Source organism: Lepidochelys olivacea (assembly GCF_965140295.1).
Source record: "Lepidochelys olivacea isolate rLepOli2 genome assembly, chromosome: 28".
Classification (NCBI taxonomy): Eukaryota; Metazoa; Chordata; order Testudines; family Cheloniidae; genus Lepidochelys; species Lepidochelys olivacea.
In genome coordinates this window covers 6,913,241-6,984,106 of record NC_140438.1, presented here as the reverse complement: position 1 = coordinate 6,984,106, position 70,866 = coordinate 6,913,241, and the positions used below count along the sequence as shown (strand labels likewise).

Sequence of the window (70,866 nt, the reverse complement as noted above, 5' to 3'; positions counted from 1 at the left end):
CCCTCAATATCTTGCCTCTCAGTCCTGATCCTCAAAAGAAACCTGCAAAACACCTTCAAAAGACAAGCCTGGGAGCTTAAAGTCATAATTTTGCTAGACATTAAAAAATCACAGTCTCAAAAAAAAAAAAAAGAGAAAGAAGATGCTGGTTATAGGTCTCATGAGAACCACCTGTAATCCACGAATTCTCCCATGAGTGCAGTGGTATTAACTGTCCTCTTCAGTCTGAACAGTTTCTGGCAACATGGGTTAATGTCTTATGCTTAACCATCTGTTTCACTCCGAGTATCTTCCCCAGACCTGAAGAAGAGCTCTGTGGAAATCAAAAGCTTGTTTCTTTCACCAATGGAAATTAGTCCAATGAAAGAGATCACCTCACCCACCTAGCCTCTCAGGGTACTTTATCGCAATCCTTGAGAACAGGAGAGAAAACAGGTCAAAACCTAAAAGTCTGAAAACATAAGATAAAAACACCAAGATCAGAGGGATAATAATAATTAGAGGGAAAAGTGGGAAAGTTTGAAAGTTACCTGACTGTACAATAAACAAACGGAAAGGAACAGTTCCCCTCCACCCCGCCGTTCCCAGGGGAAGCAGGGAGCCCTTTGTGAAGGTGTTTTAAGAAGGCCGGGGGTGGGGAGGGGGGGTCTGGAGCAGGAAGGCCCCCTGGCAGTGGGGAGGGGGCAGCGGGATGGGAGGGGCAGGGGACAGGCAGCTGGTGGCTGTGGGGAGCTGCACTGGGCAGATGGGGGGGTTGGGGAGGCGGCAGCAGGGCCTGGTTACGCCACTGAGAAAAATCGCTTCTCCCTTCCCCCCGTGTCCCTCCCATGCCCTGTTGCTGGCAGAGACCGGCCGCCCCGTCCCACCCCAGAGCCAGCCGCGTCTCCAGGCTCCCCTAAGCTGCTCCCACTAACCCCCTTCCGGTTCGGGGGAATGACTCGGGGCGACGATTTCCCACCTGAACAAGGACAATTGGCTGCAGATAAAATGGGTGGGGAAATAGCTCACAACTGAGACTTTAAACTGTGACCTTTGGGAATTAGAAAATGGGGCAAAATCGGAGGACGACTGAGACAGGGACAATCATTGGAGAGAAAAGGGGGGGGCGGGATCGACATGGATTTTATCCCCATATTTTACAATTGGAGGGGAAAGGGGAAGAATTCAGGGGAAATGAATCAGTCTTTGAGACTGAAGTGACAAACCCAGAGAGAAACCCCCCTGCCCCCCCATCTCCGGCCTGTCCAGAGCCAGGTCCAACCTCCCCACCCCCGTTCACACGGTCTGTCCCCTCCCTCCATCTCTGGCTCATTTCTCATCCCTCCCTTCCCGGCCCCTGCACCCCCAGACACATGAAGGGGAACCCCACTGGGGCCCGGTCTCTTGCCCCATCTGACCCCCTCTCCCCTGGGGCAGCCCCTGGCTGGAGCCGGGGGCGGGTGGAGGGGGGCAGCAGGGTCACTGGTGTGAACGCAGCTCGGGGCCCGCCCCAGGTGCGGGAACAACCCAGGGGCCGGTTCCCAGGGGCGGGGGGACCGGGGCCCCCTTGTGCAGAGGCGTCTCCCCCCCCGGCCCTTGGTTAATTACCTGCAGGCTCCAGCCCGGGGCTGCCCAGGGGGCTGGTCCCAGCTGGGGAACGTCCCCCCCGGCCGGGCAGGGGGGGCGTTAATGACCCCCCAGCACAAACCCCATGGGGGGAGCAGCGCCTTGCATTGCCCAGCCCGGAGCTGCCGCAGGATTTTCCTGCCTCTGCCCCCAGCTGCTCCAGCCCCTTCCCGGGTCTCCTGCAAACACCCGCCCGGGCGGCCGCATTTGCAAACAGCCAGTGGGGTGGGGGTGGGGGGGGTTATTTCCCCTCTCAGAGGACGGGGCATCTTAGCACCCGCTTCCCAGGGCTGGGTCCTGAAAGGCCGCAGGGCACCCCAATGCCCGGACACTGGCTGCCCCTCCCTGTCCGCCGGATCACCCCAAACCCCCGGGTCACACACCGGGGTGGCCCCTTTTGTGGGGTGAGGTGTCTGCATGAAGTCTCCCAGCCGGTCACACACCTGCCCCCCCCCCCCAGCCCGCTGCTGGGGTTCCCTGACCCCCTCCCCGGGCACTAAGATACTTTGACTCCTTCTGTTCACTTTGTCAAATGTTGTTTGCAGGACTCTCGGCACCTCATCCATGAGCCTTGGCCAGCGCCCTGCCGCGGGGTGTCGCTGGGCTGTCTACACTTGTATTGGACTAGCAAAGACGCGTAAGAAAATAGCGGCTCGACGTTTTGGCCGTGACCTCTGTGTTTCTAATATAGCACGTCCTGCGTTCTCATTGTGATTTTTGAATTCGGAATTTTTCATTCTACATTTTAATTCTTATTTTTATGGCACACGTTGAGTCTGTTGGATCATGTCACTTCCCCTCTGACTCATTTCCTGGCCTGGTGTCAAAATTTCATTTGCATTTGATGCACCAATGCGGGTTGCCTCTCCCGGCTGTTACTTTGCCTTTCAATCCAGCCCTTCGTGCTTTTGCACGTCACTGCTTGTGTGTGGGACTTGGTTCCCAAATATTCACTAAGGCCCGTGTACGATCTCCTATTAAATCCTTCTCAAAGGCAAAAATACACTGTGATTTCTACTGAGCAGAAGATCGGCCGTACTGCGTCAGACCAAGGGTCCAGCTAACCCAGCGTCCTGGCTTCCAAGAGTGGCCCATGCCAAGTGCCCCAGAGGGAATGAACAGACCAAGGCAATTATCAAGTGATCCACCCCATCGTCCACTCTCAGCTTCTGGCAGTCAGAGGCTTAGGGACGTCCAGAGAATGAGGATACATCCCTGGCCATCCTGGCTAATAGCTATTGATGGGGTCTACCCTCCAGTAACTTCTCATTCTTTTTTGAACCCAGTTATAGTTTTGGCCTTCACAACCTAATGAACACATATCTACAACCTAGGGTGACCAGATGTCCCGATTTTATAGGACAGTCCCAATTTTTGGATCTTTTTCTTATATAGGCTTTTATTACCCCCGTCCCGATTTTTCACACTTGCTGTCTGGTCATCCTACTACAACCCCAAGATTGCTCGATAACCACAAGCGGTCAAAATGTCATGATTTGTACACCCTCAAGTCATGAACTTATAAAAAAAAAAAAAAAAAAAAGAGAGAAATAAATGATATCCGTTTCTTTTTATGCGGCTCTTTGCCCAGATCCACAAACGTAGGAGCCTAATACCTGAGTGAGTCTTGGCCTAGCCTCGTACTTTCCCCGTTACCTCTCCTAAAGAATTCGTACCCCTCAGGCCATATCTACATGACAGACTTACGTTAACTCAGGTTACGTGCATATGCCTACTTGACTCCTTGGGGGACTGTACTCGCCAGGAGCATTTGTACTGATGCAGAATGTGGTGCATTGTGGGTAGGTATCCCACCGTGCAACTCGCCACTGTCCACTGCACTGTATTTTGGAAAATTTTAGCGACGCACGCCAGGGCCCAACCAGGTTGCACAGGAGCGACTGGGAGCATGGGATCAACTTCCCATAATGCAATGTTCACCGTCCCACCATTTTCTACATCTCCCATAATTTTCACACCTTTTTTCCTAAGTCCCACAGACCTGCGTGACCCTCCTCGCTGGCTGCCATCTCTAAGAGCAGCATGGAGCCCACACAGCTCTGCCTTAGTGTTACGAGCGTTGCAAGCCCAGGGCGCACGATCCTGCAATATTTTGAGAGCCGCGAGAATAGATGTGGGAGAGATGATGATTCTGTGCAGAACAGACTGCTGGGGGACACAGCGACAACCAATTCGAGCTTGTCACCGGTCAGTCAGAGACCTCGACTAAATACAAGTGGAATAGATCTGGTCATCAAAAGTAGTTAATATTCCAAGTTATGCGGCCAGTGAGCACCCCTCTCATCGATGGTGAGTTAGCGGGTTACAGATGGTTGTCTCTTACAACTCCAGGTAAAGGGAACTGGAGCGAGGACTCAGATCCTTTTGCTGTCCAGTTCCATCAGGGCAGTGCAAAAGCCAGGAAAGTTCCCCACAATAGCGGGACGATTGGCCCCCCTTCCATAATTGGCGTCACGAACAGGATCCTAACCGAAGGATTGCATTCTGGTAGCACTGTCTGGTTGAGAACCCTACAATGGCTGGAATTGAAGAACTACGGGCCCAGTTTGCTGAACTTCAGTTCAAATTATTGGACAATGCTGAGGCATTATGACAAGCTAGACCTGAGCAGGGAAAAGTTTTATCTTTGGCCAAGGTGGTGACAGACCAGCTGCTGCAGCTAAGAAGCCTCTTACAATTTATGCTCCAGGAGACTGGAAGATATCTGAGCTCAGCGGCTTCCCAGCAAAGCCAGGGGACATCACGAGAGAGGAATGGATTAGAAGTGGATGGAGACAAAGTGTCCCTGGGAACCAGACTCAAGGAATTCAGTGAGTGGACACAGAATCCAGCTGGGGCCATTTGGATCGCTGCTTGCATCCTCCAGGAGAGATTGAGCCAGGACTCACAATGCAGATATGGGCCTGAAAGACCAGTCAGTGTTGGGGCTCCGGGATGACTCCCTCTGCCATGAAGTGAAGAGGAGGTTGAAGGAAAAGCCCATTAAGAAGTTCCATGAACTCATGCAAGCTGCCATTATATGGTCCTCAGAAGAGGAAGTTCCCACGGAAATCCTTGGAAAGGCCTAACAAAACTGTTTATGAATGTTTTGAAGGAGAATAAAATAAAGCTCCAGGACTGCTGTGGCCAAGGCTATGACAACCGTGCGCACGTGAAGGGAAGAAACAGTGGCATCCAGGCGAGGATCTGAATACAAGAGCTTTCTTCATGCCTTGTGGCTGCCCTTCCCGTCCTGTTCTCAGCACCAGCAGATCCTCATGGACAATGTTACAAATCTGACTGTGAAGCTGCCAAGCCACGCTCGCTGGGAAAGCCGCATTGACAGCAAAAGGCCAGTGGGTGTCAAGTGACTGAGGTTTACGACGACTTGATGGAACTGGTGCAGTCGAGTAAAGCCGAGGCCAGAATCCAAAACCTGGCAAAGCAGGTCACTGACTTCAAACGGTCTGGTCTCCGTCATGGTTTGGCATGATAGACCGTTCCAAGTAAATGTTGTAAGCAAGGCATTACAGACTCAGTCGATGGACTTCACAACCCCTACTACTTTGAGGAGAAGCTGCCTTGATTTCGCTGTGGCCTACAGAGACCACGGATTTGAAGACCCCTGCTGCCAAAGAAACGGTGGAAAACTTAGGAGTTGAGCCAGTCTTCAGGGAAACTCGTATTCATTGGAAGAAGAGACCGTTTGGTTATGATGGGTAGAGATGAGGTGATGGGAAGCTCAGAAGAAAAATTCAAGAGGGTTTTTTTTTTGTTGTTCTCTTGTTGAACCGGCTCAAGTGTCCATCGAAGAAAGGTTCGGACAAATGAGGCACCCCAAAAGGGCCTGGGAGGTTTTGTCTGACCTTAATAACCTGCCGGCGGACAGGAAAACATTCTTCAATAATTGTACAGGCCTTCACTGGACGCTGACACATGGGGAACGCTCGGACGTCAACGATAAAGACCCCTATGTCGAACTGGACAACGTCCGTCACATTTTGAAGCACGGGGAGCTCTCTCCACTCCAGGTTCTCCACTTCGCTCACGGCGCGGAGCTGAAGGACACTTTTCCTAATGGGTGGAGAGCTCTGAGGCTTCTGCTCACACCGCCGGTCGCAGTCGCGAGTGGTGAGTGCCGCTTTTTAAAGCTCAGGCTCCTTAAAACATATCTTTGATCGACGATGGCTGACGAGAGACTGACATCGCTTGCTATTTTACTGCTTGGAAATGCCATTGGCCAGTCTTTGGAGCTCTCCGACACCGTGTTTCAGGTTGCAAGGGCAAAGGCGAGAAAAGCGGCCTTTTGAACGAAAGGACTAGGGCAGGGTTTCTCAGACTTCATTGCCCCGAGACCTCCTTCTGACTACAAAAATTACTACAAGACCCCAGAAAGGGAACCGAAGCCTGAGCCCCCTCACCCTGGGGAGTAGGGGTGCCGAAGCTTGAGGGCTTCATCGCCGGGCGGTGGGGCTTGGACTTTGACTTGAGCCCTGGGCCCCAGCGAGTTTAACGACAGCCCTGGCGACTCCATTAAAATGGAGTCCCGACCCACAGTTTGAGAATCACTGGACTCGGGTTAACAGTCTAACCCTGCCACCTACTCGAACATTATTTAATACTGGTCCACCCCAGTGTTGATGCCCCTTTCCATGTCTGGATGTTAGCACATTCCAGTTATTCTTATAATTTAAAAGTTTCTAGACACTTAGAAGACATAGACTTAGAAGACATTTTTTTTATTTGCTTATCTATGGCATGAATAAATACAGAGTTACAGATCCTGGCGTGCAAACGTATCACCTTATATGACAGGGATAAACCACGCATGCAAATTGTGCCTCAACGTTGTGACGTGGGCTAAGAATTATAACATTCAAAAACCAGTCGGAGAACACTTCAGCCTCTCTGGTCACTCGATTACAGACCCAAAAGTGGCAATTCTTCAACAAAAAAACCTTCAGAAACAGACTCCAAGGAGAGACTGCTGAATTGGAATTAATTTGCAAACTGGACACCATTAACTTAGGCTTGAATAAGGACTGGGAGTGGATGGGTCATTACACAAAGTAAAACTATTTTTAAGGCCTGGCTTGACAAAGCCCCAGCTGGGATGATTTAGCTGGGGACTGGTCCTGCTTTGAGCAGGGGGTTGGACTAGATGGCCTCCTGAGGTCCCTTCCAGCCCTGATCTTCTATGACTCTATGATTCCCCATGTTTATTCCCCCCTCCCCAGCCCCCCAGCTGTTCCTCAGACGTCCTTGTCAACTGCTGGGAACGGCCCACCTTGATTATCACTACAAAAGGGTTTTTTTCTCTCCCGCTGGTAATAGCTCACCTTACCTGATCACTCTCATTACAGTGTGTATGGTAACCCCCATTGTTTCATGTTCTCTGTGTATATAAATCTCAGCGCTGTACTGTCCACGGCACGCATCCGATGAAGTGAGCTGTAGCTCACGAAAGCTCATGCTCAAATAAATGGGTTCGTCTCTAAGGTGCCTTTTCTTTTTGCGGATACAGACTAGCACGGCTGCTATTCTGAACCCAATAAATAATAAGGCATTCAAAAGTTTAACACATGGAGGGAGGTAGCCAAAGATGGTTCTCACGTGGGGCATCATTTGGTCTTGGGACAGCCCTGCCCTGGGTGACAGAAGAGACAGAGAACTTCGGGTGTCCAAGCAGCCATGCAAAGAAAATTGTTTCTGTCTGCAACTGCGGAGGAGGGAAACTGGGACAGGGTGGGGGTGCAGGGGGTGCGGGCTCTGGGGGGGGCCAGGGATGTGGGGCTCTGGGCTGGGACAGGGTTGGGGTGCAGGGGGTGAGGGCTCCGGCTGGGGGTTCGGGCTCTGGGGGTGGGGCCGGGGATGTGGGGCTCAGGGCTGGGACAGGGTGGGGGTGCAGGGGGTGAGGGCTCCGGCTGGGGGCACGGGCTCTGGGGGGGGGCCGGGGATGTGGGGCTCAGGGCTGGGACAGGGTGGGGGTGCAGGGAGTGAGGGCTCTGGGGTGGGGCTGGGGATGTGGGGCTCAGGGCTGGGACAGGGTGGGGGTGCAGGGGGTGAGGGCTCCGGCTGGGGGTGCAGGGGGTGAGGGCTCCGGCTGGGGGTTTGGGCTCTGGGGTGGGGCCGGGGATGTGGGGCTCTGGGCTGGGACAGGGTTGGGGTGCAGGGGGTGAGGGCTCTGGGGGGGGGCCGGGGATGTGGGGCTCAGGGCTGGGACAGGGTGGGGGTGCAGGGGGTGAGGGCTCCGGCTGGGGGTGCAGGGGGTGAGGGCTCGGGCTGGGGGCGCGGGCTCTCGGGTGGGGCCGGGGATGTGGGGCTCAGGGCTGGGACAGGTTTGGGGTGCAGGGGGTGAGGGCTCCGGCTGGGGGCGCGGGCTCTCGGGTGGGGCCGGGGATGTGGGGCTCAGGGCTGGGACAGGTTTGGGGTGCAGGGGGTGAGGGCTCCGGCTGGGGGTTCGGGCTCTGGGGTGGGGCCGGGGATGTGGGGCTCAGGGCTGGGACAGGGTGGGGGTGCAGGGGGTGAGGGCTCTGGGGGGTGGGGCCGGGGATGTGGGGCTCAGGGCTGGGACAGGGTGGGGGTGCAGGGGGTGAGGGCTCTGGGGGGTGGGGCCGGGGATGTGGGGCTCAGGGCTGGGACAGGGTGGGGGTGCAGGGGGTGAGGGCTCTGGGGGGTGGGGCCGGGGATGTGGGGCTCAGGGCTGGGACAGGGTGGGGGTGCAGCGGGTGAGGGCTCTGGGGGGTGGGGCCGGGGATGTGGGGCTCAGGGCTGGGACAGGGTGGGGGTGCAGGGGGTGAGGGCTCTGGGGTGGGGCCGGGGATGTGGGGCTCAGGGCTGGGACAAGGCTGGGGGAGGGGCAGGTTCCTGGGGGGGCGGGGGGGGGGTCCCGCGGCACTAAATAGGCTGATGCACGGCCGTGCAGCTCGCAGGGAACTTTGGTCCCGGATGCTGCAACCCCGAAACCTTCTCTCCTGCCCTGTCAACGCCTCTCTGCATTGCACTTGGAGGGCGAAATCCTCTCCCGCCTGCAGAGGCCCCGCGCCAGGCCTAAGGCCCCCAGGTTAATGGGTTACTGGGGCCGGGGGGCTTGCGGGGGGCTCTCAAGGCAGAGAAACGTTTTCTTCCTGTAAAGTGGCCGGGGAGAAACTTTCCCCCTGTGGCCAGGGATTGCTGGGGAGAGCAACTGGCCCCGCCGGTGGGGGGAGACGGCAGCTGGTCTCTGAACCGGACCCCGCGGGTCTGAAATTCCCCTAAATACCAGAGGCTCCCATGGTGATTCCCTGCCGAGCAGGAGGCTTCCCCAGCCTGGGACGCCCCCTCTGACGGCCTCTCCTTTCTCTCCTCTCCAGGGTGCTGGGAGCTCTGGGGGCAGGTAAGTCCTGGGCTCGGTCTCCCTCCCGCCGTGGCACTGAATACAGGGCGACCCCGGCAGCGTGACACGCCGGCTTCGAGCCTGCGATTCTGTGTCCCCTCGTGGCTGCCCAGTACCCTCCGACGGCGGAGACGGTCCCCCCAGGGCCGTCAGCCGTACGGGCCCGGGGCCGGACCCGGCCTGGCCGGTGTCTTTCTGTGGCCCCATCCCGTAGTCACATTGCGCAGGGTCTCCGCTTGCATTGTTTTACAGGTAAGTTTCTAGCCCTCCTGGTTACAAAGAAACCCTCCCAAATGGGAAGCCCTCCCTTTCGGGGTCGGCCAACGGCCTGAAACAGCGGCTCAGGGAGGCATGAATGCCCCTGCCCTCTGCTCAGCCCGTCGGGCTGCCAGCCCCAGTGAGGACTCGCCCTCGTCCCTGGCTGCTGAGCTGAGCCGACAGATCAGGGAGGGGGCGGGAGGGAAGCCCTTGCGGGGTGGGAATAGGGGATTGCCGTGGCGGGGCGGGGGGGGCAAGAGCAGAGGAGAGACACAAGGACAAGGCAGCAAGAGATAAATGGAGAAAGGAGGGTGGGAAAGGAACGGAAACAAAGGGTAGCAAGAGCTGGGGGGCACGGGAAGAGGCGATCTTCCCGCAGCGTGATATTGATTATGATAGTAAATCACTAAAATGTCATTTCCTCTCCAAAGGGCAGCGTCTCCCCTTGTTCTTTGTGCCTGGGTGTCCCGCGGAGAGCGGTGGGTGCCCTGCTGTGAAGGGAGGTGGGGCGCAGAGTCCTGGCCCGCTGATCGTAACAGACAGTGGGTCGGACAGCCCAGGGTTACGGCTTTCACTGAGGGGCTCTGGGTGTTGAAGGCCCCACGTTCATTCGGGCCTTTCCGTCTCCACCCTGACCATGTGGGATGCACCCACTCTTTGGTCCGGCTCCTCCCTTTGCACGTAATCCCGATGCTGGAGCCCCTCGGTGCTGGAATATCCCAGGATGGGAGGCGGGTCGGCTCCCCACCGAACCAGAGCGCCCTGGAGAAAGCCCCTGAACCTGTCTCCGTTCCGTGCCCCAAAGTTTCCCCACATCCCATCTCTCTGGGCCCACGGACGGCCCAGGGCTGAGGGCTGGTGACTCGCTAGAACAGTGCCCATCTCGGGCTACGAAGCTCAGAGCCAGGTTTGCTGGAGTTTGGGGGTTGCTGGGCTCCGGGTTTGGGGATCCGGGCCCGTTTCTCACCCCTCCCTCTTTCCCCGGCAGGGAGGACGGGGCGTTTCGGGAGCCGGAGCCGGGGTTTGGGGAGCTGGAGAGGAGGCTCAGCGATTTCTCTCTGACAAGTGCCGTCCTGCAGCAGGTCCTGCGGGGATTCAAAGGTGAGTGGGAGTCTGGGGGTGGCGTCTCCTCTGGTTAGAGCGACCCCGGCCCTGGGGAGGAGTCGGGGACTCTCGGGATGTCACTGACCCCGGGCTCCATCTCGCAGCCCCAGCTCCGCGAGTCGCCCTTCCCCATGGGAGTCGCCCTGTGGGGCTGGCTCTGTCCGCAGCGGCTGCGTTGTGGGCCTCGGTCTGTGTCCCCGTCCCGTAGTTTAAAGCGGTTCCATTAATAACCAATGGGGATTTCTCTATGAACGCGAGGGACTGAATCCTCACCTCTCCCGTCCTCTCCTTCCCCTAGAGACGCTGCGACGGGAGCTGGGGAGCGACGCAGGTACGTGTCCGTCTCTGACGGGCCGGGGGGAGATTTCACACCAATAACCATGTTCGCGACAGGGCATCACGGCCTCCAGCCCCCATGTGCCCCTGGAAAGGGTGGAACGACGTGACGCCGGGTGAGCCCCGGGACTGGTTCGCGCCTGCTGTGCGTCCGATGGGGATTCAGAGCGAATCCGGAGCTCAGGGGGGTGGTTCCCTTTTGGGAAGAGGAACAATGCCCGGCGTGGTGTGAAAAATGGGATGAGGCAGGAACAAAACAGCCATACATCGAGGACTCTGACCGCTTTAATGAGTGAGCGGCAGTGGTCAGAGGTGGGCAGCCAAGTCTCAGGAGTGAGGCCGGGTGGAGCCCAGCTTTGCCCTATTTAAACGAACGCTGGCTGAAGCCATCCATCCCGCACACAGACCGGCTGCGAATGGTCCTTACGAATGAGGAGGGAGCTGCTGTCGCACGTGTTCGTGTTTCCTCACACTTTTCACACTGGTGACCCCCGGCTTTTTTTGCAGTCCCCTCACACTGAATGCGAAACGAGAATAAAACACCGATCAAGGCTGATCCTCCATAACTTGCATGGGTGCATTGCAAGAGGCTGACCGAGAACAGTTGTTCTTGGGGGCTAAAAGTGCAGGAAGTCAGGGGAAATGAGATTTTCTTTGCTTAAGATGCCAGTAAAGCTAATAAAGTGCAGAGTCCTGCCCTTCAGACGGAAGAATCCCATGCACCGCTACGGGCTGAGGACCGAATGGCTCGGCAGCAGTTCTGCGGAAAAGGACCTAGGGGTGACAGTGGACGAGAAGCTGGATATGAGTCAGCAGGGTGCCCTTGTTGCCAAGAAGGCCAATGGCATTTTGGGATGTATAAGTAGGGGCATAGCGAGCAGATCGAGGGACGTGATCGTCCCCCTCTACTCGACATGGGGGAGGCCTCATCTGGAGTACTGTGTCCAGTTTTGGGCCCCACAAGACAAGAAGGATGTGGATAAATTGGAGAGAGAGTCCAGCGGAGGGCAATGAAAATCATTATGGGGCTGGGGCACGTGGCTTAGGAGGAAGGACTGAGGGAACTGGGGATGTTTAGCCTGCAGAAGAGAAGAATGAGGGGGGATTTGATAGCTGCTTTCAACTACCTGAAAGGGGGTTCCAAAGAGGATGGATCTAGACTGTTCTCAGTGGTAGCTGACGACAGGACAAGGAGTAATGGTCTCAAGTTGCAGTGGGGGAGGTTTAGGTTGGATATTAGGAAAAACATTTTCACTAGGAGGGTGGTGAAACACTGGAATGTGTTACCTAGGGAGGTGGCGGAATCTCCTTCCTTAGGAATTTTTAAGGTCAGGCTTGACAAAGCCCTGGCTGGGATGATTTAGTTGGGGATGGGTCCTGCTTTGAGCAGGGGGTGGGACTAGATGACCTCCTGAGGTCCCTTCCAACCCTGATCTTCTGTGATTCTAAATCTTTCACTATCTCACGGCCCATCTGATTGCCTGTCCTAAAGTCCGTTCTGAAATCCGCCCCCCACCGACAATAACCCTTCTCCCCCTGACAGGCTGCAGAATAACATCCCCGGCTCCCTCCAGATTCTCCCAGCCTGCCCAGGGAAGGGAAATGGATGCGGCCGAGCTGGCCCAGGTAGGGATGCTGAGGAAATGCCTGGGGGGGGTGTCCCCCAGGAGCCAGAGGGACGGCGAATACCCAGGAAGTGGGAGTGACGATCCGAGGGTGGGAGGGTGCAGGCAGTAGACAGGGCGGCGAATCGGGGTGGGGGTGTGATGAACCGGCTGCATCTGGGGCCTCGATTCTAGGAATACATCATTGGGCATGGAAATTCCCCTATTTGTGGGACAGGGAACAAACCCGCCTGGGCTGGGAAAACTTCCCAGACTCCCAGTTCTGGAGCGTGAACCCACTAAGCAGAGGTTGCTATGAAGGGGGGCACCCACTAGTGAGGCTGAGGGAAGATGCCCCATCCCCTCCCCTCCAGCTGCTGGCCATGGGGAGGGTGTTGGGATTTCTACAAGGAGGGGCTCTCCCTGGACCTTGCTGGGGACTCCATCTCCTGTGTCAGCCTCTGACTAGGAGGTGTGTGATGAAAGTGAAGCCCCCCTGCCCCCTTTCTCTGCTGGGAGGGGTGAGCGAGTCTCTCTTTCTCCCCTCACCCTGATGCTTCCTGGCTGCTCTGAACGGGGTGAGGCTCTGGGCCTCCCAGAGCTTCTCATTAACAGGCCTTGCTGCATCACGAAGGGTGGGGCTGTGAGTGGGGCAGCAGGTCCTGAGTGGGGGGCTCTTGCTCTTTCAGAGAGCCCTCTACAGAGACGTCATGCAGGAGACCTAGGAGTCTGAGGCCTCGCTGGGTAAGGATTCCCGTCCCCTTGGTTCTGAGGAGGGGAAATGCAGCGTTAAGGTTCACGTCACCCCCACAATGTCACCTTAACTCTGCCCTGTTTCAGCAACACCCCGACACGCCAGGGACACACACACACCGGCCCCGTGCCCTGCCACACAACGCTGCGAGAAGAGGGCACAGGAGCAACACAGCACAAAGTCGAAGGTCTTCTCTTGGCTAAGGCAAAACTTGGGTCCAGGTCTGGCATAAAGAACAGACGCTGCCTGCCCCTGGCCAGCCCTCCAGCACCGAGCCCACCGCACCCAAACCAGCTCAGATGTACAAACTGTTACCCCAGCTTTACCCTCTCCCTGAGATTCCTTCTGAGTCGTTGCCTTCACTTGCTCCTCACGAAGGCCTGGAGACCACGGGCGTGTATCCCACCAGGGTGCCGACAATCCCCCTGGCTAGAACGCGCCCAGTCACAGACACAACCTACAACACTGAGCGCTGAAATGGGGCAGACTCGGTCCCTCGGGGTTCACCTGCACCTCTCTGCATATCACAGTCACAGCTCTGCCAAGCTGCTCCAACTAATCCCTCCGCCGTCCGAGTACAGCTACACCTGGCCCAGTGCTCACAGCCGGAGGGGATGGGGAGAAATGCTGGGATTCCCGTCTGTGAAACACCACACAAACAACGGCAGGTTCTCTTAGTCCTTCCTCATCTACAGAAGGGATTGTGGACAAATTGGAGAGAGTCCAGCCGAGGGCAACGAAAATGACGAGGGGGCTGGGGCACATGACTTACGAGGAGAGGCTGAGGGAGCTGGGGTTATTTAGCCTGCAGAAGAGAAGAATGAGGGGGGATTTGATAGCAGCCTTCAACTACCTGAAAGGGGGGTTTCAAAGAGGAGGGATCTAGACTGTTCTCAGTGGTGGCAAATGACAGAACAAGGAGTAATGGTCTCAAGTTGCAGTGGGGGAGGTCTAGGTTGGATATTCGGGAACACTGGAACGGGTTCCCTAGGGAGGTGGTGGAATCTCCATCCTTAGAGGTTTTTAAGGCCCAGCTTGACAAAGCCCTGGCTGAGATGATTTAGTCGGGGATCGGTCCTGCTTTGAGCAGGGGATTGGACTAGATGACCTCCTGAGGTCTCTTCCAACCCTGATCTTCTATGATTCTATTATAAATTCATGGATTTTATGGCCCGAAGGGACTATCAGGTTGTCTACTCTGACCTCCTGTATCACACAGACCATGGAATATCATCCAGTTACAGTTGTATTGAGCTGAATACCTTGTGTTGGACAAAATCAGCTTCCAGAAAGACAATCCAGTCTTGACTTGAAGACTCCAAGAGAAGGAGAATCCCCCATTTCCTTGGTAGTTTATTAACGTTTGCACCACCTTTACTGCACTGTAGCCAGTGGCTAACGGCAGCTCCAGGGTTAGGGGGCGGGGGTAGAGTTAAGGTTGCCTTGCAAGGGTGGGATGTACTTTTACTCGTCATTTCCTGGTATTCAGAGCTTTAAGTTTAGTTACCGTCCACGTTCTGGAAGGGCACACGGCATCACGGGGCAACCTTAAGTCTGTGTTAAAGAAGTTAATTAACTGTGTCTACACAAGAGATTTTGCTATTATAACTCTATTGGTTAAGGGTGTGATTCTTCACACCCACAACCGTGACACATGTGCTGACTGAAGGAGGCATGCTGCCAAATTTTAAAGAGAGACCAGGCCAGAATCTGCACGTGGACGTTCGAGCACTTGGAAAAAAAATTGCTCGTAGCCCAGTATGAGTGAGCAAAATTCCCAAGAGGAATTCCTGCAGAATGCGAGAAAAACGTGTCACACACATTGTCAGAAAGCTATCAGTGGGAGGGCTCACACTCGGATGCATGGTGAATTTCTGGTGCAGTGGCCACGATATGTCTTCTTGAGCCACTCAATTAGTTTGAGAGCAGACTGCTGGAAACACTCGGTCTTTTAATAGAGCCATGTAATCCCAGGCCGAGTGCATCTCGAATCTTCCAGTCCTGGGTTTCAAAGCCCAGGCCGGAGCATCTACACTCAGTGGTGACCCTAGGTTAAGAATTTTTGAGTCCAGGCTTTTTGCAGGTCCGAGTCCAACCAAGCACATCCCAGCCTGCCCGTGCCCTTCCATTTGCCCTGAATCCTTCTCTTTGATCTTGCACATGGTTGTTGGCCCTCTCCAGGATGCCAACCAGCAGTTCACCGTGGAAATGTTTCCTCTTGGACTGGTCGGCCATGGTACCGAGACCCAGGCTTCTGCTGGAGTGTTCCCGAGCTACTGAAGTACAACAAACTGCCAGTACAGGTCTAGGGACACCTGCAAGCAGACATAAAACGGGATGCTGCTGTCTCAGTGATGCCAAAACGGCTCAGTGCATAAGCTCAGAAAAAAGGCCTTTTGGAATCTCAAAGAAAAATCAGATATTTTGCAAAACTGAACTTCACTATCTTGTAAGAAGAATGCTTCAGGTCCCAAAAGATCCATGGACACAACTGGGTAAATCATGGTGAAAAGGGTGCACAGAGAATGGTACTGTGAAAAATCACGATTTTGCTTAAAATTGCAGAACACGGTGGGTTCTGGGGGGAAGGCCATGACCTACTCCATAGGCCTTCTCTGTCCTTTCAAGCCTTCCACGTTTTGGAGGACACAACAATTCTTGTGGTTCCTGAATGGAAAAAAGAGAGATTTCATCTCATGCCTTCGGTTACCAGCCAGCCGTGTATGCCACCAAAGTATTCAAATTTAGGGTGGCCAAACAGCACATCTATAAGGGAAATGGGCTGATCAGCTACTGAGGACGCCATAGAAAAAATATACCCTTCCCAGAAATGTGGCTATACCTATCTTCAGTTCCTGATATGGGAAACGTTTGCAGGATCTGGGATTGGGGCAAAATTTTGTGCAGGAATAAGCAGGATGTGTGTTAGCATCCACATGCCTTACGGCCGTGGTTCTCAGCTCCTAGGGGTAGTCAGAGACCTTCCAGGGGGCACATCAACTCATCTAGAGATTTGCCTAATTTTACAACAGGTGACATAAAAAAGCAGAAATTGGTAGAAACTAAAATTTCGTACAGATAATGACTTTATACGGCTCTGCATCCTATACCCTGAAACGGGAGTACAATATGTATATTCCAATTGATTTCACAGTCGTATGGCAAAAATGAAGAAAAAGTCACAGCCATTTTTCGGGAATAGTGGGCTCTGACACTTGTCTATTTTCACGTCTGATTGTGTAAGCAAGCCATTTTTAAGAGAGTTGAAACTTGGGGGGATGCAAGACAAATCAGACTCCTGAAAGGGGTACGGTAATCTGGAAATGGTGAGAGCCACGGCCGTATGGCCTCCCCATGGTTTCGGATACAGGCTTTTATGACTACTTGCAAATACACAAGATCCTGGGGACTCATGAGGATCTAGACAGAAATCTGCCCTTTCTATTGTTGGACTGCACCCAAACACAGCCATATTTCATAGAATCATAGAAGATCAGGGTTGGAAGGGACTTCAGGAGGTGTCTAGTCCAACTCCCTGCTCACAGCAGGGCCAATCCCCGACTAACTCATCCCAGCCAGGGCTTCGTCAAGCCGGGCCTTAAAAACCTCTAAGGATGCAGATTCCACCACCTCCCTAGGTAACGCATTCCAGTGTTTCAGCACCCTCTTAGTGAAAAAGTTTTTCCTAATATCCAATCTAAACCTCCCCCACTGCAACTTGAGACCATTACTCCTCGTTCTGTCATCTGCTACCATTGAGAACAGTCTAGAGCCATCCTCTCTGGAACCACCTTTCAGGTAGTTGAAAGCAGCTATCAAATCCCCCCTCATTCTTCTCTTCTGCAGACTAAACAATCCCAGTTCCCTCAGCCTCTCCTCGTAAGTCCTGTGCTCCAGCCCCCTGATCATTTTTGTTGCCCTCCGCTGGACTCTCTCCAATTTGTCCACATCCCTTCTGAAGTGGGGGCCCTGAAATTGGACGCAATGCTCCAGGTGTGGCCTCACCCATGCCGAATATCAGGTTTTTATTTTTATAACACCCCCAGAGCATCGTAGCAAGAATACGAGTTTCCAGTCAAACTTCCACTGAAAATGCACATTTCACGGTTTGTGGTTCCCGGGCCCCAGTGTGAATTGCACGTGGTGGTGGAGGGGGCGGGGTGATGCCCAGGTGGGCGGTTGTTGGTGGCAGTCGAGGGAGGGTGGCTGGAATAAGGGCTGCCCCTTGGCTGTCTCCGGGGACTGACAGAGACAGACTGAACGGGCTTCCGACCCGGCGTGGCTGGCTGCTTGCACTGGCCTGGCCAGGACGGACCCTGCCGTAACTTTTGCTGCTCTGCGCTAAACTACGCGAGACTGCCCGATGCAGTGCTCCAGTTGGAGTGTAAACCCTGCTCTGCTTTGAAAGGCTGCCTGGTGTCACCCCAAGTACTCAAGGAGAGCATTGGACCCTGAAGGGGTCCGGTCCAGGTCTCCAGCAGGGCAGGGTGGAGTCACTGCAGGAAGCCATGGGGCGAAACAGGGTTAGCTGGTGTACAAAGGCTCCCATTTCACAGACTTAACTGCCAGAGGCCTGCCCCAGTGGAAATCTGTGGATCTCCAGCACGTGGCCTGTTAAAGGGGTCACTCCCAGGGGACTGGTTACGGGCTGGGACATACACCAGACCCTGTGCATCCCTGAGAGCAGACCTAACTTCTTCAGACACCCCACTGGGCCCCCCGATGTCTCTGTCTCTTTCCCCTTACCAATTACCTGAGCAGCCATCCCCCTCTTGAGATGGAGTTTGTCTTTACGCCACTCCAGTTTGGCCCAGACTTTGGCCCTGCTCCCCTGTGTGTTACCTGGAGCTAGGGGAGAGAATACTAGATGCTGACAGTCCGGGCATCGTCTCATAACCATTTTTAAATGTTTGCCAAAGCGTGGCTCATTTTGAGCTATTCCTCTTCCCTTCCTGCTTGTTTTCCTTACAGCCCCCTATTAAACGTACCCAATGTATCCATACAGGAAACATCCCACTGGCCAGGTCAACATACAGGATTCAGTGTTACACAGCAGCTCCATCTGCATCACAGTGAGAAAGCGGGGAGGTTCTTTGGCAGGAAGCAGCGGGGAGATTTGGGGGATCTGGAGCTGCCTGGATCCCACCCCGTTACCACAGTCTCCCCACACAGCCGTCGCTGATTTAGGGGCTGCACCCCGTGTCTCCACTCTTAGGACTGTCTACTTGCACTTTATTTTTTGTAATTTTTCTCAAATATTCTCATTTTCACTGCTCTCTCTGCCTTGCCGAGTGCCCCATCACCACCGTCACCCTGCCTACGGTGGCCCCAGCCACGATTTCTCCTCCTCACCTTCCTGCCAGCCGCAAGGTGACTCCTTCCCTGGCAAAAAGTGGACTTTCTCGGGGGATGTCCTAGGTTGGGAGTGAGCCTGGGGATTCACAAAGTCGTATTTTCCCTTCCCTATCTGCAGCACCCACGATCTCTCTTCCCTGCAGCTTTCTTGGAGTCAGTCCCTCCTGAGGTCACCTGGCCCAGTTCCCGTTCTTCATAGTCTCCTTTTCCAGAGGACCTAGAGTCTGTTGCTCCTGGACAGATCTCCATGATTCAGAGGAAAGAGATCCTGAGCGGTGCCAGGACGGGCGAGGAATCATTAAATCAATTCAAAAGCGGTCAGCGTCTGAAGGACACAGCTGGGACTCCTGACGGAGACCTTGTGAGTTCTCAGAGTTCAGGATTGTCCCCAGCAGGTTTGTATCCTCAGGGCGGATGTCGCTTATGACTTCCTGCCCATTGAGAGAGACACCTGGCAGTAGCTTCCTCCTCGACCTCCCTTCCCCGTGGGTGATTGGGCAGGCAGAATTGATCCCCTCCTCCCTGTGGGAAAGGATTTGGGGAAACTCAGTCCCTGCTTTATTTCCAGCTCTCCAGCACTATTTTGGTTGACCAGGATGGTGATAGTGATCGTGAAATTCTCAGGGAGATGAGAGAGGCCATAAACATTAACATTGGTGGGGCCTCATCTGGAGTACTGTGTCCAGTTTTGGGCCCCACACGACAAGAAGGATGTGGAAAAATTGGAAAGCGTCCAGCGGAGAGCAACAAAAATGATTAGGGGTCTGGAACACAGGACTTACGAGGAGAGGCTGAGGAAACTGGGGACGTTTAGTCTACGGAAGAGAAGAATGAGGGGGGATTTGATAGCTGCTTTCAACTACCTGAGAGGGGATTCCAAAGAGGATGGCTCTAGACTGTTCTCAGTGGTAGCAGATGACAGAACGAGGAGTAATGGTCTCAAGTTGCAGTGGGGGAGGTTTAGGTTGGATATTAGGAAAAACCTTTTCACTAGGAGGGTGGTGAAGCACTGGAATCGGTTCCCTAGGGAGGTGGTGGAATCTCCTTCCTTAGAGGTTTTTAAGGTCAGGCTTGACAAAGCCCTGGCTGGGATGATTTAGTTGGGGATTGGTCCTGCTTTGAGCAGGGGGTTGGACTAGATACCTCCTGAGGTCCCTTCCAACCCTGATCTTCTATGATTCTATGAAGAATCAATAATAATGGGAGATTTCAACTATATCCATATTGTCTGGGTACATGTCACCTCAGAACGGGATCCAGAGATAAAGTTTCTAGACACCATGAATGACTGTTTCTTAGAGCAATTAATCCTTGAACCCACAAGAGAGGCCAGGCAATTCTTGATTTACTCCTAAGTGGAGTACAGGATCTGGTCCAAGAGGTGACTATAGCTGAATCACTTGGTAATAGCAACCATTAAAGAATTAAATTTAACATCCCTGGTGGTATCAAAGAAGCCCACCACCATGGCACTCCATTTCAAAAGGGGAACTACACAAAACTGAGGGCATTAGTTAAACAAAAATGAAAAGGTACAATCTCAAAAGTGAAATGCCTGCAAGCTGCATGGAAACTTTTTAAAATGAACTCAAGAAAGAAATCTTGGCGTCATTGCGGATAGTTCTCTGAAAAGAGCTGGTCAATGTGCAGCAGTAGTCAAAAAAGCTGTCAGAACGTTGGGATTTATTAGGAACGGGATAGATGATAGGACAGAAAATATCATGCTGCCTCTGTATAAATCCATAGGCCCACATCTTGAATACTGCATGCAATTCTTATCACCCCAATCTCAAAAAAAAAAAACAACATTTGAATGGGAAGAGATGCAGAGAAGGGCAACAAAAATGATTAGTAGTATGGAACAGCTTCTGTATGAGGAGAGATTATAAAGACTGGGAATTTTCAGCTTGGAAAAGAGACGACTAAGCAGGAATATTGTAGAGGTCTATAAAATCATGACTGGAGTGTAGAAAGTGAATACAGAAATGTTGTTTAATCCTTCACATGACACAAGAACCAGCCAATGAAATTAATAGGCATCAGGTTTAAAACAAACACAACACACAGTCAACCTGTGGAACTCCTTGCCAAAGGATGTTGTGAAGGCCAAGACCATAACAGGGTTCAAAAAAGAACTAGATAAGTTGATGGTGGATAGGTCCGCTAATGGCTATTAGCCAGGATGGGCAGAGATGCAACCCAATGCCCTGGGTGTCCCTAGCCTCAGTTTGCCAGAAGCTGGGAATGGGTGACGGGGGATGGATCACTTGATGATTCCCTGTTCTAGTCATTCCCTCTGGGGCACCTGGCATTGGCCACTGTCGGAAGACAGGACACTGGGCTAGATGGACCATTTTTCTCATCCAGTGTGGCCGCTCTTATTACCCCGGCTTCATTTACAAGCTCTATAATGGGATTGGCACCCACCTCTTGCAAGCTCCCCGTCTGGTTTGGCATCTCTGCATTCTTTAAACCAGTCCAGCCCTGGTATGGGGCTGTATCCCCAGGCCTTCCTCCCTGGAGACCCTATCTTCCTGTGGCCTTCCCCAGGCTCAGTCCCGACTCACTCCCAGCAGCCAGCCAGGAGCCTCTCATTCCCCTGGTCTGTGACCCTAAAATTTAGCTGCTAATTAAAGTAGCCTACAATAGTGCTTCATTGCTCCCCCGCTCCCTGCTAGCAAACTGTTTTTGGCTTAGTTCTAGCAGCCAGCCAGGAACACCTCTCGCTCCCCCGGTTCCCGCAAGCAGACTTACCTATCTGTCATCCTGCTGCTCTTCCACCCAGGCATGCAATCCTTTCTTCTCCAGCTCCAAGCAGCCACTAACTGCTGTGCTATTCTGCAGCTCCTTTTATATGGCCCTCCTGGCCCCTGATTGGCCGTTCCAGCAGCCCCTCTGGGCTTCCTTGCAACCACTCTAGGCCACTTGGAGGACCTCTCCACTGCTCCTTTCCTGGGATGGGTGTGGCAGAACACATCAGTTCTCTGTTGAACCAGAATGTAGATGCCAGATTTAGGATATTCTGGTACCCCTTGCCAGGTGGCATTGAGGGTCTCTTTGGTCACAATCACACACTTCCCTTATACGTGTAAGCTGAGGGGTCTGGTCTCTAATGTGATGAACAAAACACAAATTACAGTGTATTAAAGTGTGAAGGTAGAGGGCTAGACAGCTGAGATGAATAGAAATTGAGTAAGGGCACTTTACCTTTAGGTCACCAGCTTGTAGGCTTGGCAGAATTCAAATTTTATTTTATGCTTTCAACGTATTTTTTAGATTCCCCCCCCCCCCATTTTTATTGATTTAAATGTTCAGAATTGTGGGAAATTACAGGTTTTAAGCATGTTTTCAATTTTCAGCCATTTAAATTTTCAATTGCAGGAAATGCTGGTGGGGGAGGGGGGGGTGTCAGACAATAATTATTTAATGGCCGTAGTTGTTGAGACTCGAAAAGTTAAACTTTATAACTGTTAAAACAAACCATTAACATCGCGTGTCAAAATATACAAAGTAAGTACTCTTTGCGTCCAACAGCCCAGACCTTATAAAGCATCAGAGAATTCACACAGGGGAGAGACCCTACGGATGTCCTGACTGTGGGAAAAACTTCACTTACAGCTCAGCGCTTAGGAAACATCAGCAAATCCACACGGGCGAAAGACCCCATGAATGCAGTGAGTGCGGGAAAAGCTTCACTCAGAGCTCATCCCTTATTTCACATCAGCGAATCCACACGGGAGAAAGACCCTACGCGTGCTCCGAGTGTGGGAAAAAATTCATTGACAGCTCATCACTTCGGAGCCATCAGAGAACCCACACGGGAGCCAGACCTTATGAATGCAGAGAGTGTGGGAAAACCTTTACTTGGAGCTCAAACCTTATTACACATCAGAGGCGCCATAGCTCATAGAGACGCTCCGGATGCTCTAGATGTGGGGAAAGTTTGTATGAGAACTCAGCCCTAACGTATCATCAGAGGCTTTGCAAGGGAAAGAAACACCATAAAAACCTTCATTTATTTATTTATTTTGGCTAGTTCCCTCTTGAAAGCTCGTTGAACTATGTGTGTCCCATTGTCTCTCTCAGGCGGGCTGCCCGCTCACCGTTCTTGAGGGTGAATCGTGTAGGGTGACCAGATGTCCTGATTTTATAGGGACAGTCCCGATTTTGGGGCCTTTTTCTTAAATTGGCTCCTATTACCCCCCACCCCCGTCCCGATTTTTTACACTTGCTGTCTGGTCACCCTACTCCCTCCTACCAGGAATGTCCATGAGCTTCAAGTGTGGGGGGACAGGAGTGACCCCAACTAGCTCCATCGAAGTAAACTTCGTTGGGCCTCATCCCCACGAGGATTTTCTGTGTCGTTAGCTAGCTTGATGTAAAACCACAGCTATCCTTGCAGTGACGACACGGCTTATGTAGAGCAGTTGGAGTTGTCTAGCACGTTTATTCATAACTTCACCTCTGCTCCATCAATTTTCCTTGTCTAAACAGTCCTGGAGCACCCTGGGGTCCTGAGGTCCCTTCCAACCCTGATATTCTATGATTCTATGATCTCATTTCTACCGTTCTCCCATAGCAAAGTGATTGTTAGAGTCACCAACTTCCCCTTTGGGAAAACAGAAGGTTTATTAGATGACAGGAGCATGGTCTAACACAGAGCTTGTAGGTGCAGAGAACAGGACCCCTCGGTCAGGTGCATCTTGGGGGGTAGGGAGCCCAGACCCCTGTTCTGGGCCTCCCGCCATTTCCCCAGCCAGCTGTAAACTGAAACTCTCCAGCCCCTCCTCTGGCCTTTGTCTCTTTCCCGGGCCAGGAGGCCACCTGATCCCTTTGTTCTCCAACCCTTTAGCTCTCACCTTGCAGGGGGGAAGGGCCCAGGCCATCAGTGGCCAGGAAACAGGGTGTCGGCCATTCTCTGTGTCCAGACCCCTGCACACACCTGCCCTCTAGGGCTCTGCAATGATCACACCCCCTGATCCCCCCACCTGGATACTTAAGAAATGCCTAGGGGAAACTGAGGCACCCACAGTATTCAGAGACAACACTAAGAACATTCCCACTTCGTCACACCCATCATCCCAACTGTGTTAGCTTCTGTCTAAGCTGTGTAGAGTTTATCTTCTTCACATCCTATACCTTCGCCACCCATAGTTCCCCATAACCCAGTGTTCTGAGTTCTCAGTGCTTGGGAATCATGGTTTGATTTCTTTGATCCTAAATCCAGAATCGTTACATCCGGATGTGAAGGAGTCACAGATCTGGAAGGAGAATTTTTAATGGATCTAAAACCATGTGTGTGACATTATTGACATAAACTGTGACCGTATAGATCATTGTTGCAACCACTGTTATACATTTGCAGCAAATATTGTACAAAGGTTGTTGTGTGCAGTGTCTCTGAAGAGGTTATGATTTGCAGGTTATAATTATGCTAGCTGTGTGTATCATTTGTGTATTTGAAGTTATGAATATGGGCTCTGTACTTGTATCTCAAATATATTTGATTCCAAGTAGCCGCAGTGAAGCATTTGGTCAGCTGCTTGAGAAGGGACTATTCTCAGTAAGTGCCCAATCAAGAAACACTTAACTGACAGTGAACTTTGGGAGTCGCCAATCCACATCTGAGCTTTCCTGGGAACGTTCAAACTAACATGTAAACAATGGTGTCGGCCTGCAAACTGAGTCATGCATGGGCCTGTGACTTGCCCATGTGACTCCAGACTCCATCTTGCTGCTGTGATTTTCCACAGTAAGAACAAAGAGGGGGTCCTTCCACAGGCAGAGAATATAAAAGGCCCTGGAAACCCCTTCATCTTTTCTTCAATCCTGCTTCTGACCTCTGGAGGAACTTTGGTACAGACTGAAGCTCTGAACAAAGGGCTGAATGACCCCTCCCAGCTGGGGATGTTCTCCAGAGACGGGATTTGAACCTGCCATTTATTCTATCACTGCTACAAGCCTGAACCAAGAACTTGGCCATCACTGTATGTCATTGATTCCACTTAACCAATTCTAGCTCTCATCTCTATCTTTTTCCTTTTATGAATAAACCTTTAGATTTTAGCTTCGAAAGGATTGGCCACAGCGTGATTTGTGGGTAAGATCTGCTTTGTATATTGACCTGGGTCTGGGGCTTGGTCCTCTGGGATCGAGGGAACCTTTTTTCTTTTACTGGGGTATTGGTTTTCGTAACCATTCATCCCCATGACGAGTGGCCCTGGTGGGGATACTGGGAAACTGGGGTGTCTAAGGGAATTGCTTGTGTGACTTGTGGTTAGCCAGTGGGGTAAAACCAAAGTCCTCTCTGGCTGGCTGGTTTGGTTTGTCTTGGTGTGGTTTAAGACACATGTCGGAGACGGATGTGACTTTACGGTATTTTTATGATCTAATATTAATCTTCTGGTTAATTTTGTGCAATATTACCACTTGGTACCTCTTTTCCCATAATCTTAGGGCATTGGGTTATTTCTCTGTCACCGGTTTAAGTCATTATTTCTTGTCTCCAAGGCCTAACATAGCTAAGCTAAAGTCACCTACATTTCAGCTTGTCTTACTCATGTCTGCTGAAGATTTCTTCAATCAGACCTGAAAGCTGGTCAAGTAATAGAGAGATGCATGTCGATGGGACGTTGCGCCTCATTGTGACGGTTGTAAAAAACATGGGCATGGGGTGGCCGTAGAGTTTTAAATTCTGTCCTCAGTGGTCAAATCACCCATAAAAAGAGACCGTGTTGAGTAGACCTGACTTACACCGGTACCGGTCTTGTTTTGTGGCTGGGTTCTTGCCTTTGAACAGCATTTAGGAGACAGCATACAGACGGTGCTTTATGTGGCGAAAGACGGGGTGGGTTGTTTTTTAAATGGGGGGCCCAGCGTACCCCAAGACTTTTTTCATCCTGTTGCACGATGAGCATTACTATGGGGTTCTGGACGTGAAAAAGTTGTTCGGTGCGAAAAATAATGGTGAGTTTTGCCACGGGGCGTACAGTCGTGGGCACTCTGGCCGGCCTCGTTGCCGCCTCGGCGTGAGCGTAACAGGCTCAGACAGCGTGAGCATGCAGCTGAGGTGTCCTAGCTGTAGACCGTACTGTAACTCCAACGCGTGTTTAGACAGACACGTCGACGGCGCATCGAAAAAACAAGTCGAACGCCCGTCTAAAACTTTGTGTGGTAAGTGTCAGCCCTACGTGGACAAGGGGCACCGGTGTAAAGGGAGGCGTTGTAAGCAGTGTCAGGGTTTGATCAGCGGTGATGTCGACAGCCGCCTGTGTTTTATGGACAGCCTTAGGAAGCCGGAATCGTCAGAAAAGTATATTTTTTACAAATTTGAATGCACGCAGGAGACGGGGTTGCATGTGCCCAATTACGTTTTTGCTATGTCCCTAAAGCCGGGAAACTCCTGGGATTTTAAGGGCGGCGAGGGTCTTTCTACCTTTGTTAAGACCTTTATTGGCCAAAAGTTCTGGGACTACACGTTCCTAGCGCACAACGCCAAAGGTTACGATGCGTCCTTTGTCGTTGGACAGTTATGGAAGGAAAAGATGTGCATACAACCGATCGCTCAGGGTAGTAAACTAATGTGTGTGGAAGTTAAGGCCCTGGGCGTTTGTTTTATAGACCCTTTAAACATCTTGCCCATGGGAGCTCAGCAAGCTCCCATAGTTCATGAGAAATTTGGACCTCCTCGCAAATTATTTTGGAATTGCGGAAGTTAAAGCGTACCCCCCGCGCGGCCCCTTTTCCCTGTTGTTACCTGTCAGAGGGGGTGGCAAACTTCTGTTCCCGCTATGCCGAACCTGTGAAGAAACCGAGCAGCGGGCGACCTGCGCCCGTACTGAGGAGGAGAGGGCCAGCCGGGGGACTTGAACGCATGGTGGAACTGAACGCGGCCATAGCGAAGGGATAGTTTTTTCAGTTCCAGCCGTGGTAGGGTTTCTCAACCAGACCTGGACGGTGCTACCCGAACTCCACCGGCCGACCAAGGAGGCAGCTCCTCCAGATAACATCCTGTTGGCCACGCTGTAGGCGTGTACGGCCCTCCCTCGCTGTCCATCTCCGAGGAAGGCCGCAACTCTTCCAGCTTTCACGCCCCTGGAATAACCAGTCTAAGACAAAGGAGGAAGTTAGCCGTCTCAGGGCTCGATCCCTCCCGCGGGGTCCAAGGCCCCAAACCCTCAGGCGGAGTGGGGCACACCAAGCAGGCTAAAGCCCGACCCCGTGGCAGGGTAGAGCCAGGTAGAGTCTGGGAACCCAGGCCCTCAGACAGGGCAGGATACCAAGCAAAGTCTAGCGCTCCAACCCTCAGGCAAGGCAGAGCGGTGAATAATCCGGGGAACCCGGCCCTCAAGCAGGGTGGGGTACCAGCAGTCCCTGGGCTACTTCCTATCCTCCCCCCGGGGTATACCTGGATCTCGGGGTTGTCCTACATCTCCCCTGGGTACACTGCAAGAGGTAATCCCAACCGCTCCTCCGTATCCGGCTTGTCTAGGAGCTGGGGCAGTTCGGACGAGTCCTCGGGACACCAGAAGTCCTCAGCTTAGCCCCAGAGCCATCCCCTTCCGTCCACGGGAGGGACTACCCCCAAGGAATGCCCCCTTCGATTCTTCTCCCTCTGCCCCAATGATTCCCCCTTCCTCTCCCAGACATTCCCCACCCGCCCCAAACGTACTCCCGGCTCCTTTCACACGGGGGGGCTCCCCTCCTCTGGCTCCAATGGTGACCCCTTCCCCACAACATAGGGGGGCTTCCCTGCCCATCCCCCTGGACTAGAGACCTTCCCACCCCTCCCCACATTTGGGTTCTCCCCAGAGACCTTAACGTCCCTCCTCCCAGCCCCATGGACCCCCAGAAATATCAGCCTGGAGCGAAGGGCTGGACTGGGGCTTTCTCCTTTCACTCCCGTGGGGATGTGCGGGGATCCCGGGCACGTTTCTAGGGGAGCATTTGGAACTGGATTGGGGTCACCAGCCTTTCGTAAGAGAGGGCTCAGGTTTAGACCACAATCCTTCAGTCCTAGGGTCACCATCGGTAAAACTGTGTCAGCCTTGTAGTTAGGGTGACCAGACAGCAAGTGTGAAAAATCGGGACGGGGGTGTGTGTGTGGGGGGGTGATAGGAGCCTATATAAGAAAAAGCCCCCCAAGTCGGGACTGTCCCTATAAAATTGGGAGATCGGGTCACCCTACTTGTAATTCACCAAGGGGGAAACTAAGCAGCTCTTCAAATCCAGGAGAGGGGCAATCAATCCCTTGTCAGAGTTATTGCACGAAGAGGAATCCTGTCGTTACATTCCTGGTGTCCTGGCACCATCGTGTGGCCATTTCCTTTCCCTCCTTTTGGTGAAAAGTTTTGCACAGAAACTTGATTTCCTCAAAAAGAAAAGGAGTATTTGTGGCACCTTAGAGACTAACCAATTTATTTGAGCATGAGCTTTCGTGAGTTACAGCTCACTTCATCGGATGCATACCGTGGAAACTGCAGCAGACTTTATATATACACAGAGAATATGAAACAATACCTCCTCCCACCCCACTGTCCTGCTGGTAATAGCTTATCTAAAGTGATCATCAGGTGGGCCATTTCCAGCACAAATCCAGGTTTTCTCACCCTCCACCCCCCCACACAAATTCACTCTCCTGCTGGTGATAGCCCATCCAAAGTGACAACTCTTTACACAATGTGCATGACAATCAAGTTGGGCCATTTCCTGCACAAATCCAGGTTTTCTCACATCACCCCCACCCCCATACACACACAAACTCACTCTCCTGCTGGTAATAGCTCATCCAAGCTATTACCAGCAGAAGAGTGAGTTTGGTTTGGTTTTTAAGAACAGTTTAGACAAATACCTCTCAGGGATGGTCTAGGTTTCCTTGTTCCTGCCTCAGTCCATGGGCTGGATTAAATGACCTCTTGGCATCCCTTCCAGCCCCACATTTCTGTGGCTCTATCATTCTATAACCTTCCCCATGCACTGGGGGATCTTTATGCTCTTTTCCATTACAGCCGACTCTTTCTATTCCCTAACTTCTCAAAATGTGGTTTTCCTGATCCCTAACACCCCTGACATACTGCACTCAGTGATAACCCCTCTTCTTCCTATTCCTTACCATACTGAGCCCAGCCCCCCAGCCCGAGTTCCCCCTATGACGGTCTCAATACCTTTGGGGGTCTCTGCAGGTAAAAATCAGTTCCAAGGTGACTGTCCCTTGTCTTTTTGTGATATGGAGTTACTTTCTCTGGGTTTTAGGAGCCCCTTTGATGAGGAGTGTCTGGCTGTGTGAGCACCAGCAGAAAGATGGAGAATTAATCCCCTTATAAGTGGAGTGTCTGGCACCTTTGAGCACCTGGAGAGCTAGCTCCAGAATTTCTGTGCTTTAAAATGAGCAGGGGTTAAAAAAAAGGTCGTGTTCTTTGTGAGAAATGTGCCATGAATTCACCTGATCTCACTTGTTTTCTTTCATCCGAGCAGGGTTTCCAGTTCCCAGACCCACTCTCATGTCCCAGCTGGAAGGAGGGGAAGACCTGTGGGTGTCAGATCTCCAGGGCTCGGAGGAAAGAGAGATCCTGAGAGGAAACTGCCCAGGTGAGGAATCACTGGACCAACTCAAATAGTGCCTTTGCCTGAGCTGGGATTCCCTACCAAGACCTTGTGAGCTCTTTGTGTTCAGGATTGGCCACCAGCAGGTGTTGTATCCTCAGGGCAGATACTACTTATGGCTTCCTACCCCTCCTGGCTGACCCCTGCCAATAGCTCACTTCCTAATCTCCCTTCATCCTGAGCACGGGGATGGGATGTGGAGATAGAATTGATCCCCTCCTCACGGTTGTGCAGAGGGGTCAGAGTTCCGGCAGCTTGATGGAAACGGTCTGGAAATGGTTCCCAAACAGCACTGTTTTTCATTTACATTATATAAGTAAAACTAGCGACCGCCTTCAAATTTACTAAACCTATCACATTATCCCACACTCCTAAATAACAAAAATTTTAACCAATTACACACTGTCCTTCTTCCTTCCTGTAAATGGTGGATTCTCTATAACTTGAAGTCTTTAAATCAAGGCTTGAGGACTTCAGTAACTCAGCCAGAGGTTATGGGCCTATTTCAGAAGTGGATGGGTGAGGTTCGGTGGCCTGCGATGTGCAGGTCAGACTAGATAAACAGGATGGTATCTTCTGGCCTTAAAGCAAATGATTCCTATGAGTAGCTTGAAAGCTTGTGTCCTGTACCAACAGAAGTTAGTCCAATGAAACATATTACCTCATCTACCTTCTCTGTCTATTGCTTGAACACACAGTTATTAAATAAGGTCAGGGTAGTGAATCAATGAGTTAACAATGATATTGGATTGGAATCCAGTCAAATCATCATAGCCCTAAAACAGAAAATCCACCCTTATAAATCCTAAAAAATAAATTCTGAGAGGCAGCTGTTCATTTAATTATAAATCCCAATCAGAGAGATTCACCCGGGCAGTGCAATCCACGCTAAGCTAGTTGAATATTTCAAGTGCTGGAACCAAATTATTCAAATTGTTTAAGCTACAACCTCAAAGCCAATTAAATCTTCCTCCTTAGATTTCCTATGGGCTAAATCCTTCTCCTTCCTCCTCCGACACAGAACCAGACACTACTGGGGCTTTAATAAGCAGAAATTTAACAGCTTGTCACTGAATAGTTTACAGTTAACAGTTTAATTTCTTCAGACTTCCCAGAATGGGGAGGACACATTCAAGCAGAGTTTAAGGGGCATTTAGATTTGGAGACGTTTTCTCTCTGGTGCGTTCCCTGTGTGCATTCCACAGGTGAACAACACTGGTGCGCACACACTGAGCCAGTCACACCCTACTATGATAGGAAAGCCAGGACATCTACCAGTCCATAAAAGGAAAGATAGACAATGGGACAAGGAACGCTGAAATGACGAGGGGTTGGAGGTCTCCAGCTCTCGGAGTGTTCGTACTCACGTACAGTAGGAGCAGCAGCTGTAGTCAAGAAACCAAGTGATTGGGCAGCTGGGCCAGCACTCCCCACTGCTGGGTTTTCTCAAGTACAGGGAGACGGAAAAGGCTGCCAGAGCCTGTCACTGATGCCATGACTTCCTTCCCCAGAGGGGATCAATCTTTCTTAGAGAACTTGTTGACTGGAAAGGTGAAAGAGTTCAGCCTGTATCATGGTCTTTATGGTTGACAATTCCAGCTTACTCCACTTTATGGGGCGTCCCCTGAGATCTCTGGGCAAATCAGGGTGAAGTATGCCTGGGATACCGACAACATGAGCCAATGCAGTTGGAATGAGGCAAACTTTGGGCTAACATCATTTGGGAAAATTCTTCCCTAATCCAGCAGTTTTCAGTTATCTGTTCTTGAAATCCACATTCAGTGTGGATGTGTGAACCCAAAGATAAAAATGAAAGTAAAGCAGGCCAGCTTTGAGGACGTCTCCACAGCCTGGCCTAACGGTTCAACCGCTGTGCTTTAATATCTGGCCTTCTCAAAAGGAAACAAGGTTGAGTACCGATAAAAATAACTGGTCACAGAAGCTTTTAACAAAAAGAACAAAACAAAGAAACTAGTAACGGCCTCACGCGTCCATCATCTTTCTTATAAATATATATGGACATCTCATCACAGAAGTCATGTCTTTCCTTTGCTAAGAAGAACTAGGGGAACTTGGTAACCCGTACACTCTACCTGGGTAAAAGGTTACACAACTCTCTCCTTGCGGCGTGGTCCTCTTAACAAAAATTGACTTTAAAAGCTTGTCAGAATAAATTCCGTTTGAAATGGAAATAATTAAAGTCTATACTGATCTGTATTCTCATACACATTATTAATCTCAGATATTCCATCGCCTCAACCCTTGGAGTACGGTTTTATTTCAGAATTCCGTAGTCAGAAGAGGGTAAATACCTCAAATAAGCTTTTAAGGATTAGCTACTGTTTCCTACATTACTAATGAAAAGAGACACAAAATCAGAAATATACTGGAAAGAAGAAAGTTATCACATAATTAGTCTCTTGTTCATTAACAAATAATGAACTTCATTGTCACTGGTAACAATAACGTAGTCAAAGATGACAAAATCTTATATGTTACTTTCTTTTAATTCCAATTAACACCCATTTCCAACACGTGAACCCTTCTGTAAACTTGTGGTTTACACCCACATAGGTGCCTTCGATTTTTGGAAGTTAATTGATCTCTGGCTTTTCTGCCTTAAGCGTGGGTGGAAGGGGTCTCACACTGTGTGGGAAGGCTTGCAACTTGAGAAGAAACATCTCTATTCTATTTTCACACTTTTAATCATTCTAAGTAGCCAGAGATGGAGAAGAGATGCAAATAAAACACAAGACCAAAACTAGGGCACTAAAGCATAGAACCAGGACTCTATGTTCACATATCCTGCAGTCTGAAAGTGGAGCTTGAAACAGTCATTCCCTAATGGGTGACCATCACTCATTCTCTAATGGGTGACCATTACTCATTCCCTAATGGGTGACCATCACTCATTCTCTAATGGGTGACCATTACTTTCACAGAAGAAAAGTCCTTATTGTCCAACAGTGCAGCCAGACTGGGATCCAGGAGGAAGAAATGTCCTCAGAAAAAGGGTTGATGCTTCACTTTGCCTCTTGAAACTTTGGATTCAAACGGTAAAGGACAATTGCTCTCAATCTAACCATGGCATCTTTGGGACTCTAATCAATGCCACTGAACTAGGGAGTTGTGTTCTAAACACAGGTTTACTTGGACCACAGCTCACCACAGCTTTCATCTCTGCAGTGAAAACCCACTACTGGGTGCCTGCTGTCTTTACGTGTGTTCTTGCCAAATCCTTGGTCGTGATGGGGGCAAATTGACATTTCTCTGGAGAAGAATCCTTTACCAAACCATCCAAAATCTCAGAAGTGCCGGCGAGGAATGGCCTCCCCAAACATGCCCAGTTTATTTCTTTAATCTGATGGAACAGGTCTAAATTAGAAACTAAATATACGTCTGGATGAGAATCACTATACGGTACAAGAAGTGACTTTTTTCACTTCAGAAAGAGTAAACTTCTGTCGCTGTCCCCACATTAAACATTGATTTTATTTTATACACATTGGAAGCATTACAACGGGCGAGTTCAAAAACAACAACAAACCACTTCTATTTCCTCCACATCTGCGTCGCTAGAGACAGTACTTCAAAACATTAGGATTAGCTAGGAGACATCTTCAGGAGTAACCACCTCTAAGGCCTGGGTTACAACTGTTTTGAGAAACAAATGGATGCACAGTTTGCCTAGTTCCAAGCAATTTACTGTGGAACCCTCTCCCCAGATTATTTGAAATAATTTCTGATTTAAATAATTGAACAAAACTGGGATTATATCCAGTGATGAAAGTCAGTGGCACAGTTTGGGGTGCCCTGTTGTTCACCATTTGAAACAGGAGGAGACGTAAAACTGTGACTGTTTCCTCGACAGCACATCCCATAATGGCGAATAGTCTCTCCGGTTGACTGAGCTGCATTTGAACATTCCCCATCACGGAGGGGTGAGGGGAAACCATAAATAAAGGAAGAAATTACCATTGATGCAAATGGTCATTTGTCTCGAAGTCCCCAATAAATCTGAACTACATTCTGCCAACGAAAACTAATATCCACGTTGTGTGACCAAACAGCCTTCAGGAAAGAGAGAAAAATCTACATCTCAGAGAGGTATAAGACATTTTCTGTTGCAGACAGGATGAGATTCTAGAGCAGGTTATATCGGATGACTCAGAATCAGGACCACTGATTTTCCCATTGCATTGTCTTTGGATCCACTGAAACCTGCTTGTCGCCGCGCTGTCTCATTATTATTGAGTTGCGTTATTTGCAAAAGTTTTAGCATCATGATAATGGTTTGTCTAGACTAGGAAATGTAGAATAGATTAGGACAGGTCAAGAGAAAATATATGAGCTAACCCAGACTTGTCTACTGGGCCATGTCAGTATAGAAAACACAGCTGTGATTTTACGTCTGGAGAGCTCACTGGAGCTAGCAAACCACAAAAACATGCTAATGGAGAAAAAGCCAAGGTAGATTTTACCACAATCTGACCAACTGATGTCATCTGTATTTCACCAACCTGGGGCTGATGTGCATTCCTAGTAAGGTTTCAGAGCAGCAGCCGTGTTAATCTGTATCCGCAAAAAGAACAGGAGGACTTGTGGCACCTTAGAGAAAAAACAAATTTATTCGAGCATCAGCTTTCATGAGCTACAGCCCACTTCATTGGATGCATAGAATGGAACATCTAGTAAGAAAATTTTATATATACACACACATACAGAAAACATGAAAAGGTGGAGTAAGAGGCTAATTAATTAAGATGAACTATTATTAGCAGGAGAAAAAAACTTTTGTACTGATAATCAAGATGGCCCATTTAGACAGTGGACAAGAAGGTGTGAGAATACTTAACTTACGGAGATAGATTCAATATGTGTAATGACCAAGCCACTCCCAGTCTCTATTCAAACCCAAGTTAATGGTATCTAGTTTGCATATTAATTCAAGTTTAGCAGTTTCTCCTTGGAGTCTGTTTCTGAAGCTTTTCTGTTGCAAAATTGCCACCTTTAAATCTGTTACTGAGTGGCTGGAGAGGCTGAAGTGCTCTCCTACTGGTTTTTGAAGTTATGATTCCTGATGTCAGATTTGTGTCCATTTATTCTTTTGCAAAGAGACTGTCTGGTTTGGCCAATGCACATGGTGGAGGGGCATTGCTGGCACATATCACATTGGTAGATGTGCAGGTGAACGAGCCCCTGATGGCGTGGCTAATGTGATTAGGTCCTGTGATGGTGTCACTTGAATAAATATGTGGACAGAGTTGGCATCGGGCTTTGTTTCAAGGATAGGTTCCTGAATTAGCCATTTTGTTGTGTGGTGTGTGGTTGCTGGAGAGTATTTGCTTCAGGTTGGGGGGCTCTCTGTAAGTGAGGACTGGTCTGTCTCCAAAGATCTGTGAGAGCGATGGGTCGTCCTTCGGGATAGGTTGTAGATCCTTGATGATGCGTTGGAGGGGTTTTAGTCGGGGGCTGAAGGTGACGGCTAGTGGCGTTCTGTTATTTCCTTTGTTGGGCCTGTCCTGTAGTAGGTGACTTCTGGGAACTCTTCTGGCTCTGTCAATTTGTTTCTTCACTTCCGCAGGTGGGTATTGTAGTTGTAAGAATGCTTGACAGAGATCTTGTAGGTGTTTGTCTCTGTCTGAGGGGTTGGAGCAAATGCGGTTGTGTCGCAGAGCTTGGCTGTAGACGATGGATCGTGGGGTGTGGTCAGGGTGAAAGCTGGAGGCATGCAGGTAGGAATAGCGGTCAGTAGGTTTCCGGTATAGGGTGGTGTTTATGTGACCATCGCTCATTAGCACCGTAGTGTCCAGGAAGTGGATCTCTTGTGTGGACTGGACCAGGCTGAGGTTGATGGTGGGATGGAAATTGTTGAAATCATGGTGGAATTCCTCAAGGGCTTCTTTTCCATGGGTCCAGATGATGAAGATGTCATCAATATAGCGCAAGTAGAGTAGGGGCATTAGGGGACGAGAGCTGAGGAAGCGTTGTTCTAAATCAGCCATAAAAATGTTGGCATCCTGTGGGGCCACGCGGGTACCCATAGCAGTGCCGCTGATCTGAAGGTATACATTGTCCCCAAATGTAAAACAGTTATGGGTGAGGACAAAGTCACAAAGTTCAGCCACCAGGTTAGCCGTGACATTATCGGGGATAGTGTTCTTGATGGTTTGTAGTCCATCTTTGTGTGGGATGTTGGTGTAGAGGGCTTCTACATCCATAGTGGCCAGGATGGTGTTGTCAGGAAGATCACCGATGGATTGAAAGTTTCCTCAGGAAGTCAGTGGTGTCTCGAAGGTAGCTGGGAGTGCTGGTAGCGTAGGGCCTGAGGAGGGAGTCTACATAGCCAGACAATCCTGCTGTCAGGGTGCCAATGCCTGAGATGATGGGGCGCCCAGGATTTCCAGGTTTATGGATCTTGGGTAGCAGATAGAAGACCCCAGGTCGGGGTTCTAGGCATGTGTCTGCACAGATCTGTTCCTGTGCTTTTTCAGGGAGTTTCTTGAGCAGATGGTGTCATTTCTTTTGGTAACCCTCAGTGGGATCAGAGGGCAATGGCCTGTAGAAAGTGGTGTTGGAGAACTGCCAAGCAGCCTCTTGTTCATATTCCAACTTATTCATGATGACGAGAGCACCTCCTTTGTCAACCTCTTTGATTATGATGTCAGAGTTGTTCCTGAGGCTGTGGATGGCGTTGTGTTCAGCACCCTAGTAAGAGGGACTCATATGCCTCTGACTCACAGAACAAAGAAGTTGATAGAAAGGGTCTTTGGAGATTTACTCCAAAGAAGGGCAAGCTGCAAAAAGCAAAATTGGACCACTCACCTGGGGGAGCTGAGAGACCACAACATTTGTAGTTAGACCTCGACAAAGTACTTACGATGTTTATCTCCCTTGTGGCTTCTTTCATGATAAATAAGGTGTGACCTCTGATGGAAGCTTTTCCAGCACTCAGAGCCTCTATCCTACATGGACCATCTTTTATCTCCTAAGGTCTGAGTGGTAAATGAAAGCTTTCCCGCACTCACAACATTCATAGGGTCGTCTCTCTCCTTTCTGGATTCTCTGACGATCAATAAGGGCTGATCAAACAGAAAGAAGTTTGTTCTATCGTCCCAGCGTTCCTAGGGCTCCTGGCAAGCATGGGTTCTTTGGTGTCTAATAAGGTAGGAGTGCCGAGTGAAGGTTTTCCCACACTCACAGCATCCATAGGGACTTGAGCCTCCATGGGTTATCTGGTGTGTAATAAGGTGTGAGCGCCGAGTGAAGGTTTTCCCGCACTCACAGCATCCATAGGGTCTCTCTCCAGTGTGGATTCTCCGATGTCTAAGAAGATGTGAGTGTCGAATGAAGGTTTTCCCGCACTCGCAGCATGCATAAGGTCTCTCTCCTGTGTGGATCCTCTGATGTTCAATGATGTGGGAGCGCCAAAGGAAGGTTTTTCCACACTCAGGGCACATGTTTTCTCTCTCTCCCATGAGGATTCTCTTCTGGGCAGTGGTTTCCTTCAGGTCCTTGTGGTTTTCCTCACAGCTGTTGGATTTACCTACTTTCTCCCCTGGCTGGTTTCCCTGCTGCCTGTCTTCATGACTCCTGGACACGTACCCTTCAGTGCTTTGTGATAATGCCCCATTGATTTCCACGTGCTCAGCATCTTTCTGATCTGGATTCTGCTCCGTCTTCTCACTCACCATCCCATCGTCTCCTGAGACAGAGAGAAACTTCAGAAGCAGGGATGGAAAAGGGGAGAGGAAACCAAAGGGAATGCTAGAGAGATGGGGGAAAATATCAGGAAATGAATGAATTCCCCCAAACTCTTTCCCATACGGGAGAGAGGAGGGGATCAACTCTATCTCCACACAAGGGGGGGAGGGATAGTTCAGTGGTTTGAGCATTGGCCTGCTAAACCCAGTTCAATCTTTGAGGGGGCCATTTAGGGATCTGGGGCAAAAATTGGGGATTGGTCCTGCTTTGAGCAGGGGGTTGGACTAGATGATCTCCTGAGGTCCCTTCCAACCCTGATATTCTATGATTTCTATCCCATCCCAATGCTCAGCATAAAGGGAGATTAGGAAGCGAGCTATTGCAAAATGTTGATCAGGATGGATAGGAAGCAATGAGCGGAATCTTCTCTGAGGATACGACACCTGCTGGGGGACAATCCTGAACTTCAAGAGCTCTCAAGGTCTTGGTAGGGAATCCCAGCTGTGTCCTTCAGGCACAGACTGTATTTGAGTTGGTCTAATGATTCCTCACCTGTGCAGCTTTCTCTCAGGATCTCTCTTTCCTCCGAGCCCTGGAAATCTGAGACCCACAGCTCTTCCCCTGGTTCCAGCTTGGCCATCACCTCAGGTTTGGAAAGTGGAAACCCTGCTCAGATGACAGAAAACAAGTAAAATCAGGTGAATTCATGGGATATTTGTCATAAAGAACATGGCTTTTGGCTTTTTTTTTTTAACCCCTGCTCATTTTAAAGCACAGAAATTCTGGAGCTAGCTCTCCAGGTGTTCAAAGGTACCAGACACTCTGCTTATAAGGGGATTAATTCTCCACCGCTCTGCTGGTGGACACACAGCCAGATACTCCTCATCGACGGGGCTCCTAAAACCTAGAGAAAGTAACTCCATATCACAAAAAGCCAAGGGCAAGTCACCTTGGAACTGCTTTTTACTGACAAAGACCCGCAAAGGGAATGAGATTGTCATACGGGAACTGGGACAGGGGAGCATTGGGTTTTGGGGCTTAGCATTGTAAGGAATGGAAAGGAGCGGGGAGATCACTGAGTGCAGTATGTCAGGAGTGTTAGGGATCAGGAAACCACATTTTGAGAAGTTAAGGAATATAGTGAGTCAGGTGTAATGGAAAGGAGCGTGAAAATCCCCCAGTGTATGGTGAAGGTTATAGAATGATAGAATCTATTATACAGAAACGTAGGGCTGAAAGGGACTTCAAGAGGCTATTTACTGAAGCCCATGCACTGAGGCAGGAACAAGTAATCCTAGACCATCCCTGAGAGGTATTTGTCTAAACTGTTCCTAAAAGTTTCCAATGGTGGGGGTTCCACAACCTCCCTTGGAATCCTATTCCAGGGATTAACTATACTGGTAGTCACAATTTTTTTCTTAATATCCAACCTAACTTGCCCTTGCTCCATATTTAAGATTGAGTCCGGTCTTTCAATCAGTTTTGTACCCACTTTATATTAATTTAATCTAGACCACTGGGACACGGGGCCAGAAAGGGTTAAGCAGCTCACAGGCTCATTGACCCAGATTCAACCTTTACAGACATGTTAGAAAAGTAAGTAAATGGTAATTAGGCCCATTCCATGTTAGATAGGCTAGAACTTTGAAATGCACACCTGTATTGTTAGAGAATGAGAGGTGATACTAATTTGATGAGTTTACTTGTATCTTAGATCAGTGCATACTGCTATTCCCAGGTGACTCGGGCAGGCATCGGACACCCCGCCACCGAAATGCCGCTGAGAAGTGGCAACACTTGTGGGCCGTTCTCCGGCGGCCGAGCTTGGCGGTGTCCTGCAGGTGCACAAAAATGCCCCGGCACCCGCGGGCACCACGTTGGGGACCACTGTCTTAGATGTTAGCCGTGTCAAGAGACAGTTCCTGTCTATTACTCCAGCGATTGATTCAGCGATCAAAAGGTAATATTAACATCTAGATTAATCTTGGGTGAAATAATGTCGTTGTCTCTATGTCTGTTTACAGTCTGTGTCTTCGCTGTTCAAAAATAAGGAGTGAGCTCTGATGGCCGTTTCCCCCACACTCCGATCATCTATAGCCTGTCTATCCTGTGTGGGTCTCTAATATCTCCTAAGGTCTGAGCGGGAAATGACTGTTTTCCCGCACTCTCATTCATAGGGTCTCCACCCTTGGTGGAGTCTCTAATGATTAACCAGGGCTTCTCTATCAGAAAAGTTTTTTCCGTACTCACAGATTTCATAGGGCCTCGCGCCGCGGTGGGTTCTCTGGTGTCTGATAAGGTGTGAGCCTCGCGTGAAGGTTTTCCCGCACTCAGGGCATGCATAGGGGCGTTCGCCGGTGTGGATTCGCTGGTGTATAATAAGGTGTGAGCGCACAGCGAAGGTTTTCCCGCACTCGCAGCATTCATAGGGTCTCTCTCCGGTGTGGATTTTCTTATGTCTGATAAGATGGGAGCTTCGAATGAAGGTTTTCCCGCACTCGCAGCATGCGTAGGGTCTTTCTCCCGTGTGGATTCTCTGGTGCATAACAAGGTGTGAGAGCCCAGGGAAGGTTTTCCCACACTCAGTGCATATATTTTTTCTCTTTCCCATGAGGATTCTCTGCTGGGCACTGCATTCCTTGAGGTCCTTGTGATTTTCCTCACAACCGATGGATTTACCCACTTCTCCCCCTGCCTGGTTTCCCTGCTGCCTTCCCTCATGACTCCCGGGCACGTTCCCGTTAGTTCTTTGTGATAATCCCCCGTGCAGCTCCACGTGTTCAGCATCCTCCTGCTTTGGTTTCTTCTCACGCACCAGCCCATCGTCTCCTGAGACAGAGAGAGAAACCTCAGAGGCAGGGATGGAAAAGGGGAGAGGAAGCCAAAGGAAGCACTGGAGAGAGGGGGGAAAGATCAGGAAAGGAATCCCCCAAATTCTTCCCCAGAGGGTAGAACGGAGGTAATCAACTCTGACTCCGCATCCCATCCCACTGGTCAGGATAAAGGGAGGTTAGGAATTGAGGAACCGCCACGTGTTGGTCAGGATGGGTAGGAATCCATGAGCGATATCGGCCCTGAGGATACAACACCTGCTGGGGGACAATCCTGAACTCGAAGAGCTCTCAAGGTCTTGGTAGGGAATCCCAGCTATGTCCTTCAGGCACAGACAGTATTTGGGTTGGTCTAATGATTCCTCACCTGGGCAGGTTCCTCTCAGGATCCCTCTTTCCTCAGAGCTCTGGAGATCTGAGATCCACAGCTCTTCCCCTTGTTTCAGCTGGGACATCACCTCAGGTTTGGAAACTGGAAACCCTGCTCAGATGAAAGAAAACAAGTGAGATCAGCTGAATTCACGGGACATTTCTCACAAAGAACACGACCTTTTTTAAACCCCTGCTCATTTTAAAGCACTGAAATTCTGGAGCTAGCTCTCCAGGTGCTCAAAGGTGCCAGATACTCCGGTTATAAGGGGATTAATTCTCTGCTGGTGCACACAAAGCCAGACACTCCTCATCAAAGGGGCTCCCCAAACTCAGAGAAGTAACTCCGAATTACAGAAAGCCCAGGGGAAGTCACCTTGGAACTGCTTCTTACCAACAGAGACCCTCCAAGGGAATGAGACAGTCACAGGGGAACTGGGACTGGTGAGCATGGGGTTGGGGGGCTCAGCACAGAAAGGAATGGGAAGGAGTAGGGAGATCACTGAACGCAGCACATAAGGGGTGCTAGGGATTAGGGAAGCACATTTTGAGAAATTAGTGAATATAGTGAGTCAGGAGTAATGGAAAGGAGCGTGAAAATCCCCTAGTGCATGGGCAATGTTATACAATGACAGAACCACAGAAATGTAGGGCTGGAAGGGACTTCAAGAGGTCATTTAATCCAGCCCGTGCACTGAGGCAGGAACAAGTGAACCTAGACCATCCCTGAGAAGTATTTGTCTTAGCTATTCTTAAATACTTCCAGAGATGGGGATTCCATTGCTTTCCTTGGAATCCTATTCCGGATCTTAACTACCCCTGTGGTTACAATTTTCCCCCTAATATCTAACCTAACTCTGGCTTGCTGCGGATTAAAATTGAATATGGTCTTTCAACCAGTTTTGTACCCAACTTTATAATAATTTCATCTAGACCCCATGTCCCTAGTTTCCCTATGAGAATGGCATGTGGGTCTGTGTCAAAGGATGTACTAAAATTAAGCAAATCTGCTGCTTCCTTGTAATACCCTAAGCCAATAACCTTGTCAAGAAGGCAATTAGGTTGGTTTGGTATGATTTGTTCTTGACAAATCCATGCTGACTATTCCTCATAATGCTCTTATCCTCCAGGTGCTGACCAACTGATTGTTTTCTAATATGATCAAGTATCTTTCCAACTCTCAAAGTTAGTCTGACTCATCTGTAATTCCTCAGGTCCTCTTTGTTCTCCTTTTTAAGGATAGGTACTGCGTGTGTACTTCATCTGTCCTACATGAGTTCTCAAAGATAATTGCTAATGTTTCTGAGATTGCCTCATCTAGTCCCTGAAGCACCTAGGACGAGCTTAGGGAATTAGATATTCTAACTCAGTAGCAACAGACTAATTCCTCTGGAAAAGGAGACTAGGAGAAGTAATAATAAGACTGTGTGATATCAGGAGGGACTGCCTCAAAGATCCAAGGAGCCTGCAGAGAAGAGACTGTGGCTGCTGCAGATAGGAAGGGAGGAGCGAGATCCTCCAATTCCCCAGAAGTTTCATTACCAACTTAGGACATCACCAAAAGCAAAGACGTCACCTTGTGACCGGGAGGAATGTCCGGCATCAGGATCGGTGGCTGGGGTCACAGTTTGTAGGGAATAGGGGTGTGCGTGTGGTGGGGATAGGTAGTGCACAGTGGAGAGAGAAGAATGCGAATCATAATATTTTAAAATGTATAAAATGACGTGAAAATGGAGTCTGGTTAGAATGGAGTGTAGGCTCACCAGCAACGGGGACTGGCCAAGGATTTTTTCATAATAGGCTGCCATCCCCTGCAGGTCTAGATCCCCAAAGCACCCCCTCTTCCCCCCACTAACCCCACCCGTCCCACTTACCAGGTGTCTCTTAGGACTCTCAAATCTTAAATTGACCCATCACTCTGGGGGGTGAAAAATCCACACCTCTGAGTGACATAATTAAGCTGACTTAAACCCAGTGTGGACTCCTCTAGATCAATGGAAGAATTCTTCCATCAACATAGCGAGCACCTCTTGGGGAGGTGGATTAACTACGGCGATGGGAGAATCCCTCCCATGACGCTAGTTAATGTCCGCACCGAAGTGTTACTGCAGCATTTGAGGAGCAGACAAGCCCTTAGTCCTGTTTCCTCAAACGCTCTGTGGTGGAGTCGGAGCTGATCTGGAATAATGAGTGCTCTGCATTCATTATAGCAGAGCTCCAGCTCTGACACAGCGATCAATGGCTCCATGTCTAGCTGGCAGCCGGTATCAAGCGGAGTGCCCCAAGGGTCGGTCCTGGGGCCCGTTTTGTTCAATATCTTCATAAATGATCTGGAGGATGGTGTGGATTGCACCCTCAGCAAGTTTGCAGAGGACACTAAACTGGGAGGAGAGGTAAATACGCTGGAGGGCAGGGATAGGATACAGAGGGACCTAGACAAATTGGAGGATTGGGCCAAAAGAAATCTGATGAGGTTCAACAAGGACAAGAGCAGAGTCCTGCACTTAGGACGGAAGAACCCAATGCACCGCTACAGACTAGGGACCGAATGGCTAGGCAGCAGTTCTGCGGAAAAGGACCTAGGGGTGACAGTGGACGAGAAGCTGGATATGAGTCAGCAGTGTGCCCTTGTTGCCAAGAAGGCCAATGGCATTTTGGGATGTATAAGTAGGGGCATAGCGAGCAGATCGAGGGACATGATCGTTCCCCTCTATTCGACATTGGTGAGGCCTCATCTGGAGTACTGTGTCCAGTTTTGGGCCCCACACTACAAGAAGGATGTGGAAAAATTGGAAAGAGTCCAGCGGAGGGCAACAAAAATGATGAGGGGACTGGAACACATGACTTATGAGGAGAGGCTGAGGGAGCTGGGATTGTTTAGCCTGCAGAAGAGAAGAAGGAGGGGGGATTTGATAGCTGCTTTCAACTACCTGAAAGGGGGTTCCAAAGAGGATGGCTCTAGACTGTTCTCAGTGGTAGCAGATGACAGAACGAGGAGTAATGGTCTCAAGTTGCAGTGGGGGAGGTTTAGGTTGGATATTAGGAAAAACTTTTTCACTAGGAGGGTGGTGAAACACTGGAATGCGTTGCCTAGGGAGGTGGTGGAATCTCCTTCCCTAGAAGTTTTTAAGGTCAGGCTTGACAAAGCCCTGGCTGCGATGATTTAGTTGGGGATTGGTCCTGCTCTGGGCAGGGGGTTGGACTAGATGACCTCCAGAGGTCCCTTCCAACCCTGATATTCTACGATTGTATGGTTGAGCCCTACTTCCTGTTTAAAAGTTCACTATTCTAACATTTCTGAAATGCAGAACCATACTTGGATTGTCTTGGCATTTGCTACTCTCCGTGGGTGCGGTTACATTTGGCATTATTTGAGCAAGGAGTTCCTGAGATTCCCTCCCCCAGACTCCCTCCAAAAAAGAACCTTTTTACAAAATCCCACGCACTCACAACATTTTGTACCCGTGTAGGGATGAACGTGAGCGTCTAATTGTGCCCGAAGGATCTCAGTCACTTGGTATTTAGGTCGGCTAGTACCTGGCATCCACTGCCTCTCTCAGGAAGCAGTACTGAAAAAGTGAACTGTAACAATTGCAGCTTCAGATCAGCAGGAGCCAAACCGATGAATCAAAGAGACTGAAATGCACACGTGCAGGAAGACTAAGGCTCTGTTAACAGCAGAGGGTTTCTTGCAATCAGCTCGCACATTAGCTGGCTATCTCAGGGGACGTGCTGGGGCCCTTGCCAAACCTGAGCTACATTTGAATTTGAGCCCGACCATTGACAGCTTTCAGACAATGTGTGTTGAGCTTTATTCTTGCATTTTATAGGGGGTCTAAGGTGTAACACAGCCAAGGCTCACCTGACAACTCAATCAGTTTCCTTTTCAGGAATCAGTCTGTCTAAGGAAGGACGGACACCATCGCACCAAAGGTAGACCTAATTTTATTTGCCTCTACCTACTAGTGTAAGATGTCTTTTAGGTTTTGCTGGCTACCACAGAGATTTCATACCCGACTTTGCCTCAGTCAGTCCTCCCTTGACTCCTGAGGGCATCCTGTGCCAAAAAATTATAAATTCTGTGCATAATATTTTAAAATTCTGCAAAATTCTTCAAATTTTATTTGTCAAATAAATACGGAGGCTCCAGCAGGGCATTGGGGAGCATAGGCCACTGGCTGCACAGAGGGGGGAGATCACTGTGCAACTCCCCCCACCTCCACCCCAGGACAGACTCAGCGGTGAGGCTGCACCCAACCCCGACACAGCACAAGGACCGGGCTCTGCCCCAAAACACCCCAGGGCCCTGCCCCTCCATGCCAGGTGCACCAGGTGTGGGCAGACATGCTCAGTAAGGCAGGATCCAAGTGTGGAGGGGCTTAGTGTCGCGGGATCCAGGTGTGAGTTGAGAGGGTTTTGTGTGGGGCAATCTGGGTGCGGGTGGCTCAGTGGGGGATAAGGGTGCATGGGGGATCTGGATGCACAGGGACCTTTTGGAGGGTTCTGGGTGCAACAGTAATGGGACTCTACAGGGGGGTCCAGGTGAAGGTGGTTGGGGCTCAGAACGGGGGGAGGTCTGGGCATGGGGGGGGACAGAACTCAGCAGGCGGGTCTGGGTGTGTGGGGCTCAGTGGGGGGGTTCAGTGGGGTGGGGATCCAGGTGGAGCTGGTTGGGGCTCAGTAGGGTGGTGATCCAGCAGGTGCGGATGGCTCGTTGGGGTGGTCCAGGTGGAGGGGGAATGGGGCTCATTGGGGGGGTTCTGGGTGCATGGGGTGTGAGGCTCAGTGGGAGGTTCTAGGCATAAGGGGGTCTGGATGAATGGGGGGGGTGGGCAGATGAGGAAGCAGCTCCCTGTACAGTGACCCATCCCCCTGCAGCTGAGGAACGATGGATGCAGGAAGTGCACGGAGGAGGGGGAGTTTGCAGAGCTTCCTACAGCCAGAGGAGAAATATGGGGGTGGGTCTGACATGGCCCCGGTTGCTGCGCAGGGGAAGAGGAAGTCCCATCCCAGCCGGGACTAGCAGCTGAGCCCGGTACAGGGTAGGAGCCACCCCAGCCAGGTCTTCCCCAGTCCTGCCTCTTACCCCACAGTGATTTACCCATCTGCCGGCTGCCCTGGGCACCCAAAACATACTGCTGGGGGCGGGTTGCCTGACCGCTCTTGTGACTTCTCTTTGCTACCCAGTCAGAAAGTCATTTTTCTGTGGGGAAGCAAAGAAATCTGCGGGGACACAAATTCTGCGCGTGCGCAGTGGTGCAGAATTCCCCCAGGAGTATCGCTCATCCCAGCTTCTCGGGAAGGGAGCGCAACGGTGCTGGACAGAAGAACATACAAAGGCAGTCACTGCTTTGAAACAAACTGGAGCCTTGGCTTCAGTTCTGGCACCCCCTGACCAGACCCTACCCTTTCATGGGGAAGAGCGCTCTCTGCTAGTCTCTCTCAAGAAATCTATGGCAAAAGAAGGCTCATTGCTTATGCCTCTAAAGTACTTTCACCCGTGGAACTCAAGTACTGTGTGTGTGTGACCGTAACTTGTTAGCCGCTTATTGGGCAATCAAACATTTCACCTTTTTAATTGGTCTCTCTCCCGTAATTTTACACACACCTACTAACCCGCTCAGAAAGAAGAAAGTTAAGGACGGACAGGTCTCTAATGCTTGATTAGCTCACTTGTCACTGTTATTGCAGGATAAGGACATAGCTCTTCGCCCTTTGTCTGCACCTTCATCTCCCTTTTGCACTTTTGTATGATGTTACCCCTCACAAGCGTCCTATGACGACACCTCCCTTTTCTCTAGACCAGTTTTTCAAACCTTTACCTCCTTGCTCTGACACTTCTTCATTCCTGTGTATTTTCACAGGTGGATCAAGTTTCTACAAAGATGGGAAACCTTTTACTGGTTTCGGCCTCTACGTTCTTTCTCCATCCGATTCCTCTCTTTCTTTTTCACCCCACTCAGCCCAGAAGGTTGGCCTCGCCGCTGTGGCATGTCCACTGGAATGTTTTGCCTGCTTTTCCTATCCAATTCGGGGCGGGTCTGCAATGGTCTTGCAGAATTTCTGCCTTTGGGGCATGCTCACAATTTGCATCCTCCTATGGATTTCCTTTGGCTTATGCCTTACTACTTTCTTACATGGCTTGCCTTGCATCCCCCCTTCCTTTGTTTGCAAGGTACAAAGCCAGAGTAAAACAGCTCGATTTCACCAGGAAAATTCTGTCGCTGACTCTCTTGTGAAACGAGGTGCTCCAGGGGGCAAGAAGTGGACATTTTCACACAAAATCATGAGCACCCCGATTCCCTCAGTGAATACTGCAGAAACTCTGGCTGTGTCAGCAGGCAGCAGCAGAGATAGGGACTGGCTTGCCAGCACTACGGAAGTTACTAGAGAAGTGATTAAACATACAGAAGAAAACGGAATTGTCACAAGAGTCATCTTTAAAACCTTAGGAGTCAAAATTGGCATTGGCAACAGGAAGTTGTTTGCTCATAGACCAGGGAATGAGATACCAGTATGGCTGTTACCAGAACAAATATGAAAGGATTTAATATACTCGGTCCATGACATACTTTCAGGAGGGCATCAGGGAACAGACAAACTATGGAGAGATTAAAATCACTGGGCTGGTGGCCACAGATGAAAAAGGATATAAGAGAATATTGTGACAATTGCTTAATCTGTGCAGAGAATAATCCAACAAGCAATAAAAAACAATGCTCCCCTTTGACCCCAGAGAAATTCAGGACCAGGGTCTAGTTTACAGATTTATTTTGTTGGTCTGTTACCCAAGACTAAAAAGGGAACCAAATATTTGTCGGTTGCAGCAGATCCAGTCTCAAAATGGACTGACGCTTTCCCAATGCAAATCAACACAGCCTTAGCTATGGCATGTGGATTGGCAGAACAGGTATTCTCCTGATGGGGTTTTCCAGCAAAACTGGAATCAGATCAAAGATCTCATTTTACAGAAACTGTCATGTAAAACTATTTGTTGGCATTAGGAATAAAACAAAAGTTCCCCATTCCTTATCACCCACAGTCCTCAGGGCAGATGGAAAGGAGGACTAGACTATCAAGACAATCTGTGTCCGTAAATGGAACAGATTGGGATAGCTTAAGTCAATTAGTTCTGATGGCAACCAGAGCTACTCCAGCCCGTGCCAGAAACCCCACTCCCTTTGAAGTAATGACAGGGAGAGAAATAAAAATGCCACGATGCTTGTTGTGGGAAACGAGTCGTGCACATGTTGAAGGGATTAAAATGGATGTTTTTATGAAAAGATTTCAGAGACACCTTGAACAAGTAAACCTGTGTGTAGCTCATGAATTGGGAAAGCCAAAGAAAAAGGCAAAGATGTATTTTGACAAGGGAATAAGAGAAAGTGATTGGAAAGTAGGAGAACTTTTGCCCTACGCGGTACCTGACCATAATGTGCGTTGTAAGGGGCTTGGCTACGACATTGTAGATACGTTCATCTGTGTATCAAATCCATGTTACTGGAAGTAGGTGTAAGCAGGGTCTGAATGAGCTCTCCCCTGGCCGCTAGCGGGGGAGGAGAGACTGCAGGAGCAAACCGTATTTACAGGAACACACCTACTCTGCGCAGGTATCCAGCGGACAGGAGCTGTATGGCTCCAAGTGATCCACTCTGGCGGGTGTTGGGTTACAAATCACTTTAGTGCTGAATGCAGGGGTAGTGAACTGTTGTTATCAATGTTGTTGTCATCACTGTATGAATAAAGGGGAGCAGAACTGTGCTTACCCCCCTTTCTTACCCCGACTTCCCTCCTTTCATTAAACCTTTCTTCTTTTCGACACTCAGACTCTGCTTGCGAGTGGGGAAGTATTACGTCTTGGAGGCACCCAGGGGGTGGTGTGTAATTTTCCCAGGTTACTGGGTGGGGGCTCGAGCCGGCTCTGTGTTGTATTGTTGAAAAGGAACCCCTAGATACTGAACCCGGCTCTGGTTGCATAAGATTTATCATGCTAATCAACTTAAGTTGTTTAAGGGAAAATCCCTTCCCTCTACAGAAAATTGACATCACATAAGATACCAGGTTGCTGATCCTGGTCCTGTGGGATTGCTTGGGGTTGGCAGGGAAATTAGGGTGACCAGATTTCCTGATTTTATAGGGACAGTCCCGATATCTGGGGCTTTTTCTTATATAGGCACCTATTACCCCCCACCCCCTGTCCCGATTTTTCACATTTGCTATCTCGTCACCCTACAGGGAATGCAAGAGAACAGCTCCGCCTCCCTCTGGAATCATTAGTAGGGATCACACTTGGAAAAGAGACAGCTAAGGGGGGATATGATTGAGGTCTCTAAAATCATGACTGGTGTAGAGAAAATAGATAAGGAAGTGTTGTTTACTCCTTCTCATAACACAAGAACGAGGGGGGTCACCCAATGAAATTAATAGGCAGCCGGTTTAAAACAAATAAAAAGAAGTATTTCTTCACACAAGGAGTCAACCTGTGGAACTCCTTGCCAGAGGATGTTGTGAAGGCCAAGACCATAACAGGGTTCACAAAAGAACTAGATAAATTCATGGAGGATCGATCCCACAATGGCTATTAGCCAGGATGGGCAGGGAGGGTGTCCCTAGCCTCTGTTTGCCAGAAGCTGGGAATGGGCGACGGGGGATGGATCACTTGATGATTCCCTGTTCTGTTCATTCCTTCTGGGGCACCTGGCACTGGCCACTGTCGGAAGACACGATACTGGGCTAGATGGACCTTTGGTCTGACCCAGTCTGGCCGTTCTTATGTTCATAGGAGGTGATATTCTATTTCCAGTAAGATATGAGAATGCAAATCAAATACCTTTAGTAAACTGGAGACGGAATAGCTCCACTTCCTCTGAAATAGTATGGGGTTGTTTCAGAGCCATCGTACAGACACAGCATTATAAAGGCCGAGCGTTTGGATACATGAATAATCTTTCATTGTTAGTTAAAGGTCTCATCCCTAGGGACGCAGGACAGGTTTTCGTAATTGTAACAAGAGACGAGGAGCCTCCAGAACGTGATACAGCATGGGAAGAGCCACTCTGCTGATCACCGTCACCTCAGGGAGCGGTAACCCGCATATTAGAAGAACCTCTAACTACCACACTGCACACATGGAGGACATTCCCAGCAGAAGCTGGGACCCCCGTTCGTCGCCTTTAAGATGCCCTGAAGGCGGAACCTGGATCACCCAGTGGTTCACCTGCTACTTTAATACCTGGGACCTTGCTTAAGAATATCCACTTTGCACGCACACCTGTCGCGTTAAACCTGTCTCACTGGAACGTGGTCGGTTGTGCAAAGGGAACAAAAAGTTGTGTCTTACTGCAGTAATAGATACATTAGCAACGTATCAGACAGACATTTGCCTCACAACCTGGTATTTTTTGAACCAGGTGTCCCCAAGAGTTAGATGGAATTGTTGGTTCTATTTTGGGTTTGTCTGGATCAGGCTTGTCAACGCAGAACAGAGCGGATTTGGAAAGCGAACCGCGGCCAGCGGGAGCCGCGATCGGCCGAACCTGCGGGCGCGGCAGGGAAACAAACCGGCCCGGCCCGCCAGGGGCTTTCCCTGAACAAGCGGGAAGGTGGAACAAGTCTGGGAACCACTGCTTTAAGGGATACTGAAAATGGACGGATACCTAATCTTGCTGAAGATGGGCATTTGGTTAAATTATTGCCCACCGTGTATAAAGGGAACTTCTGTAAAGAGCTTCTGTATTAGAAGTTTGGGGATCAGTGAGACTCCACCCTAATCAGGGCCCGTGTTATATAAATCTTGTTCAATGAGAGAGTCTCTGCACATTTCTTTTACAGAATCTTTACCAATATTAGCCCCAAATACAGCTGTCTTCAACAAATTAACCCCTGCCCCTCCAGTAGATTACACAGAAGAAGAAATCTACAAGGAGCGACTGGATTTACCGCAGCTCCTCGTGCTTCACCCAGCAACTCAAACATGGGGAACACCGGCTCTAGCTTGTTGCTCTGTCAGCGGGTATCCATGTGTCTGCAGGGGTGATGTTTTTGGTGTTGCAATGCCTGCCTGTGGCCATGGAGGCCCTACACAGACCAGCGAGCCAGACAAGCTTGCCGCTGTTGTCTCCTGACCAGTGAAACTCACGAAGCGGGGACTTCCTACTGTGAAGGTGGCCGATAATGTGGAAGAACAGTACGGCAGGCAACTAATCATAAAACATTTTGATACGGTGACTGTGGTGAGCTGCAGGGGCCTCCCATCGAGCCGGAGGGGGAGGGACCGCTCTTTGGGCCCGAGGGGGCAGAGACTGGCAGTCACGAGGCAGGACAGGAAGTATAAAAGTTGGGCCCGGGCCAGGGAAGGGAGGAGACGTCCCCAGCCTACAGTCCGGTTGTGTTGCTCTCTGCGCACAAGTCAGCGTGTTTTGGCTGGATCCCTGCTGACCCACCCCACCACTCTTAGGGCCCTGGGCTGGGACCCGGTGGAGTCGGGTGGGCCCAGGTCCCCCTACGCCTGCTGCCAACCCAACCCCTGGGGTGGCAGCCTCTTCCCCTTAGGCCAAAAGGCTCGTGTTTGTCTGCCACCGGCCAGAACCCGGACATCAGACGGTCTGTCATTTGCTCTGCCCTGCCCCAGGGCCTGAGCCTTAAGGCTGTTTGTCTGCCCCACCTGAGGGCTGGGGCTCCTTAATTGTGCTGTCCTGCCTAAGCCCTACTCCTGGATAGGGGGCGGTGCCCCAGAGACGCAGTGAGGCAGAGCGGTCTCCCACTGAGCTGGATGGAGAGGGACCATTTGTAGGGACCCACTACAAAGACCTTCGATGTGATGTGGCTCTTTGTGCCTCATGTGCAAAGCGTAAGTGGTCAAATTGTAACTATGCCTGTCCCACTTTGTCAGAAAGAATCAGCCAAAGAAAGCCTAAGCATCAAGAAGATATTGCAAGTCATATACCAGTTTTTAACCTACATATTCCTCCATTAACCGCAAACCTCAAATCATTGTTAAATTGAACGGATACACATGTTGTCCAAATCAGCACGGACATGCATGCGGCAGAAAAGTCTTTAGAAGATCTAGTACCTGATGGAGATTTTAATCTACTTATTTCTCATACATGGAGAGGAGTTACATTTAAGGCTAGTTATTATGGAAGTAGTGTTAGGTTTCTTTATTGATTTTATTTTGTCAATTATGCAGAGTACTCAAGCAGTATAAATCTCACATGAGCACCTTAGCTATAGCCTCAAAGAAACAAATAACTAAATAGTTTAGTGTTGCTCTGGTTAGTTAACAATAGCGACAAGGGGGTGTCTGTTAAGTACCGGTTAGTAAATATAAACGCTTATCGTTCTTTCTTTCTCTAGATCTGATTCACTTACATACTTTAACAATCTTGGGAGCCTTCATGTCTCTACGACTCCAGATGTTCATGGAAACCACCTCCTTAACATATGTCTATAATGCTGACTTAAGCACGTATAGACTTGGGAAACGAATAAGGGATGATTGTTACAACAGCTGATGTAGGCTTGGGAAATCAACAGGGAAGAATAATTGTGGGGTTAAGGAGGACCCACTGAGAGAGGTTATCTTGAAGAATTGTTAGTTCTCCCGGCTGTAAATGATCATGCCTTCACACATAAATCAGGTAAACTGAGAATGTACAGAAATGACACCACAACGTATGTTTCTGGGAGAATATTCTTGGCAACAAGGTTTCCTTTGTCTGAAACCCTCTATAAGGATACTGATATGGGAACCGGGTTGAGGGAATGAACACTGCACGTCCCCTCCGGATGCCGGGGCGACACAGATCCAGCTCTTAGTCTGACAACAAAGGGTGGTAATGGACCTATTTCTGTCTGTACGCTGTATACTGCTGTACTAATCTCTGACTGATGATCTTAGATTACATAATTCCAGCTGAGCCGGTTATTTCAACAATCTTGAGTCATTAACTCAGACACGCAACAGCTGCCTCATGCCTTTCACCACACGGACAGTGGCTAAACCCACCTCTGAAAACCAGGAAATGAAGAGCTGAAGCCCACAACACCTCCGCGACACTATCTTAACTTTGCCCCAAGCCCCTAGCCCTGGAGCTGGCAGTCGCCACTGGGAACAGGTCAGGCAAAGGTAAACAAACTATTTAGGGAAGCGGAGGGTTCTCCATCCCCTGAAGTCTTCAAGTCAAGACTGGATGCCTTTCTGGAGAAGGATTTAGTCCAATACCAGGTATTCAGCTCAGTACCGCAGTAACTGGATGAAATTCTACGGCCTGTTGTCCAGGAGGGTCTGATTAGATGACCTAATAGTCCCTCCTGGCCTTTTAATCTATGAATCAATAATGTCTATGAGGAAGGACTAAGAGAACCTGCCGTTGTTTGTGTGGTGTTTCACAGACGGGAATGCCAGCATTTCTCCGCACGCCCTCCGGCTGTGAGCACTGGGCCAGGTGTAGCTGTACTCGGAGGGTGGAGGGAGTAGTCCTTGGGGGACGGAGGGGGATAAAGGGGTGGAAACGTTTTGCAAATCTGGGCCGGTTTGGATGCAGCGGGCTCGGTGCTGGAGGGCAGCTTCTGTTCTTTATGCCAGACCTGAACCCAAGTTTTGCCTTAGCCAAGAGAAGACCTTCGACTTTGTCCTGTTCCCAAAGCGTTCTCTAGCAGGGGAGGGCAGAGGGCTACTGTGCGTGTCATTGGCATGTCGGGGTGATGCTGAAACAGGGCAGAGTTAAGGCTGCATTATGGGGGGAGGGATAGCTCAGTGGTTTCAGCATGGGCCTGCTAAACCCAGGGTTGTGAGTTCAATCCTGGAGGGGGGCCATTTAGGGGTGTGGGGCAAAAATTGGGGATTGGCCCTGCTCTGAGCAGGGGGTGGGACTAGACACCTCCTGAGGTCCCTTCCAACCCTGATCTTCTGTGATTCTAAACCTTCGCTCTTCACTTCCTTTTCTAAGAAGGGAGGGGACGGGAACCCTTACCCAGCGAGGTCACATTCTCGTAGTTCTCCTGCATGATGTCCCAGTACAGGTCTCGCTGAGCGGGGTCCAGCAGAGCCCACTCTTCCCTGGCGAAATACACAACCACCTCCTCGAAGGCCACCGGCTCCTGTAAGAGAAAGAGCCCCCCACTCAGGACCTGCTGCCCCAGTCACAACCCCACAATTCGCAGGAGCGCAGGACCAATCACATGGAAGCTCTGGGAGGCACCCAGTCAGCAGAGTCCCGTCTGCACCCCCCTCAGAGGAGGCATCAGGATGAGGGGAGTGTGACACTCTATGCCACAGGGGACAGCCCTGTAACCCCCATATTCCTCATTTGTGTAGATAATGGTGATATTGCATATAAAGCAGGCCGTGTGAGGTGTCGTGGGAAAGGTTACGATCTGCTGAAACCCACTGTTCTGTCTAAATATGTGTCTCGTTCATGCATATTAAGTTATGAGAAGTGCATTGTATGGCTGTCACTAAAACACGCGCGGAGCAGACATCACCAGCCACTGTCCAGCAGAGGAGTTACAATTCAGTGACTCACTGACAGGAGACACACCGGGGAATTGCCTCCCCTGGGGACTCAGCAGTGCCCCCCAGACATGCCTGGACTTGTGGTCTCCAAGCACATGGACTCAGGGTAGAAAACAGAACACAGCGGCCCCATGCTTGTCCCTTTCTCCTCCCGCCACCTATGCTGCAAGTAACAAGGACGCTCACAAGACTGATGATTTCAACAGGGGAGATTGGCCCAGGTTTAGGAGACAAACGTGTGTATTAGGGACTGTAAGATCCAGTGGGGCGAGAACATTGCTTGATGTAAATACTGTCGAGTGTGATAAGGGTTAAGGTTTACACTGTGTGCTTATATTTTATTTTATATTTTTGACTATCACTTAAAAACTCTCTTTTGTAATCGATACACTTGCTTTACGATTTATCTTTAGCAGGGAGTTTGCCTGACGCGTGTGGTGAATCTGCTCAGGTTTGCAAAGGCCAGTGTGTATCCACTTTCCACTGATGAAGTGGGGGAACCAGTTAATAACTTTGCATTGCTCAAGAAAGGGTCTTAGAGAGTTAAGGGGGCATAGGGGTCCCAGGCTGCACCCCGGGGATCCCGTCACAGGGAGAAAGAGAGAGCCCTGGTCCCTCCCCTCTCTCTGCATGGGACAGGATAGTCTCATGCCTCATAGGCTGGTACAGGACATGGAGTGCCCAGGGACAGCTCCCTGGTGGGAATCCAAACACCCGCCTCATTGCCAGCAGCTGGGTGTGAGGGGATGGGGCCAAGCCCCACTGGTGCGTGACCCCTTCATATCTCCCAGCAGCCTCTGGCCAGTGGCTTCCAGCTGCAGGCTGGTAATTTCGCCAGCCCTGTCCGAGGGGGTGTTCCCTGTCCCATCAGTCGGGCCGTTTCCTCTCCCGACTGTTCCTCGAACCTAAGCCCCAGGTTAAACCAGTCCCCGCAGGTCTGTCACACCCTGTCCCCCTCCTTTCCTCCTCCCTGTGGATTTCCTGCCCCCCTCCCACCTCCGGACGAAACTCCCCAGAAGCTCCCCCCTCCTCTGGGTTTCCTGCCCCTCTCAGTGCAGAGGGAACCCACCAGCAACGCCCCCGATAATCCCTACCTGAGCCAGCTCCCCGGCAGCCGTTGCTCTTCCCCGTCCCCTGGGAGGCTGGGCCGGTCCGGAGGCAAAGGGGGAGGTCGTTCCGCAGCCTGTCGGGGTGGGGGGGGGATTGGAGAGACCAGCTTTAGTGACGCTCACAGCACCTCCCGCAGGCTCGTTCCCCGCGGAGAGACATTCTAGGCGCTCCACCTCGCAGGGCCCCGACGTCGCCTTACTGCGGCGCGGACCCGGCCCTTCCCACCAGGGCTAGCCCCACGGAGACCCTTCAGGGCCCGACATGGTCCCCGAGGGCAGCACGCTCCCCGGCAGGCCGGGAGCCGGGCGCTGGATAAAATCTGTCCAGAGCGGAGACAGGAAGTGGAGCTGAGCGGGTCTGGGAGCTTGTGACCTGCCTTCTCCCTCGCTTCTCCTCTGTTTCTCTCTCCCCTCCCTCTGGCTGGGGACTTCGTTACTGTCTATTCTTGGAGGCCTTTGCTGTCCTACCGGTGCTATTGCCATTTTGGATCCAATCTTTGGGCTTCGTCCTCATCTCCACAGAGCACCGGAGGGGTTTCAGTCTCTGGTTGTGACCCAGACACGGCAGGGACAGGGGGACTCGGGAACAGCTGTGCGCTGGATTCTGAAGCCGGAAAGATTTCTGAACTGGGGGTTTACGGGAACGAATCGTTCCTTGGCTCAGTCCGCACCTGGCATAGCAGCTAACTAACTATTCATTCACAACAGGCCCATATACAAAGTAATGCCCTCTTCCCCTTCAGAAAATGAAAGGTCTCGTCTGACGGTTCTCAAGCGGCGGTTTGCTTCCCCAGGTGACTCACGACAGGCAACAAGATGGGCCGTGAGATATTATCACTTTTGTTATGAGCTAAAGCATCGGTTCTCAAACTGCGGGTTGGGACCCCAAAGTGGGTCTGACCCCCTTTTAATGGGGTCACCAGGGCTGGCTTAGACTCGCTGGGATCCAGGGCTAAAGCCCGAGCCCCACGGCCCAAGCCCGAGCCCCACGGCCCAGGGCTGTAGCCGAAACCGGGGGACTTCAGCCCTGGGCGGCAGGGCTCAGGTTACAGGCCCCACCCGGGGCAATGGGGCTCAGGCTTCGGTCCCCCCACCTGGGGGTCGTGTAGTCATTTTTGTTATCAGAAGGGGGTCACGGTGCCATGAAGTCTGAGAACATTGATAGTGATCAATGGCTCCATGTCTAGTTGGCAGCCGGTGTCAAGTGGAGTGCCCCAGGGGTCGGTCCTGGGGCCGGTTTTGTTCAATATCTTCATAAATGATCTGGAGGATGGTGTGGATTGAACTCTCAGCAAATTTGCGGATGATACTAAACTGGGAGGAGAGGTAGATACGCTGGAGGGCAGGGATAGGATACAGAAGGACCTAGACAAATTGGAGGATTGGGCCAAAAGAAATCTGATGAGGTTCAATAAGGATAAGTGCAGGGTCCTGCACTTAGGACGGAAGAACCCAATGCACCACTACAGACTAGCGACCGAATGGCTCGGCAGCAGTTCTGCGGAAAAGGACCTAGGGGTGACAGTGGACGAGAAGCTGGATATGACTCAGCAGTGTGCCCTTGTTGCCAAGAAGGCCAATGGCATTTTGGGATGTATAAGTAGGGGCATAGCGAGCAGATCGAGGGACGTGATCGTTCCCCTCTATTCGACATTGGTGAGGCCTCATCTGGAGTACTGTGTCCAGTTTTGGGCCCCACACGACAAGAAGGATGTGGATAAATTGGAGAGAGTCCAGCGAAGGGCAACAAAAATGATTAGGGGACTGGAACACATGAGTTATGAAGAGAGGCTGAGGGAACTGGGATTGTTTAGCCTGCAGAAGAGAAGAATGAGGGGGGATTTGATAGCTGCTTTCAACTACCTGAAAGGGGGTTCCAAAGAGGATGGCTCTAGACTGTTCTCAATGGTAGCAGAGGACAGAACGAGGAGTAATGGTCTCAAGTTGCAGTGGGGGAGGTTTAGGTTGGATATTAGGAAAAACTTTTTCACTAAGAGGGTGGTGAAACACTGGAATGCGTTACCTAGGGAGGTGGTAGAATCTCCTTCCTTAGAGGTTTTTAAGGTCAGGCTTGACAAAGCCCTGGCTGGGATGATTTAACTGGGAATTGGTCCTGCTTCGAGCAGGGGGTTGGACTAGATGACCTTCTGAGGTCCCTTCCAACCCTGATATTCTGTGATTCTATGATTCTAACCCCTGAAAGCAAAGTCTCAGTCTGCCACTTTTATCCTTCAAGGTCCCCTACTCTTGAAACACCCACCCACGTTACAGAGACTCAGCCTTGGGACTCATTTTATTCTTCCTTTCACAGTCAATGTAAGGGGATCCCCCCGCCACCCCCCCCCCCCGCAAAAAAACCTGACTTCAAATAAGGGGCCACCAATGTGAAAAGTGTGAGACGCACGGACACGCACTCGAGCAGCTCCCGTCTCATTCACAATGATCCCAAAGACAATCTAGGGCTCTCCTCCCCTTTCCAGCCAGTCTGTACACGGGAGACCAGCCCCATCTCTCCTTCAGGGCCAGGGTCTATTCAGGGGAGGGCTGGGCTCCACCCGCGACTCTGCTGTCCCCACGTTCAGTCGCTCATTAAAGCGCTCAGGCTCTTCAGGGTCTGGAGCTTTTGTTCGTGTCTCACCGTCTCTCACACCACGCCGGGCGTTGTTCCTCTTCCCAAAGGGAACCACCCCCCTGAGCTCCGGATTCGCTCTGAATCCCCATCGGACGCACAGCAGGAGCGAACCAGTCCCGGGGCTCACCCGGCGTCACGTCGTTCCACCCTTTCCAGGGGCACATGGGGGCTGGAGGCCGTGATGCCCTGTTGCGAACATGGTTATTGGTGTGAAATCTCCCCCCGGCCCGTCAGAGACGGACACGTACCTGCGTCGCTCCCCAGCTCCCGTCGCAGCGTCTCTAGGGGAAGGAGAGGACGGGAGAGGTGAGGATTCAGTCCCTCGCGTTCATAGAGAAATCCCCATTGGTTATTAATGGAACCGCTTTAAACTACGGGACGGGGACACAGACCGAGGCCCCCAACGCAGCCGCTGCGGACAGAGCCAGCCCCACAGGGCGACTCCCATGGGGAAGGGCGACTCGCGGAGCTGGGGCTGCGAGATGGAGCCCGGGGTCAGTGACATCCCGAGAGTCCCCGACTCCTCCCCAGGGCCGGGGTCACTCTAACCAGAGGAGACGCCACCCCCAGACTCCCACTCACCTTTGAATCCCCGCAGGACCTGCTGCAGGACGGCACTTGTCAGAGAGAAATCGCTGAGCCTCCTCTCCAGCTCCCCAAACCCCGGCTCCGGCTCCCGAAACGCCCCGTCCTCCCTGCCGGGGAAAGAGGGAGGGGTGAGAAACGGGCCTGGATCCCCAAACCCGGAGCCCAGCAACCCCCAAACTCCAGCAAACCTGGATCTGAGCTTCGTAGCCCGAGATGGGCACTGTTCTAGCGAGTCACCTGCCCTCAGCCCTGGGCTCTCCACAGAGATGGGACACGAGGAATGGAGACGGGCTCAGGAGCTTCCTCTGGGACACTGGTTCTGTGAGGTGCAGAGCCACCCCCGTCCGCTGGGTTACTCCAGGAACAAGGGGCTCCGGCACTGGGTTACCAGGAAAGGAAGGAGACAGGGACCAAAGGGTGGGCGTGTCCCACAATCGCACTGTGGCCCCAGACAGATGCTTCGCAGGGAATGAGCCTGGGCCCTTGAATGCCGAAAGCCCAGAGCCCTTCCACGGAAGCTGTAACCCTGCACCTCGTTTGGCAGGGGGGCCGTATTCGACGCCCTGGGGCGGTCAGCGGGCCCGGGCGTCGATTGCAGACTGTGTGCACGGCTCCGTTCAGGGCAGGACCCTCACTGCTCTCCGCGGGACACCCAGGCACAGACACCGAGGGGGGAGTCTGCCCTTCGGAGAGGAAATAACCTTTTCGTTACCTGTATTCAGCAAGTCCTGTATGGTCACACTCAGTATCGCGCCGTGGGGAAGTAGCCCCATCCCGCGCTTGCCAGGGCTCCTGCTTTCCCCTTCCTTCCACCCTCATTTCTCTCTCTCCATTGCCTTCATGTCTCTCCTTTGCTCTCCCCGCCCTACAGAAACTCCCCGTTCCCACCCCTCCAGGGCTGCACTCCCCGTTCCAGCGGCGACCCGCCAAGGCCGGCTGACAGGAAAGTGTCCTCGTTTCAACTGACACTCCAGCGAGACGAACGGAGGAGTTCACACCCGCCTGAGCCATGGCTTCCGGCCGCTGGCAGACCCAGAAAGACAACAGCCTCCCCGGCTGCACGCGGGAGGGGCTCTCCCCAACCACGAGGCCTAGAAACTTACGCTAAAATGGAAAGCGGAGATTCTCCACACCGGGAATACCTGAGACGGCCACAGAAATACGCCAGACAGGCCGGGTCCGGCCCATGGGTCCGACAGCCCTGGTGGGACCTCAGGAGCTGTCAGGGAGTAACAGGCACGAGGGGAGACCTGATCCCAGGCACCAAGCCGGCTGCAGGGGAGGGGGAAGCTCCGGATTTTGTGCCGTTTCCCAGCGTAACTGAGCATGAGGGGGGCGTGAAATGGAGCCGGGGACTCACCTGCTCCCGCTGCTCCCGGCACCCTGGAGAGGGAGCGAGAGAAGAGACAGTCACGGGGGGCGTGTCCCAGGCAGAGGGGCCACCGTTGGCGTCTCTGGCGTTTGGGGCATTTCAGACACTGGGGTTCACGTTCAGAGAGCAGCTGCTGCCCCCCGGGAATCCCTGCTGGGACGTCGCCATCAGGGAGGCACTTTACAGGAAGAAAATATTTCTCCGCCTTGAGAGTGAAAGTCCCACTCGGGCTGAGAGCCCCGCAAGCCCCCTGGCCCCATTAAACCCGTTCACCTGGGGTGGCAAGGGGCCTTAGGCCTGGCTCGGGGCCTCGGCATGGCAGGGAGGGGACATCACCCTCCAGCCCAAATGCAGTTAGACATTGGCAGGGCATTTACTGCGTGACCTTGGTCAGGGCTCTGCCCCGCCCTGTGCCTCACTTTCCCCCTTTCTCCCATAGGGTGATAATTGCCCCTGTCCCCCCTTTGTTAAGTGCTTTGGGGCCTGGGGCGGAGACGCTCCTACAGGAACGCTGCGTGTGGTCATTGCAACGACAGCCTGACCTGCAGGGGTGGGCTCAGCAGCTGCCCCTTCTCTCCTCCCCGCTCCCCGAGCAGGGAAATCTCCCGGGACCCTCGGCAGGCGCCCGCATCCCTTCTCTGGACAACGGCTCTCTCGAGCTCTTCCAGCCGGGACAGCAGCCGCTGCTCCTGCTCCGCCAGAAACCCTCGCAGCTCCCGCCACTCCCAGACCATCTTCTGCCTCTCGGCTGCCGTCCGGCTCTGCAGCCACAGGGAGAGGGCGGGTGGGTACCGGGGGAGACCCACAAATGCCCCTCCCGGCGGGTGGGGGAGTTATTTCCCAGAGCGCGGGATCTCTTGCGCTGGGGGACGGGAAGGTTATTTACCCCAGCAAGGGGGGACGGAGCAGGGCAGGGGTGAGCTGTACATCGCTCATGGGGGGGGACTGTTCTCCCCAAAACCTCATCCGATTGCCCTGGGCCAAACCCTCCATCTCCGCAGCCGGCATTTCCTCCCCATTCCCCCAGGTGCGGGAAAGGCTCCCCGGTCACTGTGACACGCAGACAGCCCGTGGGCAGGGGCTCGGGGCTCACACAGACTGACCCGCTCCTGCCCAGCGGCCTCCCGCACCCCACGGGCACCATGCCACCCCCGTGTCGGACCCTGGGCTCCGGTGGGGACGGGTCCCTGGATGAGGCTGGCAGGCCGGGCCCTGCATTCGCCGTCACTCGGGGCACCGGGATCCCTGGCGAACCTGGGCCCTGGGCACCTACCAGCAGCTCCTGGCTTTGCCGCGGCTCCTCGGCTTCGGCGGCTTCTCTCTCTTTTCCCAGAGGGGCCCGATGCTCTCGGGGGGGCTCCTGGAAGAAGCGGGGGGGGGGGTTACAAACCGCTGCAAACGGCCTCACAACGGCCGGATTTGAGGGCCCGTCCTGCCCTGCAGACGCCCGAGGAGAGTCCCTGGGGCTTTTCTCCTCGTTCAGCCTCAGCCAGGAAGCTCTGAGGGGCTGCTGAAACGGGGAGCAGGTTTCCCAGAGAAAACACAGGGCCCCTGGGAGAGGTGACGGGGTGCAGCCCGGCTCCCCCGCCCCCCGCAGCTCCCCATGCCCCCTGCACCCACCCACCTCCCAAGCAACAAACTTCAGACACTGGCCCCAACTTCCTCCCTGCGAACTGGCCCCCGGCCCCACTCAAAGCCCTCAATATTAGCATCAGTGCCGGATCAGAACATGGACCCCACCCCCACCCCAACTCTGTCCCCCCCACTGACACCTCCCAACCCCCAGCTCTGTCCCTCCCACTGACACCCCCCAACCCCCAGCTCTGTCCCCCCACTTACACCCCCAACCCCCAGCTCTGCCCCCCACTGACATCCCCCAAAACCCCCAGCTGTCCCCCCACTGACACCCCCCAACCCCCAGTTCTGCCCCCCACTGACAACCCCCTATCCCCAGCTCTGCCCCCCACTGACACCCCCCAACCCCCAGCTCTGTCCCCCCACTTACACCCCCCAAAACCCCCAGCTCTGCCCCCCACTGACACCCCCCAAAACCCCCAGCTCTGCCCCCCACTGACACCCCCCAACCTCCAGCTCTGTCCCCCCACTGACACCCCCCAAAACCCCCAGCTCTGCCCCCCACTGACACCCCCCAAAACCCCAGCTCTGCCCCCACTGACACCCCCCAAAACCCCCAGCTGTCCCCCCACTTACACCCCCCAAACCCCCAGCTCTGTCCCTCACTGACACCCCCCAAAACCCCCAGCTCTGTCCCCCCACTTACACCCCCCAAACCCCCAGCTCTGTCCCTCACTGACACCCCCCAAACCCCCAGCTCTGCCCCCCACTGACACCCCCCAACCCCCAGCTCTGTCCCTCACTGACACCCCCCAAAACCCCCAGCTCTGTCCCCCACTGACACCCCCCAACCCCCAGTTCTGCCCCCCACTGACACCCCCCAAACCCCCAGCTCTGCCCCCCCGCCACCCCCAAAACCCCCAGCTCTGCCCCCCACTGACACCCCCAAAACCCCCAGCTCTACCCCCCCCCACTGACACCCCCAAACCCCCAGCTCTACCCCCCCCACTGACACCCCCAAACCCCCAGCTCCAAACTACTCCCAACCCCCAGCAGCCCCACGACCCCCAGATCCAGCCCCCCCCCGCCACGGCTCTGACCCCCAGATCCACCCTCCCCCGGCGGCCCCCATCCCCTCGCTCCCGCGCCCCGCGTGTCCGCCCCACGCGTGTCCCCGCCCGGACCCACCGCGCGGCCCCCGGCCCCGGCCCCGGCCATGGCCCCGCCGCCGCGGACGCACGAAGGGCTCCCGGGAGGAAGAGGCGGCTCCTGCCCGGGCCTGGCCCTGCCCCTGCCGGGGCGGGGTGAAAATCCGGGGTGGCTAAAAGAGGCGAAGTCGCCCCGGGGGGGGCTGGATGGAAACCAGGTTTGGAGACCGACTCAGGCAGGCTGGAAATGGTCCCGCTCCGAAGAGACGAGAGGAAAAAGCGAGAAAGAAAAATGCCAAGTGAGGCATCACCGTGAGAAGCAAAACTGGACACACAGGAGAGCGGAGACCGGGATAAATGCCAAGTCCATTCATGGCTACGAGCCCCGCACGGTGTTTGCCGGGTGGCAGGAGAGAGATCTCACTTAGGGCGAAAGCTACAAGGAGTCCAGTAGGAAGAACCGGCCTCCTGGCACCTTAGAGACGAACAAATGTATTTGAGCATTAAGCTAAAACCCACTTCATCAGATGCATGGAGTGGAAAATACAGGGGGGGAGATTTTATATACACAGAGAACATGAAATCTCCCCCCTGTATTTTCCACGGCATGCGCCCGATGGAGTGGGTTTTAGCTCACGAAAGCTTATGCTCCAATAAATTTGTTAGTCTCTACGGTTTACATGAAATCTCCCCCCCGTATTTTCCACTGCATGCATCCGATGGAGTGGGTTTTAGCTCGCGAAAGCTTATGCTCCAATAAATTTGTTAGTCTCTACGGTTTACATGAAATCTCCCCCCTGTATTTTCCACTGAATGCATCTGATGAAGTGGGTTTTAGCTCGCGAAAGCTTATGCTCGAATAAATTTGTTAGTCTCTACGGTTTACATGAAATCTCCCCCCTGTATTTTCCACTGAATGCATCTGATGAAGTGGGTTTTAGCTAGTGAAAGCTTATGCTCGAATAAATTTGTTAGTCTCTACGGTTTACATGAAATCTCCCCCCTGTATTTTCCACTGAATGCATCTGATGAAGTGGGTTTTAGCTAGTGAAAGCTTATGCTCGAATAAATTTGTTAGTCTCTATGGTTTACATGAAATCTCCCCCCTGTATTTTCCACTGAATGCATCTGATGAAGTGGGTTTTAGCTTGCGAAAGCTTATGCTCCAATAAATTTGTTAGTCTCTACGGTTTACATGAAATCTCCCCCCTGTATTTTCCACTGAATGCATCTGATGAAGTGGGTTTTAGCTAGTGAAAGCTTATGCTCGAATAAATTTGTTAGTCTCTATGGTTTACATGAAATCTCCCCCCTGTATTTTCCACTGAATGCATCTGATGAAGTGGGTTTTAGCTCGCGAAAGCTTATGCTCGAATAAATTTGTTAGTCTCTACGGTTTACATGAAATCTCCCCCCTGTATTTTCCACTGAATGCATCTGATGAAGTGGGTTTTAGCTAGTGAAAGCTTATGCTCCAATAAATTTGTTAGTCTCTAAGGTGCCACAAGGACTCCTTTTCTTTTCACCTTACCTGATCACTCTCGCTACAGTGTGTATGGTAACACGCATTGTTTCATGTTCTCTGTGTATATAAATCTCCCCCCTGTATTTTCCACTGCATGCATCTGATGAAGTGGGTTTTAGCTCGCGAAAGCTTATGCTCGAATAAATTTGTTAGTCTCTAAGGTGCCACAAGGACTCCTGTTCCTTTTGTGGATCCAGACTAACACGGCTGCTGCTCTGAAAGGAGTCCGGTGGCACCTTAAAAACTAACGGATTTATTTGGGCATAAGCTTTCGTGGGTAAAGCATCTTCAGATGCTAAACCCGCAGCCCCCCCGCAGGTCACATCAGACGGAGGAGCTGCCGTGACCAGCCACTGGGATGCCCTGGGAGGCCCATGCTGAGAGGTGCTGTCTGCGGGAGGGGAAATAAAAAAATCCCCTCGCCCTATTTTTGCAAACACAAGTGTCTCAGGCCCCTGGGGTAACCGTTACCCCCTCTGCCCCTGCCTGGGCCAGGGTTTTACCCTCTGGCAGAGCCTCACCCCTGGGCTTAACCCCTGCTCCTCCACCCCCATCCCTGATTTAGCCCCTCTCCTAACCCTGCCTCCAGTTGCTTGACCCCCCCCCCCCCGCCAGCCACGGCCAGTCAATTTCCTCCCCCCTGCTCAGATCCTGGCCACCCCCCTGCTCCGATTTGCCCCCTTGGCTCCCTGCTCACCCCTGTAACGCTGCAGAATCTGCTGCCGGGGAAGGGCAGGGGGAAGGGCAGTGGCTTCAGCAGATGTTACTGAGCGTGCTCCGTGCACCCTAAGGGGCAAATTATGATCGAGACTTTACAGACCGACACCGGTCTCTACAGCGGTTTTCATATGACACCGGCCACTTCCCGGGAGCCGCCGGAGGTAAGCTCCACCCAGAGCCTGCACCCCTCACCCCGTCCCACACCCCCACCCCCTGTGCCGGCTCGGAGCCCCCTCCTGCACCCCGAACCCACTCTGGGAGCCTGCACCCCTGCCCCAGCCCAGAGCCCCCACCTGCACCCCAAACCCCTCATCCCTGGCCCCAACCCAGAGCCCACTCCCCAGCCCAGACCCCCACCCCCGCCCCAGCTCAGAGCCCCCCTCCTGCACCCCAAACCCCCTCCTGGAGCCTGCACCCCCACCCCCTGCCCCGGCCCGGAGCCCCCTCCTGCACCCCAAACCCCTCATCCCTGGCCCCAACCCAGAGCCCACTCCCCAGCCCAGACCCCCACCCCCTTCCCAGAGCCCCCTCCTGCACCCCAAACCCCCTCCTGCACCCCGAACCCCCTCTGGGAGCCTGCACCCCCACCCCCTGCGCCAGCTTGGAGCCCCCTCCTGCACCCCAAACCCCTCATCCCTGGCCCCAACCCAGAGCCCACTCCCCAGCCCAGACCCCCACCCCTGCCCCAACTCAGAGCCCCCCTCCTGCACCCCAAACCCCCTCCTGAAGCCTGCACCCCCACCCCCTGCCCCGGCCCGGAGCCCCCTCCTGCACCCCGAACTCCCTCAAAGAGCCTGCACCCCCATCCCCTGTCCCAGCCCAGAGCCCCCTCCTGCACCCCAAACCCCTCATCCCTGGCCCCACCCCAGAGCCCACTCCCCAGCCCAGACCCTCCACCCCCTTCCCCAGCCCTGAGACCCCTCCTACACCCCGAACTCCCACCAGGAGCCTGCACCCCCACCCCCTGCCCCAGCCTGGAGCCCCCTCCTGAACCCCAAACCCCCTCCAGGAGCCTGCACCCCCACCCCCTGTCTGGAGCCCCCTCCTACGCCCCGAACCCCTCATTCCTGGCCCCAGCCCAGACCCCCACCCCTTGTCCCAGCCCAGAGCCCCCTCCTCCACCCCATACCCCTCATCCCTGGCCCCACCCCGGAGCCCCCACCCCCGTCTGCATCCCAACTCCCTGCCCCAGCCGGGTGAGTGAGGGTGGGGGAGAGCCAGTGATGGCGGGAGTGGGGGCGGGGCCTTGGGGAAGGGGCGGGGCAAGTTGGCAACCCTAAACTTTCTCCAGCTGGGGCCGGTCTCCCCAGGCACCCCCCGGGACGGAGACTGCGGGGAACCGAGAGGGACCTGGGGACATGCCGGGGCGGGGCAGGAAAGTGACTCTCTGCGCCGGGGGCCCCAAGGAACCTGTCCCTGGTTGTTAGAAAGCGAGATCGGACCTAGTTCATGACTGCGCCTGCCGGGGTCTGCTCCGGGGGCACAACTCGGGAGGGGTGTCGGGGGGATCGAGCGCGGGCCCCCTGCCGGGTGTCCCCTGGGTGCGTCTGGGCTGGCGGGGTCAGGAAGGGAGGGACGAAAAATGAGCCAGAGATGGGGAGTAAGCGGAGGTGGGGGATGGGGTCATAGGAGAGGGGAGGTTTGGGGGCTCAGGATCGGTGCGGGAATCCCACCCAGTTTACACACGATCCTTGCTGGTGTGGAGCCGGCCCTCCCTCCGAATGCCACTCCACTTTCCCTGGATTCGACAGACTTTCCCCAAATGTCTTTATTGCCACTGCTCTCTCCAGGACTCCGCGCCTCCCCCCCACCGCCCCGCCACACGCACACACCTCTCCCCTCCCCACTGTGACCCCGATTCAAACCCATTTCTCCCAAGGATGCCAATGCACTGCTCAACCATCTCGAGAGCCAGGCGGCCGGCGGCCATCTCGGTGCATAACCATCCGGGGAGCGCATCCTTCAGCTGTCCTTCCTAAACAGCCCCCTTCCCCGGTTGCCCCCAGGAGCGGGGGAAGCCGCTGCTGAGGATTCGTTTACCCCCATATTTTGTGTTCCGTCACCGATTTCAAAGGCAGACGAGATCGCTGGGAACGTCTGGCCTGACCTGCTGCATCGCAGAGTCCTGAAAATTTTACCCCGAGAGTCCCACAGCCACCTCGACACCTTCTGGTTGCTTCGAACGGGCCCAGCGCAGGGGACGCCCCCAGTCAAGAGGCCTTGCAGGCCGGACGTGGGGGCGAGGGGGGTCGTAACCCCGACATGGGGGCCGATGCTGGGAAGAAGGGTCCTGCCACCTAGAGCCTGAGGGCGTGTGGCCACAGCCCGAGCAAGGGTCCGACCCGCGGCAGGGCTAGGGCCTGGACAGGAGGTCTGGGACATGTGAGGAACAGACTGTGAACTTCCCTGATGTTTTCTAGAGACGCTGGCTGTGATGTCCCCACGTCACAGAGTGGGGTTGGGGCGTTTTCCTTTCCCCTTTCCCATTTTTTCCTTATTTTTTAACATTGGTTGCTGTTTAATAAAGTATGCTTGTCTGAACTGTATGTAACGATCAGTGGGTCAGGGAAGCATCCAGTGCAGAGAGAGCACCCCGGAGTGGGGACACCCCAGCCCCTGCCCTAAGTGCCCATGATGAGACTGGGGGTCGAGCTCCCCGGGAATCCTGGACCCAGCCTTGCTGGGGTTGCGAGGACTCTGCCACGCAGGAGAGTGGAAGAGACTCAGATCCTCCCGCTAGCCCACTTCACCGGGGTCGTGTATAGGCCGGGAAAAGTTCCCCACAATAGCGGGAGCGTTTCCCCGCTCACATAAGCATAAAGCTCAGCTCGGCACTGGCCACGGATGGGAGACGAGAATTGTCCCCCTGAACCCCAAGTTTGCAAAATATAAAAAAAAGGGACCCCTGAGCATCACGGCCCCCGCTCTGCCGTACGGGCTAGTTTGCGGGAGCTCGGGTCAGAATGGCATTGTCTGGCAGTTACTGGAGTCACACCATGGGGATTAATGGGTTCTATTTAAATATGCCCTTTGAGGGTTTGGAGAATGCTGGAGAGGTTAAATTGCCCAGAGCTGGGGAGCAGGGTGTGGTCCCAGGTAAGCAGTAGTTGTGGTCCGGTGAGACCGAGCAGGGGTGGGGATTGTGCGAGGTGTGGTTTTTACGTGCATCTATAAAATTTAATGAAACCCCATTTTCAAAACCACCCATGGCTGGGAACGTAAGAGGAGCTCTTTGAGTCCTTCATAATCCTCAGGAAACTTGCTCCAACACTCTTCAATCACAGGGAGTATAGCTCAGTGGTAGAGCATTTGACTGCAGATCAAGAGGTCCCTGGTTCAAATCCAGGTGCTCCCTGGGCCGTGGTTGCTTTTTTTAATGGAAACACATTTTCATGGCCACCTCCAGTATCTCCAGGAATTCCACTGAATGGGGGGTGCTTGAAATGAATTTAAACACGTAACATTTTCCTATGCAAATGTATCCAAACTTAGCAAACCTGTCCAGCCGCTGAAATCAATTCCAGTCCCCTGTGGCTCTAGTTTGTGTTTTCACCGATTGAACAAAGGTATAACATGATGCGCGCTGGCAGGTCCTCGTTCTCCAGGGGCAGAAAAACAAGACCCACGTCCGGTTGGGGCTAGGAGTCTGATTGGTGCAGCTTGGTGCAGGCTAAAGTCACCAGCACCCTGGCTCCTTCACATTCATCCAGCAGCAGCTGGGCCCCCAGGACAAGGCATGAGAAGAAGCCAGTGGCTCTGAGCAGGGAAATAGCCACCAAGAAGCTGCTCAGAGCTGCCAGGATCCCCAGAAAGGCCACCATGCCCCGGGCCAGGAATAGCCCTAAGAAAGTGGTGGCTGCAGCAGGGATCAAAATGGCAGAGAAAAGACCCCAAAGGGTCTAAGCTGCCAAACCCAGAAGGTGGTCAACATCCCACCTAAAACCAAGTCAGGCGAGAGCCAGGCTTAAGCCAACCCCAAAGCCAGGGCTAAGAAGGTGGTCCTGAGAAAGAAGGGAAGAGATTCCCATGGGGATAACTCCTGCCCCCCAAATCCTTTTTTAAGAATCACCATGGGCCTCCCAGAGAGAGCCAGGTCCCCCAGGACAAGCCAGCCCATGGAGAGTAAAGCAAGTTGGTGGCAAAGGGGTGTTTCTCTCCCAGAGGGGAGGTGCGGTGTTTTGTGAAGCACCTTCCAGATGAGAGAAACACTGACGAGGTAGCTGCCCATAACTCCTTCGTGAGTCTGTGATCTGCTTCTTCTGTCGAAGAGGGACACTCGCTATTTGAGGCATGTGCAATTCCTCTGTGAGGGTGAGCGGTCAGAAAAGGCTGAAAGATGAGACCATGGGGGGAAGGTGAACGGCGTTCCCACTCATACTCAGGCACGGGGTCTCACTTTCACTTCCCCTTCATTTTCCATCACCCATTCCCTAACAGACCCTCCACACACACACACACAGAGAGTCATACCCCCTCTCCCTCTCTCACCCACACTCCATTGGATGCAGCCTCTCGGTGACTCCCCCAGATGGGGGCTTGTCTCTGCATCTCCCCAGCCGGGAAGGAGAGAGGCTGAAGGGCCACAGGAGACAGGCGGGGCTAGACAGGAATGGAAGAGACACTTCCTCCTTCCGCTTCTTAAATGACACCTTTAATCTCACCCTGGAAAAGTTCCAGCACTGGGTGGGTGCAAACCACCTGCCTTCCCACAGGCAGCTGGTGGGAGGAGCCGGTTTTGTCACAGAAGGATGACCGGCTGCTGCTGTCTTCCTGGGGACTTGAACATGAGTTTGTTGTGGCTCACCCAACCCCCTTCCACCACCACAAGGCAACGCCACCTAAATGTGGGTACCAGTTATGCGACTGGTCAGCAGGCAGGACTTATAGAGCAGTGCTGGGGGGAGTGGTGGTGAATTCAAGCTTCGCCTGGAGTGCTAGATTTTAAACAAATGGCTTCTGCCATTTATCGTGCCCCATGGAAAACACAATTCCAGCTCTGGTTTCAGACGGGGCAGCCGTGTTAGTCTGTATCAGCAAAAACAACGAGGAGTTAGGGGGCTTATTCCTTCACCCACTCACTTCCCTGGTCCTTCTCGCATGAACAGAGAGCAACAATACCCGAAAGGTGCAAACAATTCGATGTTTATTGGGGTGAACTTCCAGCAAGCGTGATTCCAGTTTCCTTCCTTAGTGTCCCCCTTCCCAGCTCTGACACCACAGAGCCTTACACCTGTGTCCCTGTTCCGATTCCTGCCCTTAGCCAAGCATGATTCCAACTTCCTTACTCCCATTCCCTGTTCCCATTTCCCCCTTTAGCAAAACATGATTCCAATTTTCTTACCCCCATTCCCTGTTCCCATCTCCCCCTTTAGCAAAACATGATTCCAATTTTCTTACCCCCATTCCCTGTTCCCATCTCCCCCTTTAGCAAAACATGATTCCAATTTTCTTACCCCCATTCCCTGTTCCCATCTCCCCCTTTAGCAAAACATGATTCCAATTTTCTTACCCCCATTCCCTGTTCCCATCTCACACACCCACATGCCCACCCCCACCCACACCCCCGTCACTTCCTCATTGACTACAGATTATATAGTAAAACTTGAGTTCTGCTTAGCTATACCTTAACCAATCATTTTCCTGAAATTTAACTAACCAATCCTAACATATTGTAACATGATTATGTAACCAATTATATCCCACCACCTTAATTAGTTTACACCCAGCAAAATTAATTATACAGCAGACAGGAACAATCACAGAACCAGACAGAGATTATACAGAAACAACAGCAAAGTGGGAACTATAATGACAAGACAATATAGAAGTGAGGATTTCACATCCCAGCTATTGATAGGTGAGTTCTTGCCAGACAGGATGCTATCAGACTAAGTTTCCTTTTACATCTTCTAGGCACTTCCCTTTCTCTGGAGGCGATAGGCATTATCAGGACAGGACTGTATTCCTAACCGCCCAACAGCACCTTCTTTCAATGCGACCAGCCTGGAACGTGAGGATGCGACCGACCACCCCGCAGCCCACGGCTGCCTCCGCTGCCCAGCCAAAGGCCCTATACAGTCAGACAGTGATTTTGATTCTCTCCTCTACACCTCTAGAACTAGCTAAGTGACAAGAACACACCCAAACTCTTAGAGCATAGGCCCTTACAGAGAGGCCTGAACATCCACCTCCCAACAAGTCCTTGTGGCACCTTAGAGACTAACACATTTATCTGGGCATAAGCTTTCGTGGGCTAGAGCCCACTGCATCAGATGCATGGAGCGGAAAATACAACAGGCAGGTATAAATACACCGCACATGAAAAGAAGGGAGTTCAAGTCGGGGGTCCGGGCTAACGAGACAATTCAATTAAAGTGGAAGTGGGCCCTTCTCAACAGTAGAATACCAAGGGAACTCTACTGTGTGCGGGCAGGTCCAGAGTGGCTGGGGAGGGCGGGCCGGCCGGCCGGCGTGGCCAGATAAGGGGCGGTTCGGGGTTTGTTGTGATCAGTATCTCGATAGGAGGCATTTCTGGCGCTGGTACTAGCCCGAGGTTTTTTTTGTGTGTGCTTCCATTCAGGGCGAAACCCAGACCCTTCCAGTCGCGTCCCTCCTTAGCCTCTGATGCCATGTGGGAGTCCAAGCGGCCACTGTGAAAAGAGTTGAACAAGTCGTTCCCATGACATTTTTGCTAGTTATTTGCTGACTGTTAGAAGTATGAGCTGGGACTCCACAATTAACCACCTCACGTATCCCTCCTCCGTGATACAGCGCACCTTAT

At 52.1% G+C, this 70,866-nt stretch overlaps 1 protein-coding gene across 3 annotated transcripts; it reads right to left on the bottom strand.

Annotated features, from left to right (window-relative positions):
- Window positions 1-31,465: 31,465 nt before the first annotated feature.
- LOC311514104 (uncharacterized protein) lies at window positions 31,466-61,963 on the bottom strand. Of its 3 annotated transcripts, XM_084616482.1 has the most exons (13): window positions 61,881-61,963; window positions 60,391-60,477; window positions 59,660-59,878; window positions 59,106-59,128; window positions 57,740-57,852; window positions 57,406-57,438; window positions 54,511-54,599; window positions 52,875-53,001; window positions 39,896-40,009; window positions 38,948-39,526; window positions 37,250-37,363; window positions 36,599-36,698; window positions 31,466-33,601 (listed from the first exon to the last, which is right to left on the bottom strand). In XM_084616482.1, the coding sequence occupies exons 1-13, from the start codon at window positions 61,908-61,910 to the stop codon at window positions 33,544-33,546; spliced, it is 1,686 nt and encodes a 561-aa protein (XP_084472608.1). In that variant the 5' UTR covers window positions 61,911-61,963; the 3' UTR covers window positions 31,466-33,543. The 3 variants fall into 3 exon arrangements, with proteins under 3 accessions (XP_084472608.1, XP_084472606.1, XP_084472607.1); XM_084616480.1 differs by lacking the exon at window positions 31,466-33,601 and having other exon boundaries at window positions 33,603-36,698; XM_084616481.1 differs by lacking the exons at window positions 31,466-33,601; window positions 59,660-59,878 and having other exon boundaries at window positions 33,603-36,698.
- Window positions 61,964-70,866: the final 8,903 nt, after the last annotated feature.

Coding starts and splice junctions, on each gene's coding strand:
- LOC311514104 (XM_084616480.1), bottom strand. CDS start 61,910: ATGGCCGGGGCCGGGGCCGGGGGCCGCGCG. Junction 57,853..59,105: donor GCCGGGAGCAGCGGGAGCAG/GTGAGTCCCCGG, acceptor TTTCCCCGGCAG/GGAGGACGGGGCGTTTCGGG. Junction 57,439..57,739: donor GGTCCTGCGGGGATTCAAAG/GTGAGTGGGAGT, acceptor TCCTTCCCCTAG/AGACGCTGCGACGGGAGCTG.